This window comes from Nicotiana tabacum, chromosome 10, assembly GCF_000715075.1.
Source record: "Nicotiana tabacum cultivar K326 chromosome 10, ASM71507v2, whole genome shotgun sequence".
NCBI lineage: Eukaryota > Viridiplantae > Streptophyta > Magnoliopsida > Solanales > Solanaceae > Nicotiana > Nicotiana tabacum.
The window spans coordinates 163,862,518-163,934,606 of NC_134089.1; the positions used below are offsets into that span (position 1 = coordinate 163,862,518).

At 40.4% G+C, this 72,089-nt stretch overlaps 2 protein-coding genes across 8 annotated transcripts; one reads left to right on the forward strand and one right to left on the reverse strand.

The window, feature by feature from the left end:
- The first annotated feature begins 20,448 nt into the window (after positions 1–20,448).
- LOC107804066 (sucrose synthase) lies at positions 20,449–25,118 on the forward strand. The gene is made up of 11 exons (XM_016627888.2): positions 20,449–20,609; positions 21,017–21,298; positions 21,385–21,568; positions 21,645–21,980; positions 22,070–22,168; positions 22,243–22,416; positions 22,513–22,796; positions 23,453–23,677; positions 23,769–24,332; positions 24,427–24,571; positions 24,867–25,118. The coding sequence occupies exons 1-11, from the start codon at positions 20,524–20,526 to the stop codon at positions 24,897–24,899; spliced, it is 2,412 nt and encodes an 803-aa protein (XP_016483374.2). The 5' UTR covers positions 20,449–20,523; the 3' UTR covers positions 24,900–25,118.
- Positions 25,119–25,757: 639 nt separating this feature from the next.
- LOC107804031 (uncharacterized) lies at positions 25,758–39,384 on the reverse strand. 7 transcript variants are annotated; one of them, XR_012695864.1, is made up of 12 exons: positions 38,339–39,269; positions 37,177–37,453; positions 36,792–36,977; positions 35,269–35,421; positions 34,739–35,182; positions 32,264–34,597; positions 31,415–31,608; positions 31,172–31,327; positions 30,167–30,253; positions 29,688–29,922; positions 26,832–27,142; positions 25,758–26,432 (listed from the first exon to the last, which is right to left on the reverse strand). XR_012695864.1 is itself a non-coding variant. In XM_016627853.2 (11 exons), exons 1-11 carry the CDS (start codon positions 39,106–39,108, stop codon positions 26,126–26,128), a joined length of 5,367 nt encoding a protein of 1,788 aa, XP_016483339.1. In that variant the 5' UTR covers positions 39,109–39,384; the 3' UTR covers positions 25,758–26,125. The 7 variants fall into 7 exon arrangements, 4 of the variants coding, with proteins under 4 accessions (XP_016483339.1, XP_016483333.1, XP_075079598.1 ...); XR_012695865.1 differs by having other exon boundaries at positions 26,832–27,163; XR_012695866.1 differs by lacking the exon at positions 30,167–30,253 and having other exon boundaries at positions 31,167–31,327.
- Positions 39,385–72,089: the final 32,705 nt, after the last annotated feature.

The following is a 72,089-nucleotide window of genomic DNA, read 5'->3' on the forward strand; positions in this document are numbered from 1 at the left end:
CCTGCCGAGTTTTGAGACAGTTCGGAAGATGCAGACAATACCTCATGAGGAAGATCTTAGCACTCAAGCAGTTGAGATAAGTCCTAACGGACAATTCCCAGAAGCAAAGATTCGCCAAATCTGGAGTGAGTGTCAATATTTGAAATCAGATACTTGCGTGCGAGATCGAGCCAAAGGGGAGACAGCGCCAGGTTACCTTGCATGGTACAGAAGGGAATTTGAGCATGAAAGGCCGGTTAAGAGACCCCACATCCGGAATTTTACCGAATCATAGCAAAGGCAGTGGGATTGGTTAGCAAAGGAAAGAGGCTATTACGCCGAAATCAGCAGGTTAAAGCAACAAGTAGAAGGCTTGAAATATGAGCACAACGTACAAGCTGCTACCAATCTGGGAGAGCGGAACAGGTTAATTCAGGAAAACGAAATGCTCAAAACCCAGATAAAACAGATAAGGATGGATGCAGATAAACAGCCAAGGCGTCGATCAGACGAACAGCTGATAAAAAGGTTAAAAAATGACATCAGGGAATGGCAAGATGGTTTGGAGAAATCTGAGAACGTCATAGCGGAGCTCAGGGCACAGTGGGATACAAGAACAGATAAGCATCGTCGATACCTGAATCAATTGGAAGGCGACCACGAGAAAACTGTTGCTAAAATAAAGAGAGAGATGGCTGCACTTGGGATCAAAGCAGTTAATCAGGCCAAGGATTTCCAAATTGAGAGCAGATATTGGTACGACTCAATAGCCCAGATGAAGTCGGAAGTACGGCGACTGAAGCATCAGCATATACAGGATGCTCAAGTCTTCAAGATATGCAGCAATCAGATAAAATGCCTACTCGTAGAGAAAAAGCAAACCAGAGATAGGATCAAGGCCATTGCCCATGCCATCACCAGAGATGTCTACGATGTGAGAGCATGTCCAGCGTTACCGTCCTCTCGGCAGTGATGGGTTATGTCAAGCAGACTATGCATGAGCTGGAGCAACTTGAGAGGGATATCACGCCTAGGACCGCGGCGAGGCCGAACGATGCCCCGCGGACACCAATTTTCAAAACCATAATGCACTCATAAGTCAAGCCTGTATCTTAGCATCTTCTGCCTGTTTTTCCATCAGGGTGATTTTTAGTCTATTTTGAGTCTAGGTTTATTTTCAAAGTTTGCTCTTTCTTTTGCAAAATGTAGTTTGTAATAGAACATTTCAACAATAAAGAGGTTGCTTCTTTTACGCTCATTTGCATTTTTCGAACTATGTAATGATCTGATTCACGTAGGCATCGTGATACGTAGGCAGTCCTCATCGGATCCGGTCGCATTTCTTTTACTGCAAAATAAAAAAAAAACATAAAAGAAAAACAAAAAAAAAAGAAAAAGAAAAAGAGAAAGAAAAGAAGGGGAAAAACTAATAAGAGGAAAAATGCCGGAATGACGCATGCTCTCGTAGCAAACATATAGTAATCCACTTAACTGTATAGGTGCATCATGCCCAACGTGAGATTAACTATCTGTTATTTGCTACAAATTAACCTTGTGTTTGTCATTGAGTATTTCCAGGGTTTTTGAAAAGACGGTTGGTTTGGTGAAAGTCTGGCCTCGCACTCATATTTCACGAGGTCAAGGAGAAGTGTTCAACTACCTGTTGTTAGGACCAGAAGCAGTACTCACACTTACTTCACCAGGTCAAAAGGAAGTGTCGAAATGTCTTCAGAAATTCCATTGCAAACGATCCCTGTTTCTGAGGAGAGCTCAATCTCAGCCGTCCTCACACCTGAATCCGCAACTGCGAAGGAAAATAGAATCCTACGGCTCCGCATGTTGGAAATGCTGGACGACTGGAATAATGGGAAAGAGCCGCCAAGTGTCGTCCCCGGATTCCCTGAATTATTCTCCAGGTCAAGTGGGACTTCTAATGTCCCCATAAATTATCCTGCTACCCCATTCGGATACCCAGCCACCTCAGCCTTCTCTGCTGGATCGCCTTCTGAGCCTCATCCCCGAATGTCGGCCACTGATGCAAGCATGAACATCTTTACTGCATCGCCTTGCCCGATCACGGCACAGCCCGCCACGTACAAGCCAAGCTTTGACTCATCCTCTTTTACATTCCAAGCACCATCGTTCTCAATGGAACCAACTAGGTTCGCTACCAGTACTAACCCTCTACCGCCTCAGTGCGAGCCCGCACCTGGGCAGGATCAGAACCCCAGAACTGCAGAACGAAATGAGATAGCCAAGAGAATGAGAAGCCTTGAACAAAGTTTGAAGAATATGCAAGGATTAAGCGGACAAAAGAGCGTCTCTTATGCCGACCTATGCATGTTCCCTCACGTGCACCTGCCAACGGGTTTCAAGACCCCAAAGTTCGAGAAATACGATGGGCACGGTGACCCCATTGCACATCTTAAGAAATACTACAACCAATTACGGGGAGCCGGCGGAAAAGAAGAACTGCTGATGGCGTATTTTGGGGAAAGTCTAGTAGGGATAGCTTCGGAATGGTATATGGATCAGTAAATGTCCCGATGGCATATATGGGATGATCTCTCCAGAGATTTTGTAAAACAATTCCAGTATAACATCGACATTGCGCCAGACCGAAACTCTCTGTCGAATTTGAAGAAGAAACCTTCGGAAAGCTTCAGAGAATATGCTATTAAGTGGCGTGAACAGGCGTCGAGAGTGAAGCCTCCCATGGATGAAGTGGAAATGGTCACTACCTTTCTCCAGGCTCAAGAGTCTGACTATTTCCAAAACATGATGTCAGCCATGGGTAAGCCATTCGCGGAAGCGATCAAGATTGGAGAGATGGTGGAAAATGGCCTGAAAACAGGTAGGATTCTGAGTCAAGCAGCCATAAGGGCGACCTCCCAGGCCGTCCAAAGCGGGTCCGGAGGAACGACAAGGGGGAAGAAGAAGGAAGAAACGACTATGGCAGCCTCAGAAGCAAGGGAGTATCGTCATCCCAGGCCCCATTTTCCGGAAAGAGCCCCACAACACTACTACCCCCACTCAAATTTGGCATATGCTCATCAACCTTATATGGTCATGAATGCCCAACCTTATACCCATCCTCCACAACAAGCCAACCGAGGCCCAGCTCCACCTCCCAGAAATCAGCCTCTTTACCGCAACCACTATAACCCACAACCCCCGCAGAATAACTTCCGCCCTCAGGAGCCACCCAGAAGGCGGACTTTCACGCCCATCGGTGAGCCATACTCAACTTTGTTCCCAAAGCTGGTCCAGTTGGGTTTCTTGCAACCAATCCCTCAAACAAGGCAAAACCCGACGTCACCTTCTTACAAAGCTGGAGTCAGATGCGCCTATCATTCAGGAGCCGAGGGACATGACACAAATGACTGCTGGTCGTTGAAAAGAGTGGTCGAAAACTTGATAGAGCAAGGGAAAATAGTGCTAAGGGACGAGGAGATCCCGAATGTAACTAACAATCCATTACCTGCTCACAATAATGGGCCACTGATCGGGATGATTTGTGAAGACAAAGAGTTCGACCCTGCTCTGAAAGCCATAATTGCCATTGTCGACACGGGAAAGAGGCCCGAAACGGACCAAAAACCAGAAAAGGGGGAAGAGGCCAAAGCTATAAAGAAAGTGCCTGAAAAGAAGGTGGAGAAGAAAGCGGTACCGGTAAAGGATGGAGTTCTTTACATACCACGAGGTCAAGCTGAGAAGAAGCAGAACTTCGGAATCAAAAAGACAAAACCTATGTACGTGCCAAAAGGGGCCTATATGGTCCGGGGGACGATTCAACCACCTCGGCCGAATGAGCCAGTGGTTATCGGACGTGTGCCATAAAAGCCAATGACCAACCCGTCCACAGTGCCGTGGAATTATCAAATGACTTTGGTAATGTACAAAGGTAAAGAGGTCATGGGAGAACTTCCAGAAAATACTTTCATTGGAAGGTATTCAAATACCCAAGAACTGAACAACGCGACACAAAGGCGCTTCCCGCCAAAGAAGCCCGTGAGTGTTGAAGAAGCGGAAGTGTTCTTCCAACAAATGAAAATGCCGGATTACGAAGTGATAGATCAGCTGCGCAAGTACCCTGAGCAAGTATCCATACTGTCATTATTGATGAGGTCGACCGAGCATCAAAAGATCCTACTGAAAACCCTGAATGAAGCATATGTACCAGTTGAAACCTCGGTGGAACAACTAGAGCAGATGACAGAAAGATTCTTCGCCGTCAACCAAATCTCTTTCAGCAAGAATGATTTACCCCCGGAAGGATCAGCACACAACAAGGCTTTGCATTTAACAATTAAATGCGAGGACTACTATGTCAAGCGGGTAATGTTGGATGGGGGATCAGGTGTTGACATTTGCCCATTTTCCACGCTACAAAGGATGGAAATTGGGACCGGAAGAATCCGACCCAACAATGTCTGCGTAAGAGCTTTCGACGGCATCAAGAGAGATACCATGGGAGAAATAGACCTGTTGTTGGTCATAGGACCAGTCGAATTTCAAGTAACCTTCCAGGTGATCGACATGGATACATCCTACAATTTTCTCCTTGGCAGACCTTGGATCCATGCGGCAGGAGCCGTGCCTTCCACTCTTCACCAGATGGTGAAGTTCGAGTACGAAGACCGGGAGATCGTGGTCCATGGGGAAGATGAGCATGCTATTTATCGGGACCCATCCACCCCATATCTGGAACCGATAGAAGAGAGCGAACATACGGTCTATCAAGCTTTTGAGATTGTACTAGCAGAGCAGCACGAAGAGGGAATACCCTGCCCCCAGCCTTTCCTGTCTAACGCCTCGGTTATGGTGGCCAAAGAGATGATCCGGCATGGATTTAGGCCAGGGAAGGGGCTTGGACGAACCCTTCAGGGAATAACAAAACCCATTACTTTGCCAGTCACCAAGAAACCTTTTGGACTGGGTTTCAAACCTACTCCAGCAGACGAAGAATGGGCAAAGAAAAGGAAAAATGAGGGTTGGAAGTTACCTCGACCACTGCCAGATTTATATGCAACTTTCATCAGGCCAAGGTACGCTGAAGAAGAAGACGACGAGGTCTTCACAGCTGAGGAAATCGAGGAGATATGTGGGGCGATGAGAAATATGCTCTACGAGGTCCACATGGTTCAACCAGGTGAAGGCACGAGCATTGCTAAGATGATGTACATGGGGCCGAACGCCAAACTTCAAAACTGGGAAGCTACGCCATTCCCGACTAGACGGAAGTCCGGGTAGACCTGCCCTGCCACCTTTCCTGTGTCACAAGTTATCTCCAGGACATAACTTGAACGTTTTCTTCTTTTCAATTGTTGTTTTGAATTCCCAAGTTGTAAACATTGTTTGTCTTCCAACCTTCCAAAGAAAATAAAAAAAAATCAACATTTGCTTTCCCATTCTTTCTTTTGTTCTGATTTTTGTTATTTTTCCTTTTATCTTTCTTTTCAGTCATAATAATGCGGCTTTAAATATGACATGCTCGCGGACTTCTTGCCCAGATCACAATGAGTTATTTAACTACGAATTAACGAACCCAGAATCAGAATATGATGCGGAAGAGGCTTTTAGGGAGATAAACCGAGAGTTGGAATATTTCGAGAATAAACCTAAGCCCAATCTGAATGACACTGAACCGGTAAATTTAGGAACCCCGGAAGAAATCCGGGAAACCAAGATAAGCATTCACACGGACAAGAAAACGCGAGAGGCGATAATTCAACTTCTTTTTGAATTTAAAGACGTGTTTGCTTGGTCATATGATGACATGCCGGGGCTAGGTGTTGATCTAGTGGTTCATAAATTGCCGATTCATCCTGATTGTCCCCCAGTTCAACAAAAGCAACGAAAGTTCAAAACTGAGGTCAGTGACAAGATTAAAGAAGAGATCACCAAACAACTGAAAACGGGAGTGATTCGGGTAGTCCAATATACAACATGGTTGGCGAATGTGGTTCCAGTACCAAAAAAGGACGGGAAAACTCGGGTATGTGTAGATTACCGAGATTTGAACAGAGCAAGTCCTAAGGATAATTTCCCGCTGCCCAACATCCACATCCTCGTTGATAATTGTGCCAAACACGAGATACAGTCTTTTGTAGATTGTTACGCTGGATATCATCAGGTACTGATGGATGAAGGGGACGCCGAGAAAACTGCCTTCACCACGCCTTGGGGCACCTACTGCTACCGGGTCATGCCATTTGGTTTGAAGAATGCGGGGGCTACTTACATGAGGGCCATGACTGCCATTTTCCATGACATGATGCATCAGGAAATAGAGGTGTACGTGGACGATGTGATAGTCAATTCCAGGACGCAGGATAATCACATCCAAGACTTGAGGAAATTCTTCGAGAGATTAAGGAAGTATGACTTGAAGCTAAACCCAGCCAAGTGCGCTTTCGGAGTTCCGTCGGGCAAACTTTTGGGCTTCATCGTAAGCAGGAGAGGAATCGAGCTAGATCCAACTAAGATAAAATCCATCAGAGATCTACCTCCCCCGAGAACAAAGAAAGACGTGATGAGTCTGTTAGGCAGGTTGAATTACATCAGTCGGTTTATTGCCCAGCTGACAAGCACGTGTGAGCCCATATTCAAGCTGTTAAGGAAAGATGCAGCGATCAAATGGACAATTGAGTGTCAAGAAGCCTTTGATAAAGTCAAAGAATACCTTTCGAATCCCCCGGTCTTGGTCCCTCCAGAACCGGGAAGGCCACTTTTCTTGTATCTAACAGTCTTGGAGAACTCCTTCGGCTGCGTCCTCGGGCAACACGACGTAACCGGAAAGAAGGAGCAAGCAATCTACTACTTGAGCAAGAAATTCACCGGCTACGAGGCCAAATACACTCTGCTGGAAAGGACATGCTGCGCTCTCACATGGGTTGCTCAAAAGTTGAGACATTATCTCCAAGCCGACACCACGCTCCTCATAAGCAGGTTGGATCCTTTGAAGTATATATTTCAGAAACCAATGCCTACTGGGAGACTGGCTAAATGGCAAATCTTGCTTACGGGATTCGACATAGTCTATGTCACTCGCACGGCAATGAAGGCCCAGGCGTTAGCAGATCATTTGGCCGAAAATCCGGTCGATGAGGAATACCAGCCATTGGATACCTACTTTCCAGATGAAGAAGTAAACACCGCAGAAATGGTCTCGGAGGAAGCTCATGTTTGGAAGATGTTCTTTGATGGAGCCGTGAACGCCAAGGGTGTGGGGATTGGGGCAATTTTGATCTCGCCTTCTGGTCAGCATTATCCCGCCACAGCTAGACTTCGTTTCTTTTGCACAAATAATACAGCTGAGTATGAAGCCTGCATCATGGGCATGCATATGGTCAATCGATCAGGATGTCGAAGACTTACTGATTATGGGAGATTCTGACCTGATTATCCGGCAAGCTCAAGGTGAATGGGAAACTCGGGATGTCAAACTTATCCCTTACCGACAGCATGTGGAGGACCTCAGCAAGCGCTTTACATCAATAGAGTTCAGGTATATCCCGAGGTGTCACAATGAACTGGCAGATGCACTCGCTACTTTGGCTTCAATGCTACCCTACCCGGGCAACGCCCACGTCGATCCTTTGGAAATCCAAATCAAGGAAAGACACGGTTACTGCAGTGTAATCGAGGCGGGATCAAATACGCAACCTTGGTACCATGACATCAAGAGGTTCCTGAAGACGCAAGAATACCCCGAGCACGCTACTGGAGATCAAAAGAGGACCATTAGGCGACATGCAAGTGGTTTCTTTCTGAGCGGTGAATTGTTATATAAAAGGACCCCGGACCTCAATCTCCTAAGATGTGTCGATATCGAGGAAGCGAGAAAGATCATGCACGAAGTACACGCAGGTGTGTGCGGACCTCACAAGAACGGGTATGTCTTAGCGAAGAAAATCCTTCGAGCAGGTTATTACTGGATGACCATGGAAAAGGATTGCTTTAGCTTCATTCGGAAGTGTCATCAGTGTCAGGTGCACGGTGATTTGATTCATGCACCTCCCACAGAACTGCATCCCAGGTCCGTACCTTGGCCATTTGTCGCCTGGGGCATGGACGTCATTGGACCAATTGAACCAAAGGCCTTGAATGGACACAGGTTTATACTAGTTGCCATAGACTACTTCACAAAATGGGTAGAGGTTGTCACCCTCAAGTCGGTCACTAAGAAAGCTGTGGTGGATTTTGTACACTCAAATCTTATCTGTCGTTTCGGTATTCCTGCGACTATCATTACAGATAACGCAGCAAACTTGAACAGTCATTTGATGGGAGATGTATGCAAGCAATTCAAGATAACGCATAGGAATTCTACTCCTTATCGGCCGAAAGCCAATGGTGCTGTGGAAGCGGCAAACAAAAACATCAAGAAGATTTTGAGGAAAACGATCCAAAGTTCCCGACAGTGGCATGAGCAGTTACCTTTTGCATTATTGGGGTATCGCACTACGGTACGCACATCAGTAGGAGCGACTCCTTATCTTTTGGTTTATGGGACCGAGGCTGTAATACCAGCAGAGGTGGAAATTCCTTCGCTTCGAATCATTGTCGAAGCGGAAATCGAAGATAGCGAGTGGGTCAAGACTCGGTTAGAGCAATTGACTTTGATTGATGAAAAGCGAATGGCCGCTGTTTGTCACGGACAGTTGTACCAACGAAGGATGGCCCGTGCTTACAACAAAAAAGTCCGACCCAGGAATTTCGAAGTAGGTCAGCTGGTACTAAGGCGTATTTCTGCCGCATCATGAGGAAGCAAAAGGGAAGTTTGCTCCAAATTGGAAAGGCCCATACATCATAAGGAAGATATTGCCGAGAGGAGCATTGTATTTAGGTGATATCGAAGGAAATGACCCCGACACAGCAGTAAATACGGATGCAGTCAAGAGATACTACGTCTGAATTATACTCCAGTTAGTCTTGACGCGTTTAAAATAACGAAGGTTTTATTCCCCACTACTCCCCAAACACTACCCAATCCTCTCTACAAACCTTTGAGCCACTTAAAAAAAACATTGATTGAGGCCTGAACTACGTCTGACTTGATTCCGAAAGGATACGTAGGCAGCCTCTCCCTGAGGTTCAGTCACACCAACAATAAAATCCCATTCACCCTGAAATTGAAACCGGGGCACGTCGAGCAGTTTGGAAGTTAGTATCATCTGCCTCTCTTTACCAAGCACAAGCTTTCAGATCAATTACCAAAGATAGTGGGAAACCAATAAGCGTCACAAATGGAGACCGGCACACTCTGAATCGAGAAAGAAAAAATGAGAGAGTCTCGTCGGTGAAAACCTTCGGGCACCACGAGGCGATGGGAGTAGAGAAACTAAAATGAGAGAGCTTGTTTAGTAAAAAACTCGCAAAGAGTGCTATCAAGCGATGACAGGAAGAGAAATGAGAGAGGTCAGCTGGCGAAAACCCGCAAAGGGCGCTGTTGGCCGAAAAAGAATGACTCCACCCCAAGGAGGTCTCGGCAAAGCTCCACCGGTTTGGAATCGTAGATCCGTTCTGGTTCAGGGAAACGCAAGTTCATGGAAGGTCAGGCGTCCAGTCCAAAGCGCATGTCATGTCATTTAAAGCCAGCGTTATCTTCCTTAGATAAGTCTTTCTCGTCCCAAAAGGGACACTCCCTTCCTGATTTTTTTTTCCTTTCTTTGTTTCTCTTCGAATCCCTTTTATGTTTTAACCCCAAGTTCAGGATACACCGGAAAGGGCAGGTGGCAGGTTTGTTTGCATGGAATCCCGTTTCATGAAGGAAAACGCCTCATTTCATTGGTACGATTGCCCAAGCCTGATGAATCATGATGTTTGATGGTGTTTAAAGTAAAGAGGAAAGAGAGAAATCTTCCCCAGCAAGTCCGCCTTCGGACGAATCCCCACAGAGTCTCCCTCTGTACAAATTCCCACAGAGTCTCTCTTTGTACAATCTCCCACAGAGTACCCCCAATATGAAAATCCCCGTTGGAATTTCCCCAGCACATCCCCAGCGAGTCCCTTTGTAAAATTCCCCGAAGATCTTACCCCAACCAAGCCTAGAAAGCCCACTGCGAAACAATTACCCAGCATACCCCATTGTACAAAGATCCACACAAAGAATACAATTTGTAAATATTCCCCCATAGGACTTCCTTTTGTACAAATCCCCACAGAATACCCCCAATAAAATCCCCGTTGAGAACCTCCAAGCAAAGACGGGACACAAAAAAAAATGGTTCGACATATGAATCAAATCAATGGCGGGACTTCGCAACATAAATGAAGACGCAACAAAGCAACCGGGAACGAACAAGGTCACCAAACCGACCGTCATTTCCGAACTAACAAATGTTCTTTGTCTGAAAAGTTGAAACAGGTTTAATCCAAGACAACCGCGCAAGAGGCAGGTGTCGCCCAAAGGAGAAGGTACATGGGTACAAGAAATATCTTGGCAATAAGGAACTCACTCGAAAGGTAAGTCTCCGCGAAACTCTCTTTTGTTTTTACTAAAACAAGAAAATTCAAAAAAAAAGATCAGTTGTTTGTTCTCGAATTTTGCCCCCAGCTAGTCAGCATTAGGGTTTTAAACCCTAAACTGAATTTTTTCCTCTAGCCAGCATTAGGTTTTTTTTTAAACCCTAAACTGAGCTTTTCCATGCAATCAGCACTAGGGTTTTAAACCCTAAACTGAATTTTCCTTTTAGTCAGCATTGGGGTTTTAAACCCTAAACTGAACTTTTTCCATTTTAGTCAGCATTAGGGTTTTAAACCCTAAACTGAACTTTTTCCATTCAGCCAGCATTAGGGTTTTAAACCCTAAACTGAGATTTTCCTTTTAGTCAGCATTAGGGTTTTAAACCCTAAACTGAGCTTTTCCATTCAGCCAGCATTAGGGTTTTAAACCCTAAACTGAGCTTTTCCATGCAATCAGCATTAGGGTTTTAAACCCTAAACTGAATTTTCCTTTTAGTCAGCATTAGGGTTTTAAACCCTAAACTGAACTTTTTCCATTTCAGCCAGCATTAGGGTTTTAAACCCTAAACTGAGCTTTTCCATTCAGCCAGCATTAGGGTTTTAAACCCTAAACTGAGCTTTTCCATGCAATCAGCATTAGGGTTTTAAACCCTAAACTGAATTTTCCTTTTAGTCAGCATTAGGGTTTTAAACCCTAAACTGAACTTTTTCCATTTCAGCCAGCATTAGGGTTTTAAACCCTAAACTGAGCTTTTCCATTCAGCCAGCATTAGGGTTTTAAACCCTAAACTGAGCTTTTCCATGCAATCAGCATTAGGGTTTTAAACCCTAAACTGAACTTTCCTTTTAGTCAGCATTAGGGTTTTAAACCCTAAACTGAACTTTTTCCATTTAGCCAGCATTAGGGTTTTAAACCCTAAACTGAGCTTTTCCATGCAATCAACATTAGGGTTTTAAACCCTAAACTGAATTTTCCTTTTAGTCAGCATTAGGGTTTTAAACCCTAAACTGAACTTTTTCTATTCAACCAGCATTAGGGTTTTAAACCCTAAACTGAGCTTTTCCATGCAATCAGCATTAGGGTTTTAAACCCTAAACTGAATTTTCCTTTTAGTCAGCATTAGAGTTTTAAACCCTAAACTGAACTTTTTCCATTCAACCAGCATTAGGGTTTTAAACCCTAAACTGAGCTTTTCCATGCAATCAGCATTAGGGTTTTAAACCCTAAACTGAACTTTTTCCATTCAGCCAACATTAGGGTTTTAAACCCTATACTGAGTTTTTCCATGCAATCAGCATTAGGGTTTTAAACCCTAAACTGAACTTTTTCCTTATTAGTCAGCATTAGGGTTTTAAACCCTAAACTGAATTTTCCTTTTAGTCAGCATTAGGGTTTTAAACCCTAAACTGAACTTTTTCCATTCAGCCAGCATTAGGGTTTTAAACCCTAAACTGAGCTTTTCCATGCAATCAGCATTAGGGTTTTAAACCCTAAACTGAACTTTTTCCTTATTAGTCAGCATTAGGGTTTTAAACCCTAAACTGAATTTTCCTTTTAGTCAGCATTAGAGTTTTAAACCCTAAACTGAACTTTTTCCATTCAGCCAGCATTAGGGTTTTAAACCTTAAACTGAGCTTTTCCATGCAATCAACATTAGGGTTTTAAACCTTAAACTGAATTTTCCTTTTTAGTCAGCATTAGGGTTTTAAACCCTAAACTGAACTTTTTTCATTTCAGCCAGCATTAGGGTTTTAAACCCTAAACTGAGCTTTTCCTGTAGTCAGCATTAGGGTTTTAAACTCTAAACTGAACTTTTTCCATTTCAGCCAGCATTAGGGTTTTAAACCCTAAACTGAACTTTTTCCATTCAGCCAGCATTAGGGTTTTAAACCCTAAACTGAGCTTTTCTATTCAGCCAGCATTAGGGTTTTAAACCCTAAACTGAGTTTTTTCCATGCAATCAGCATTAGTGTTTTAAACCCTAAACTGAATTTTTCCTTTAGTCAGCATTAGGGTTTTAAACCCTAAACTGAACTTTTTCCATTTAGTCAGCATTAGGGTTTTAAACCCTAAACTGAATTTTTCCTTCAGCCAGCATTAGGGTTTTAAACCATAAACTGAACTTTTTCCTGTAATCAGCATTAGGGTTTTAAACCCTAACCTGAACTTTTCCTTCAGTCAGCATTAGGGTTTTAAACCCTAAGCTGAACTTTTCCCCAGTTGGTCAGTATTAGAGTTTCAACTCTAAAACTGAACTTCTCCCCAGCTAGTCGGTATTAGGGCTCCAATCCTGAACTAAGCCTTTTTTATCTTCCTTCATCAATTTTATGAACTTCCTGGCGAATAATTAACGAAATTTTCCTAGTGAAACTGGGGCAGAAAATTTCGTTCGTTTATTTTCTCCCGCAGGTCTAACCTCGAGCCACATGGATCGAAATGACCCACGAGATGAGCCCCAGCTCGGAATCAAAGAAGAAAAAAAAAGAGAGAAGATGTCCCGAGATATCGGAGTAAATGGAAGGCAGATTGACTCCAACATTTGATTAAGGTCCTGAACCCTACCAATCGCGTCTCACTCAGTATCCCAGAGATTAAACAAGTCGCCGCAACTCACAAGCATCAAGATTCAGATCGGAGTCTACAAGCAGAATCAGCTAAGACCCAAGATCAAGTCGCAAAAGAATCATAGATAGGAATCTTGTAACTAGCAGTTGACATGCATATAAGTAGTTAGTTCAGTTTCCAATTTTTCCTTTGGTTGTAATAAGGCGGTCAGTGACGCAGTAGTGACAACAACAACAGCAGTAATAGCAAGCATTGCAATCCCATGGTAGTCCCAACTACCAAAACTTCTCGAACTACATTGACCTGATTCCTGTTTAGCCCAGGATATGTAGGAAATCTTTGAAGCAAGATTCGGTGAGATCTTTCAAAAAACATGCTTCATACGGAGTAGTCCATAGGGAAAAAGCGCTCATACACGCTCACTTTATCTTTGCACGAAAACTCTTCGTGTTTTCGAACAAAGAGGGGCAGCTGTGAGCACGTGATTTTTGTTTTGCACGACAATCGCTCCAAAAGAATAAAAAAAATAATAACAATTGGTCCTGCTGTACAATTTTTGGATTTATGTACGGCACTTTGTTAATTATTTGTGACTTTTGCCCATTTTTATTTTTATTTAAAAACAAAATACAAAAAATGTGTGTGTCATGCATAATTCGAACCGTAATCCGGTTGTTAAATAGAAAATCATAAATAGGCATCCTCGTCCGTGATTTTTGTTTTGTTTGATTTTACCTGTTTTGAAATATTTTAATGTGTGTGCAAATAATTGTATTAAGTGTGTATTTAATTTTAATTTGATTTTGCTTAGGTTTGTTTTTAAAATAAAGAAGAAAAAGAAATAATAATAAAAAAAATCTTCTTCTTCCGGACTTGGGCATATTTTAAGTAAATTGGCCCAAACAAACTCAGCCCAAAACCAGGCATGCCCGGTCCACACCAGCTAAACACCCAGAGCGTCCAAACGACGTCGTGTTAATCCAGGTTGATCTGGGCCGTTGATCTCAAATTGATCAACGGTCAAGATCGATTCCCCATAACCCACTGAAGAACCCGACCCGTATCCACCCGGACCAACCCAAACCCTTTACCCTTGAAACGACGTCGTTCCCTGTTAGTCGAAGGATCCTGGCCCTTCATCACATCTCATCCAACGGCCAGGATCCACCTACCCACTAACTATATAAGCTTGTAACCTTACCCTGCCCCCATCCAAACCCCAGCCTTCGTCGCCTTCACCAGAACCCCAAACCCTAGAGCCGCCCCTGTACCCTTCACCATGAAAACCGGCGGCCCGGACGCCGGTGACCTTCACCTTAACACCCTAGAATCCCTTTGCCGTCCTGAACATGAATCTGTTAACTACTTAACTTGAATCCCATCCCACCTTCTCGAATCTTCATTTGAAGATTCGAGTCAAAACTCGATCTACACCGTTTAACCCCAGCTTCACACCAGACACTCCCCAGACCCCCTTCGTGACCAAACCATGCTTGGTTTGGTCCGAATCTGACCAGGGAAGCATGAATCCCAGATCTGATTCTTGGAACCATAAGGTTCCTCGTCGATGGGCCGTGTTTTGTTCAAACCAAAGGATTAAGGTCTAATGGACCTTAATCGAAGTGTTTCTCATCTGAGAAACACTTCGATTAAAGCCCGTTCAGCCTTAAGAAAGGTCTGTCCAAATCCGAGTTAAGGCTTTTGATTTTTTCGAGATTTGAGGTGAGTCTTGCTTTTTCTTTTCTTTTCTTTATTTGTTTTGGTCCATGTGATTGTTCTAAAAGCTGTTCATGTTTGTTGAAATCTTTTGTTTTGAGTTTTATTAACTGTGTCCTGTCCACCTTGCCCGAGCCTTTGTGTTTGATTGTTTTCTTTCTTCTACTGGTTCACTGATAATGGTATGTGTAAGCGGTACAATCAAGTGAATATTGAATTGGTTCGTTCATTTAGCTCCTAGGGCCTTTCTGTGTTAACATTGCAATATGAACCCCTTGTGTGATACTGTTAGATGTCTGATTTTTGGCTACGATTGCACCTGTTGTGATTAATATAGTCGAGTCGACATGTGTCGTCAATTAGTTTTAAACTAGCTGAACAATAACAAATTGACCTGCTGCAGTTAAACATTTGCCTGAATCAATTAAGAACTGAGTCTAGTGCTTATAATTATTAATTTGGGTCAGAAATGTAAAATCAATGTTTTGTTTAGTTACAGTTTTGAAATTGGAGGGCATGTGCACTTGTGCACAACATGTGCATTGGTGAACAGCCTGAGCCTTGCCTAAAGGCTTTTTGAATTAAATAGTTTGACAGCATGTGCTGTCAGACTACATCCTGCTGCTCACACCCTACTTTAGTTTCAGAAATAATAAACATTACTAAAGGTAAGCCTGCCAAGGGAATATCATGGGGTTTTGTTTATACTTAATTAGCTAAGTGGAAACTGAAAAGGGGCAGCACATGGGAGGGTATTCTGATGATCAAAACAAGCTGTTAAAGGGATGACTTTAGGCTTATAAAAAGAAGACATCTGATGATAGATAGGGAGAACATATATAGAGAGAGAGGGGATTAGGAATAGATATACAAAGGGGGACGCACAGAGAGAGAAAGAGAGAGATGGAATTGTGAAGAAAAGTATAGGGGGGCACCTGATATTAGAGAGCATATAGGAGACAGAGGGAGGAGAGGAATACATCTGATACTAGGGAACACACATAGGGAACTCAGACTGGACTGGGGTTTGGGATTTTCAGAACATAAGAGAGAGGATAGATTTGAGAAGAGAGAGCTGAATACATACTTATTAACACACACAGACAGATACAAGGGAGAAAGGATAGAAAAATCAGGAACTGTTTTCTTCACATTGTCATCTGGATTTCATTTGTTCTTCTGCTTATTCTGTTCCTTTCAAGTTTAAACTGAGCTCACTGGTTGTAGTTTGCATTGGGTTACTTCCTGAAGTTTGGCCTATCTGGGGTTTTCTATTTCCACTGCCCTGTTTGTCGCCTACTGTTATTGCTGCTGCACTTGTTGCCATTGTTACTCTGCTGATTTCCCTCTTCTTCAATTGTCAAATATTTCCAGGTACACAACTTCTGAAATCATGTGTTGTTGAAAGTTTGAAGTTGAAGCAGAAATAAAGAAATGAACATCTGTTTATGTTATAATACTGGTGTTCAAAATAGGTTGAATGTTAGTTTGGCCTGTATTTGTTTAACTGCAAACTGCAAACATTCTGTATAAATTAACATATATTCTAAGTTGAGATGAACAATTAGATAGCATTGGCTTGATAGATCAGATGTGTTTTAAAGCATGCAACTGTTAGCTTTGTTTCAGTTATGATATCATAACATAGAATCATAGCAAGCATATGTATGTATTTTTGCCTAGATCTCTGAACCATCGAATCTGCTACATTCGTTTCTATTTGACTTCAAGATAAGTGTACCCCAAACTAATTCTCATGCAGCGTTACGTTAACAGGGTAATAATGTATGCTGACCCTTTTATTGGACTACTTGTTTCTACATAGTTTCGATATGGGCTTCAATATAGATTCATCGTTTCAGAATAACGCGACTACTTTTTTGAGTTCAATTAACAGTGGTTTTCCTAATAAACAACCGATTTCATTTATCAAGCCCAAATGAGCTAGTTTTGCAATCCGAACTGGAAGGTCGTTTTTAATGCAAATTTAGTGTACGTTATTAGTTTGCTTGCAATCCCCTTAGCAAATTAACAAAACTTATTCACTCCTTAAAGACGAGGCATGAGATAATTCTCACCTCATAAACAACCAATTAGGCAATCAAGCAAAAATTTGGATTCGTCATATATAGCAGAGATTTAGTATGTCAGTTGCTTAAACAAGTAAGTTTAGTATTTTTCTCTTTTATTTTTTAGAGACAAATGTATTAGAAACGTAGCCACTTTAGGATATCCTTTTCAAAAATAGAGGCGAGTCTCGCCAAATAAAAATGCAAAATTGCGGGGCCCTCAATAAATAACCACAATAATTATTTAGAATTCAGGATGAACCATTTAGCGAATTTCATGGCCTTCTACAAAATGATGACGCGTTAGACTCTTTAGGCACGACTTAATTAAATTACATTCTTAAACTCGAGTGCACATTGATGTGACCCGAATCCAAATCTCAACGGAGTCGAAATGCGTTAACAACTACGGGTGCATTGATTGTGACGTGGTTCGAGATGCATTTTCACGACGTTGCAATTCTATAAAAATAAATGATAATAATAAAAGCGGTTTAAACTTAATAAAAGCACATAAGTCATAACATGTATTTAAATCAGATATTTAGCCATTATAACAATTTAAGCGACCGTGCTAGAACCACGGGATTCGAGGGTGCCTAACACCTTTCCTCGGGTCAACAGAATTCCTTACTTAGAATTTCTGGTTCGCAGACTTCATTTGGAAAAGTCGAAAATTTCCTCGATTTGGGATTCGAGATAAACCGGTGACTTGGGACACCAAAAACCAAACCTTTCCCAAGTGGCGACTCTGAATTAAATAAATAATCTCATTTCGAATATTGTCACTTAAATTGGAAAAACTCCCCCGCGTATTTAACCCTTCGGGGTCGGGCGCGCAAAAAGGAGGTGTGACACTTATATGTAATATATATCATTACTAAGAAAAATAGTTAGTTAAAGTACATTAATTCACCGATTTCTTTTTTACAAACACTCTCACCTTTAGTTTTCCTTTTAAGGGAAAATTATCCAAATGTATCCTTCTACTGTAAGAAATATTTTAAATTTTATCCTTAGTTATATTTTAAGGTCATTCATTCCCTTGCCGTTAGCCAATCGCTTCACCTTTTTCTTAACTTTCCGTCATGAACTGAATATTCGGTTTCACGCATCAAAATACTTCACGATAAAGGTCTAAATTTACTGTCCTACTTTTAACTATGATTTAAGATTACACTCCGTTATATTTCAGGTTGGGAATCTATTAGGTTCAAAGGCAAATATGGGACAATTCCAACGACGAGGGTATGAATTACCCCAAAATATAATTGAAAGTAAAATTAAAATATTTCACGTAGTGAAGAGGTATGCTTGAGACTTTGATCCTCTTCCCTCCTCTTAAATCATGTTTTGCGTATATAATATTATTAACAAATATATTACTTAAATAGCTGTATTGCAGTATGATGTTCACATGCTTTAACTGGTTTCTTTAAATTGATAAACTAATTTAAGAAGAAATTAACCACCGAAATATTTTTTTAAGAAAAAGGAGAAATTATTTTATTTACAGTGGGCCAAAAGCATGATTCTTCGTGGGCCCAGAATCATTTTGGCTACGACCCATTAGGTACTGTAGCCCATTAAATCAAGCAAATAGGGTCTACATATCTTGGTAAAATAGTACCATGTCGTGCGGTGTGTAATTGAAAAAGATGAATAAAACTATACTACATACAGTCATACCAAGAAAAATGAAAACCAATTATTTCGAGTCATTAGTGGTCTATTTTTGACATGATTAATGAGGACAGAAGACTTATTAGTTTATGAAAAATGATTTAGATTAGGTGGAATAGCTTAATAAACGCTCATACTTATACCGATCTTATATTTCGGCTCTCTATTTCACGGGGTTTCATCTCGACACCTCAATTCAGTGAAAACAAGTGTTTTAAACACTTACATACGTAATTCTCATTCGCTCTAAAACAGTGTCTACTAGAATATATTGACCATATAAAATTTTGTCTACCCTTTAACAGAATTGATGAAGTCAGAAACTTGTTTAAGAAAAGATAAAAGAGGACTTAATTATATATGTCGACGGTGTAAATTTTTTTTTACATTATCGTTGTAATTAAACCTCTTACAATATCATCTTATTAATCCGTTTTTTTTTAAATCTTCTTTACATTTATTTTTGCTACTTTTGCCGACTTCATCTTATTCTTCTTTGTCTTTGTAATTTTCTTATATAGTTTATAAGTTGATTTTAAAAAAGAAAAAATCTCTTTCCTTCTTTATCCCCCCCCCCCCCCTTACGTGGCAAGGTTACTTAGTACGGACAACTAGTTAGGAGTATATGTCGTGCATGTTTGCATGCATTTTTGAAAGTGCGTTCTCTCGTCTTTGGCATATATACAACAATGTTTTTCTTCCTTATTATACTTTTTCTCAATTTTCCATTTTTCGCTTGGCTATGGTAAAATAGAGGTTAAAAAACACAAAATAGTAAAAAGGCCACCGCCTTTTGCATGCATAATCAAAAGTGAACAATATCAGGTCTAAAAATGGAAGATTTAGCAAACCATAAATGGTTACAAGATACTTTCTTGGTGGATAAGAATTAGTTCATATGGAAAATAATATCTTGAAAAAGAAAAAGGATAATTCCCTTTTGGTTTATAGTCTATTAATATATTTATTACACTTACCATTTATAATATTTTAGAACTAACGGTTTATTCTCTATAAATTCCACCCATCCTCACTACTACCATCGTACCAAGTTCTAATAATTCCTTAAGCAAATTAAAGAAGTATGTCCTTTTTCTGTTGCTATCTTTTTTTTCTTCGTAACATTATTGAAGGGCACTGACGAGGAGGTCGGGTGTGAGCATGCGTACAATAGATCCTTATGATCCAGCTTTTGTCTGGACCCCACGCTATCCAGCCCTGGACTTGCCTGGACCCCACGCATAACAGGAGAGTTTAGTGCACCGGGCTACCTTTCCTATCACATTATTGTTTTCTCAGTTTTCTGCATTCCTTTAGTTCATGTTTTTGGGATAAAGGTCAACTTTCACCATCTTTGTAACCATTTTCATGCAATTTAATAGTTTCAAAATTATAACAATAATAACCACTACCTCACACTCTCAAGCAAGTTAGCATGTGTATCGTCAATCAGGGGCGAAGCTATGTTAGCCTAAGGGTGGTCAACTGAACACCCTTCGCCGAAAAATTATACTACATATAAGGTAAAATACTTGTTATTGATTAAAAAATAGACTTTGAACACCCTTGCATAGCCACCTTATTGAATTTTCTGGCTTCGCCATTATCGTCAATGTCCATATTGTTCCACTTAAACCCGTCTCAACCTAATATTATGAAGAAAAAAATAGCTTAAAACTTTTCTTTATATGCTTATTTTCTTCTTTTTTCAATGTTGTATTAATGTAAAGTTAATGTAGGTTAATTATGTGTAATGTCATGATTAATCTTACAACTAAAGTTTGGTGGTTGTGTTACATCTTTTTGGTGCTCCACCAATCAATAGCTATAGCTAGCTTGCTTAGAAATATGTTTTGTGCAACTTGAGATCTCATCATTGAAATAGTATCTTCTTTTTTCTTTTTCATTTGGCCCATCTATGGTTAAGATATTAGTATAAATTAGGCCAGATGAGTTTCATTTTTCTCATCAATTCATTTAATCCGTTCTTTCTATTTTCTTGAATAGAATCAAAGTTCTGTTTCATAGGAAGGAAAAAAAATGGCAGCTAGTGGTCTTAGCATTAAGAAAAGTTTGGAGGAATCCATTTTGGCTCATCCAGATGAAATTTTGGCTCTCAAGTCAAGGTACATTACTACATATAATGATATTAAGAACTAGAGGCTTATCCAAGGTTTTGTTACATTTTTGAAATTATAAGTTTAGAACCTAATAGTACTTGGTAGCACTTGTTTCCTTATTATCTAGCTGTTGTTACTGCTTGTTGCTACTGCTTTCTGTTCATCTTTCCTTGAGCCCGGTCTATCGGAAACAACCTCTCTATTCTCAAAGTATAAGGTTTGCGTACATACTACCTCCCCAGACTCTACTTGTGGAATTTACTGTTTTTGTTGTGTTGTTGTAATCTAATATTTATTAGAATTTTACTGATTTTTCACATATATATATCTATGTCCCCTGTCGAAAATTCTATAGCTCATGTTAGCTAAATACATTAGTACCATTGTTTTTAATTGTTTTGGTTTTGGCACAGGATTGAAACTGAAGGGAAAGGGGTAATGAAACCACTTGATCTCTTGAACCATTTGGTTTCTGTTACTAGTAAGACAAATGGAGTAAATATTGTACCTAGTGCACTTGTGGAAGTTCTCAGTTGCAGCCAAGAAGCTGTGATTGTACCACCAAAACTAGCACTAGCTGTACGTCCGAGGCCCGGTGTATGGGAGTACTTGTCACTGAATCTTAAGACAAAGAAAGTGGCTGAATTAAGCATTCCTGAATACCTTCAATTGAAAGAGAACACTGTTGATGAAAGGTAAAGTATTAGTCTGCGATTTCGCTTTGTGAAATTGAAGTTTTTGTTTTGATTCATAATGTTTTGTGTATCAATTATGTTACCAGTGGAAACATATTGGAGTTGGATTTTGAGCCATTTACAACAGTTACACCACCAAAAACACTTTCTGACTCTATTGGCAATGGTTTGGAGTTTCTTAATCGCCACATTGCTTCGAAAATGTTTCATGATAAGGAGATTTCCAGATGCCTCCTTGACTTCCTCAGAAACCATAACTACAAAGGAAAGGTAATAAAAAAAAGTGTTTCTTTAAACAAGTTGTATGATTATGTGTATATTTCTAAGTATGTTAACTTGAAAACAGTCATTGATGGTGAAAGAAAGCATTCAAAGCCTAGAGAGTTTCCAACTTGTTCTGAAAAAAGCAGAGGAACATTTGTGCACATTGAATCCAGAAACTCCATACTCCAATTTTGAATCAAAGTTTGAAGAGATTGGCTTGGAAAGAGGGTGGGGAAACACCGCTGAACGCGTGCAAGACACTATCAGTCATCTTTTGCATCTCCTTGAGGCTCCTAACGCGTCTTCTTTGGAAAATTTCCTTGGTAGAATCCCATTGGTTTTCAATGTTGTGATTCTAACTCCACATGGTTATTTTGCTCAAGATAATGTCTTGGGCTATCCTGACACTGGTGGCCAGGTTTGTGTCCAATATTTTGCATTCTTGATCAAGTTCTTTATACCATTTGAACCAACAATCTTTTTTTTTGGTTGTGAAATGTTGAATAGGTTGTTTACATTCTTGATCAAGTTCCAGCTATGGAGCGTGAGATGCTTCATCGTATGAAGCTTCAAGGACTCGATGATATCATCCCTCGCATCCTTGTTGTAAGTGGCCTTAATTTTCCTAGTTTCATTTACACTTCTAAATGAAATTGATCTTTTTTGTTGTTTTATATCAGGTAACAAGGCTGCTGCCTGATGCAGTAGGAACCACCTGTGGCGAGCGGATGGAGAAAGTATATGGGGCAGAACATTCTCATATAATTCGTGTTCCATTTAGAACTGAGAAGGGAATGTTGCGCAAATGGATCTCACGATTCGAAGTCTGGCCATACATGGAAACTTTCACTGAGGTTGGAACATAAAAACAAATAAAATCCATTGGAATGTTCCTTCTGCAATTGAAAATGTCTTGCTAACTGAAGACCCATTTTTAAATTGATCATCAGGATGTTGCAGAAGAACTTGTCAAAGAATTGCAAGCTAAACCAGACTTGATCATTGGAAACTACAGTGAGGGAAATCTTGCTGCCTCTTTGCTTGCGAAGAAATTTGGGGCTACTCAGTGTACTATTGCTCATGCCTTGGAAAAAACTAAGTATCCAAACTCTGACCTTAATTGGAAGAAGTTTGATGACAAGTATCATTTCTCAAGTCAGTTCACTGCTGATCTCTTTGCCATGAATCACACTGATTTCATCATCACCAGCACTTTCCAAGAAATTGCTGGAAGGTAAAAGCAAATGCACACCATCATAGTATTTCATATTTTTACCCTTGTTTATACTATTTCCATTCACCGACCCCGACTTGTTTAGGATTGAGCCATAGTTGTTGTTGTTGTTTGTTTATACTATTTCCATTTGCCGACCACAACTTGTTTAGGACTGAGGTATAGTTGTTGTTGTTGGTTTGTTCATATTATTTTCATTCGCTAACCCTAACTTGTTTGGGACTGAGGCATAGTAGTAGTAGTAGTTGTTGCTATTAGTTTATACTATTTCCATTTGCCAACCCCAACTTGTTTGGTACTGAGACATAGTTGTTGTTGTTGTTGTTTGTTTATACTATTTCCATTTGCCGACCCCAACTTGTTTAGGACTGAGGTATAGTTGTTGTTGTTGGTTTGTTCATATTATTTTCATTCGCTAACCCCAACTTGTTTGGGACTGAGGCATAGTAGTAGTAGTAGTAGTTGTTGCTATTAGTTTATACTATTTCCATTTGCCAACCCCAACTTGTTTGGTACTGAGACATAGTTGTTGTTGTTGTTTGTTTATACTATTTCAATTTGTCGACCCCAATTTGTTTGGGACCAAGGCATGGTTGTTGTTGTTGTTTGTTTGTTTTTACTGTTTCCATTGATATTGGAACATTTGTTATTTGCAGCAAAAACACTGTAGGACAGTATGAGAGTCATACTGCTTTTACCATGCCTGGATTGTACCGAGTAGTCCATGGAATCGATTCGTTTGATCCAAAGTTCAACATTGTCTCCCCTGGGGCTGATATGTCAATCTACTTCCCTTACACTGAGAAGGAGAAAAGGCTAACCAACTTCCACCCGGAAATTGAAGAACTCCTCTACAGTCCTGTTGAGAATAAGGACCACTTGTTAGTCTCCTTAATTTGCTTTTATTTCATCCCATTTATGATCGCTTTTATCCCAACAGATCGATTAATCATTTGTTATCAACATAAACAGATGTGTGTTGAAGGACCGGAACAAGCCAATTCTCTTTACCATGGCAAGGCTAGATCGCGTGAAGAATCTAACAGGGCTCGTGGAATGGTATGCTAAGAATGCAAGGCTGAGGGAGCTTGTTAACCTTGTGGTTGTAGGCGGAGACAGAAGGAAAGAATCCAAAGATATAGAAGAGCAAGCAGAGATGAAGAAGATGTATGATCTTATCGAAACCTATAACCTGAACGGCCAATTCAGGTGGATTTCTTCCCAAATGAATCGTGTGAGGAACGGAGAACTCTATCGTTACATTGCAGACACGAGGGGTGCTTTCGTTCAACCAGCATTCTACGAGGCTTTTGGTTTGACAGTTGTAGAGTCTATGACTTGTGGTTTGCCAACTTTTGCTACTTGTAATGGTGGACCATTTGAGATTATAGTGAATGGAAAATCTGGTTTCCATATTGATCCTAATCAAGGTGACAAGGCTGCTGATATGTTGGTAAATTTCTTTGAAAAATCTAAAGAAGATCCAAGTTATTGGGATGCTATTTCCAAGGGAGGTCTGCAACGTATTCTTGAAAAGTAAGCTTTTGCATTTGATTAGCACAAGTGCACAACCAAGATTTAACTTTTGAACAAACTAAAACTAACCCTTTTTTGTATTTTCTTTTGCTAGGTATACATGGCAAATTTATTCACAGAAAGTGATCACACTATCTGGGATTTATGGATTCTGGAAGTATGCAACCAAGAATGATAAAGTTGCTAGTGCAAAGAAGCGCTATCTTGAGATGTTTTATGAACTTGGATTTAAGAAATCAGTAAGTGTCAATTTTAAAGGGGAACCTTGGATCAACGGTTAAGTTGTCTTTGTGCAACCTATAGGTCAGGGGTTTGAGCCGTAGAAGTAGCCACTAATATTTACATTAGGGTAGACTGTGTACATATCACACCCCTTGGGGTACGGCCCTTTCCTGGATCCTGTATGAACGCGGGATGCCTTGTGCACCGGGCTGTATTTTTTTTTTTAGTGTCACTTCTGTATTTTGTTTGAGCTTGTTTATAAAGTTTGGAAATCTGCTGCTAATTTGTATATTTGTTGGTTGTGTATTTCAGGCTGAGAAAGTTCCATTGGCTATTGATGAATAGTTGAAGAGGCAAAAGCATCAACAAGAAGATGTAACACGCAATGAAGGAGAGACTGCTGTTTTTGAATTTTTTTTTAAAATCTTTTCCTTTCTGAATGCAATTCCTTGTCCTAAATGCCCTTTCAATGGAGGGTTTTATCTTTCATGTTTTGTTTGAACTTTTGGGAAACAATGTTACAACTTTGCCTGTTTTGATTAATGAAAGTCTAAATTTCTACTACTTAATTCATGCACAATTGCTTCCTGCCTTCCTTTTTTTTAATCTCAAAAGGACAGTAATTCTAGTTTTGGCCAAAAGCATCCATAATAGTATAATACCATGAATTAGAGAAACTCTATATCTCAGATAATCACAATGATATGAATCTCTAAAACGAACTGTAATTAAAGATTATATCAATAATATTCCTTTGCTTCTAGTAGCAAGAAGTAGTCGCCTCTCTACCTCTTGTATGTATTTGGTATCTACAGCTTGTTGGGGCTCTCTATTACAATTTTCCTTGACAAAAAGATATGCCTTTCTCTAAGAAAAACTATATTTTCAATATGCAAAAGACGAGTATCGGAAGTTAAAGTTGAAAAAGAGTATTCGGAACTTGAAAGTTGAATTAGTGTTTGGACAATGATTTGACTTGGAAAAATAGTTTAAGTTTTTGCAGTATTTTCCACTTGAAATACTCTTCAAACAAATTATTCTAATTTCAAATTCTCTATTTCAAATTGAAGTTGAGACAGTGGACCAAATTAATATGAAAACAAACATATTTGGAAATAATGATGATATCCTAATCAAAAATTTAAAGTTGGCAGGAAAGGAAAAAGACTTTAGAGATGGAATAACTTTTCCTGATTGCAGAACTTCAGTGGTAAATGATTTCTATATATTTCCTTGCAGTCGAAAAGAACCAACTTACATGTACAGGTGGTATAAAGTGGGAAAAGAGGTTTCTTTAAATTCCCATTTACACTTTAATTTGCTACAAAATTTGCCCTCATTTGTACACTTACAACAACTTAAGTTTACTTAAGGAGACGCTTCCTGGTAATGTCCACTGCTACAGTCATTGCTTCAAGCACAACAATCTCAGCCGCGTGTTCCAGTATAAGCAAGCCTGACTATATGCCGAAGTGGCAAAAACAACCAACATTTCCAGCTTGCTTAACGATGCAGGTTGTATATTGGCTACACGTTAACCAATCTCGCCAATATATAGTTACATACATGTTTTATTCCTTGATTTTTCTGGCTGTTTTCTTCCTACGAAGAGGCTCCCCAGGGTACAGAAGTATTGCCAGTGACAAAGCGAAGGCAAAACCAACTACTCCACTAAATGGTTGAGTTGGATAAGACCCCGTGAACCATGGAGGAAACTTTGGTTGATAAGTCAAGAAACCCCCAGTGTGTAAGATATAACTAGAAGCCACTATCCCTGAACGCAGCCCAATTGGAAGGAAGAGGCTTCCTTGGCTTCTTTGTCGAACACCAGCAAGAGTCAGTGACAATAGCCACAAACCAGGCACTGCCCACGGTGACCTGAAAAGCAATTTTAGAGTATGACACAAACTCACCTTGCTGGAATTTCATTTGCATATAGCATTAAGAACGCAATCAATCCAACAGAATAAAAGTTTTTGGGGTGGGAAGAGATGGTACATCCGAAGAGGCAAGATAGACAGGAGGGGCATGTATAAAGACAAGAGAGCACTAAACAGAACTAAGCAAATACAGGGAAAATATTCTCAGGAAACCCTAATTCAATCATTCAATTATTCATAAGTTTTGAGAGACAGAAATTGGCAGCTCGAAGGGCAAGTAACCTAAAAACTCGGGATACTTGGATCTTTATCAAAGCCCGAGTGCATAAGCAGATCAAGAATGAGGGCACACCTTTACCTTATTAAAAAAAAAAAGAAAAAAAGAATGAGGGCGCACCTTTGAAACAAAGCAAACACAAGTCCAGAAACTATGATTCCACGATAATATCCCAGGTCAACAGCAATTTCATCAGGCAACCATGACCTGAAAAGAAGTTCCTCAACAGTGGCAACGCCTGTAGCAGTTGCAAGTCCTTGAACAAATAAAACAAACATCCGACCATACACCTTTAACCAGGTTAAAGCTGCTGACGAGGTTGGAGGAGCCACAGGCAAACAGAAATGGGCACAGCCAATTAAGGAGTTCACAGAATGTATTAGTAAAACAAGAGCAATTCCTCCAAATAAACCTTTCAGATAATTCTGTCCCTGCAAGAAAGGCAGGCAGATCTGAGTAATGTGAGTTAAAATGGATTTTCCTTCAAAGCTTCAAATTTGTAACGTACAGAAATACTAACATTCAAGGCCAAAATCATAAATTGATACTTGAAGAATGTCATTATATCCCATATAATGGTCTCACAATTAAGGCGAAAAGCAGAAAATGAGGGACAACGTGAAACTCTCCCCCATCCCATCCCTGATAGCCTATTACCAACAACAAAAAAAACAACAACCCAGTAAAATCCCATAAGTGGGGTCTGGATAGGATAGTGTGTACGCAAACCTTACCCCTACCCGAGGGGTAGAGGGACTGTTTCCGAAAGCCCCTCGGCTCAAGACGACGAAAAGAAACACTATATCAGTACCATCAACAGAAACATCAAGAAATAATGACAACATAAGAACCAGAAAATAGATGTAAAACAGTAATAATAACCAGTAAATAAAGCTCAGCACAATGAAAACAGTGAATAGTGTGAACACAACATTAACCACTAGCAGTCAGAGACACAACCCTATCAGACTAGCCTTAGCCACCTCCTAACCTACCATTCTAATGCGCGACCTCCGCACCTTTCTATCAAGGGTCATGTCCTCGAAAATCTGAAGTCACGCCATGTCCTGTCTGATCACCTCTTCCCAATATTTGCTAGGCCGCCCTCTACCTCTCTCGTACCCACCAAAACCAACCGCTCACACCTCCTGACTGGGGCATCCGGGCTTCTCCTCTGTACGTGCCCGAGCAATCTAAGTCTCGCTTCCTGCATCTTAGCATCCATAGGAGTCACGCCCACCTTATCCCGAATATCTTCATTCCGAATCTTATCCATCCTAGTATGCCCGCACATCCACCTTAACATCCTCATTTCTGTTACTTTCATTTTCTGGGTATGTGAGTTCTTAACTGGCCAACACTCAGCCCCATACAATATGGCCGGTCTAACCACCGCTGTATAAAACTTGCCTTTGGCTTTGAGTATCGGTGGCACTTTCCTGTCACACAGGACTCTAGATGCTAATCTCCATTTCATCCATCTCACCCCTATACGGTGTGTGACATCCTCGTCGATCTCCCCATCCCCTGGATAACCGTCCCAAGGTACTTGAAACTGTCTCTCTTGGGGATGACCAGTGATTCAAGCCTCACTTCCATGCCTGCTTCCCTCGGATCCACGTTGAACTTGCACTCCAAGTATTCCGTCTTAGTCCTGCTTAACTTGAAACCCTTAGACTCAAGAGCCTGTCTCCAAACCTTCATCGTCTCGTTGACGCCGCCTCGTGTCTCTAACTATCAGCACTATGTCATCAGCGAATAACATACACAAGGCACCTCCCCTTGAATATGACGTGTCAGTGCGTCCATCACCAAGACAAATAAGAACGGGTTGAGCGCAGATCCTTGGTGTTACCCTATAACAACCGGGAAATTCTTTGAGTCGCCCCCCACTATCCTAATCCCAGTGTTAGCTCCATCATACATGTCCTTAATCGCCCTTATGTAGGCAACCGACACACCTTTAGCCACCATGCATCTCCAAAGGACCTCTCTAGGGGCCTTGTCATATGCTTTCTCCAGGTCAATAAATACCATGTGTAGGTCCTACTTCCTATCCCTGTACTGTTCCACCAACCTCCTAATAAGATAGATGGTTTCCGTAGTTGACCGACTCGGCATGAACCCGAACTAGTTGTCGGATATAGACACCATCCTCCTCACCCTCGCTTCTACCATCCTCTCCCAAACTTTTATGGTATGACTTAGCAACTCTGGATATCACCTTTATTCTTGTACCCTGTTAGTCTGTTACCATGGACACAAAAGGGAAAGAGAAAGAAAAAGAATAGTCTTGATGGAAACATTGTCGCTAAAGATATGGTTTCTTTACTAAATATGATGAAAACCATGGAAGTGTACATTACATCAGATATCTGGTCCAGATTCTTTCCTAGAGTGATATGTTTCATTGCATTCCAACAAAAAGAGAGGGAATTGAATCTTGCATCCATGAAGGGGCACATTTCATGGAATGTCAAGTTTGGGCACAACCCAAGTTAGCCCGTCTAAAATTTGGGCTGATTTGGGCTAAATATGCAGCCCAAATTGACCCATCAGAGAAAACTCATCAAAATATTTTTAATTTTCTTTTTTGATATGGTCATAATAGAAGGTAAAAGGTTATATTACTTTTGTTTAGTAATTACACAAATTATAAATACAAACAAAAAAAATTAAAAACTTAGTTATAGTCGGGCCGGTTGGACTCTGACACATTGTTGAACCCATATTGACACAACCCATTTAGTCGAGGAAATGAAAGGTCGGTTAATATGTGGAAGAAAACGCCATATAGACTAAATGGTAATAGAGCGCAGGTCCTTTACTGTGTTAGTGTATTACCAATATCAGACGTTGTTGAAGTAAAGACAGAACCGGCTACTGATCTTCCAGCAAGGTGCTTCCTCAAGAAGTTGTTACTTTATCAACTTTAAAGCACTAGTTGACTTTGACAAAAAAATAAAAAACTTTTACCTTCTGCATTGACGTCATATCTAGCCCATACTGCTCAAGCGGATTCTCATAGCCACGAATCCTTTTGCCCCATAAAGTAATTAGTAAGAAAATAGACATGTAGAGGCCAACAATGCAAACGAGCTCAGCAGTCCTGGATGGCTTCTGCATTGTCCACCTTTGCACAAGTGTGAGCAGCAATGGAACGACCACTGGTGACCATAAAACAAGCACCATACCTGCAAAAGCAAGAATCCTGGTGCAAGTTCCAGAATCAAAGCAACATCAATATAAGGTGACGAAAGAATGTCAAGCTGAGTGAGAAATAACAGAGAGCTCAGTCTTAAAACTTGTTGACACATAACTAAAATCTGCTGAACAGATGACTGAAGGCACCATTGACTCTACTCATGAAAATAACATGTCAGTGACAAAAGAAACTGCGACCCTGTAATATTTTAAATTATAGGGGCATGTCTAATAAGGGATATGAAGCTTGCCTAATTGGAAAAGCATGCTTGAAAGAGGTTCTGAGGTAAACGGCATCTCAAGATTAGCCGCACCATCCCAATGGTGATATTGAAGATCTGTAAAGAAACAGCTGCATCACAGCTTTTTAAAAATGCAATAAGTGCATTGTGCTGGTTTATTTCACGTTTTAAGAGTAGTGGTTTCTGATGCATAAATTAATAGAATAATTTTATAGATACCACCCCTCCCCCCCAAAAACCCACCAAAAAGAATGAAAAAGATTGTCAAAGAGCTGCTGCTCACTGGGATGCCAAATGAACATATATGGTTAACAACCGGAAGCCCAGAAGGTAAACTACTTAACTACCTGTCCCAACATCCCCGGATTCCTAAGACAAAAAGAGCAACTATGAAGAACAAGAACTAAATTGATGAAGAAGGCCGTTTGATAAATTTAAAATCAAATCTGAAGGTGAATGCTGGGGACTAGAAGTTTCTTCATTCATGTTCCATCCAGACTAAAGAAAGAGGTAAAAGTATGGAAGAAGCCATGAAAGGGTAATCACTAAAGCAAGCGGTTCACTAATGCAAAATGGAGGTATCTATTCCATGCGGGTTAAATTCACCCACCAATGCCAAAAACTACTGGAAACGGTCTAAACTTGGCCTATTATCAGTTTAACACAGCAGTCTCAGTATCAAATCATGTAGAAGAGTAAAAAGAAGAAATAAACAGCAGATGTATGATGATGTCTTGCATTTCTTGGAAAAGATGTCACCTTATCCTGAAACTTTCGTTTAGCTAATTTGCAGTAAAAGATTCAAATTCCTTCCTTTTACACAGTAAGATTAAAATTGTTTCCTTTAATCACAAAATAAACACATACTACAGAACAAATCGAGCATTGAGAGATGACTTTGGCTTCAAAACAAAGACTTTGTCAACATTTGTAGTTAATTCTTTCATCCAGCACCTAGAACATAGATAAATGACGCAATACTTCATATCATAGTAAAATGATGCAATACCTTACCTCTGGGACAAAGGACGTTCAGCAATGCGCAGAAACGAGATGAGCTTGTCAGTTAGATTAATAGCACCTCGTACACCACCCCAAAGCAACGCAACTTTTGCGACCAATTTCAGAATGCCACCCTTCTGTCCCAATTCCGCCAACATTGCCACCAGCCTATTAAAATAAAAAGAGGATTTAAACAGGTTTCAATAATAATTTGAAGTAAAAAAAAAAAAAAACATGCTGTGAAGATTATAAGACCTATCTTGATCCACTGCACCATCTTCTTTCATAGGCACCACAGGACCAGCTACAGACATGGCTTTCTCAGCAAGGCTTGTGACTATGTTATTGTGAGTTTTATCCTTTGTTTCGTCATCAAGCTTGCCCACTTCCTTGCTTTGATTTTTCTCATCCTCGAAAGGCTTGGGAGAATTCGCATTAGTTTCAGCATCCTTTAAGCGCATACATGCGAAATTTTAGAAGAGTTCGTATAGAAAAAGTTGGCACAGACAAATTAAGAAATGGGCAGTATAAATTCATCGCTTTTCTTTATCTGTAAAGTGCCCCCGCCCCCCCCCCCCCCCGCCCCATCCAAACCCCCCCCCCCCAAAAAAATTAATTTTATGAACAAGAAACAAGCCAGTTCAATTTAGGATTCCACTGAATTCTTGCCCAAAATATCCATTGCATTCTGCTCAAGAAGAAGGTAAATTGTGGTCTCTTTAGGTCATTAACAACGATGAAGAAGTTCTTAAAGGACAAAAATAAGATGGATATGTCCCTAGTTCACACTCCAACATATAGACGCTATGGTTAATGCCCTCCCAATCCTTTTCCAGGGTAAATAAGGTGAAACGTGAAGAAATGCATTGTCTTCCTTGTCAAAGCAAGATATTCAATTGCGGGTTCTGGTCAATCTCTACAGCAAAATGGTGGAAAAGTAGTTTTTAGATTTCCCAAAATGCATGAGATTCATACATGCCAAGAACTAGCCTAGATGGATAATGCAAAGAAGGTGATAACTTATGATATTGAATAATAAGCAAAGTTGTCCAGTTGTTGCAACCCGCTCTAAGTACAACTATCAGCCAACCTTTTGACTTTTACCTGTTGATGGACAAGCAATGCCGATGCTCCGAGGGCTGCCGTAACAGCTCCAACCATAATATATTTTCTGTCTGAATTTTCTGAATCAGCTGCTCCCTCAACTTGGCAAAGTGGACTTTGCAATCCATAGACTTGTTTATCAGGATGCTTTTCATCAATCAGCTTGTTCGCTGTTTGAATAGAATTTACTTTCCCTGGTTCACTTATTTCATCAAGGACCAACTCTTTGCTTTCGCCGCTACTGTCTACTGCATCTACATCAAAAAACTTTCTCAAAGCAGCCAGGCTGCAGCCTACAATAACTCCAACAGGCAATACCCTTCTCAAGTAACTAGTTCCCTGAACTGCTAATGAAATTGCATGCACAATATGCTCTGCCTGAAGCGTACCCACTTTCTCTGAAGTACGGTCCTTACTCTTGATAAATGAAACAAGCTCCTCTCCATGCCCTACAGCCTGGGAGATAGCATTTGCAACATGTTCCAGTTCATTGAAGAGTTTGGGCTGCATTTCCTTCATGTCTGCAGCACTTACTTTTCTTCCAACTTCAACCTTCATAGCGTCCACTATAATATTTCTGAAAAATAAAGCAGATCCATTTGCACTGTCATTATCAACTTCAACATTCTCATTAGAGTTGTTTGAAGTCACATATTCTTCATCAGGATCCTGGATTTCATTGTCAACTATTACATAAGATGGCTCAATAACATTATCCATATTATCTGCCCGAAGCGAATCATGCTGCATCTCCACATAAATTCTGTCATCTCCTGCAACTTCATCAGCTAAATCACTGTTACTTCCAATCTGCTCCAAAAGTTTCCATTGTCCTTCTTCTGGGAAGTAGTCAAGAAACAAAGCAGTTGTGGTGTCTAAATCTAGTGGTTTGGTTATCACAGCCTTTGAACTTAAATAGTTTCGAAGATATTCTTTGTAAAGTGGGTCTCCATAGGAATTGGTAGACATGTAGACAGGAACAGTTTTTTGAATGTAATCCAAAGACCTAAGTGAATCCCCTGCAGGAAGCTCTCCATTGACAAAAAAATTTCTCCTCTGATCACTTTCTCCGTGGCCTTCTCCACGACTTTCCTGAAAATTGACTGTACCACTTTCAACTTCACCAAATACAATGGTATCTGTTCTGTATTTTTCTTGGGAAGGTGAGCATACTTTGCTCTTCTCAACATCATCTAATTCTTGGTTATCAACTGTAGGGTGATTGTTTGAGATGGAGATAGTATTTTGATCAAGAACCTTGTCTCTGTCCTTATGTCCATTTTCGTCGTCCCCATTCTTGATTTCACTTGTCTTAAGTCCACCTTTATCGTCTTCATTCTTGATTTCACTTTCCGTGTTTCTTTCCCCTTCCAACTGAGTAATCATATCTTCAAGTACATGAAATACACTATTAATTGCCACCTGAGTTGAATCATCAATTCCAGTCAGGGCATCCAATGCTTGAGAAACATCAACACTTGGTGCATTAGGAATAATTTGATTTGACTCAGTCTGCATACTTCTCTCTTCTCTTTTGACAGTATCAGAAACTTCGTTTTCCAGCACGTTGGTCTCTGAAGGGGATGTCGCAAGTGATATGTTATCCTTGGACTGGGTGGAAGATGTTTCCTTATTATGATCACTAGAAATATCAGAATTTTTTTCTTCGTTTTGTTGGGTAGAGATCTCTTCTTTCAAGTCCGCCTGATGTTTCCCACCATCATGTTGTACTTTGGATTTCTCAGCAATCACTTTCTCAGTGCCACCATCCACTTCAGGCGCATTTGAACTCTCAAGTCTAGCTCCAGCTTTTGACTCAGTTTCCCTGTAATCAGAAGTTAGGGCAGTGTTTTCTTCAGAAAGATTTGCGCTTTGATTACTCTCCACATCGTTGCTATCCTTCTTATCTAAAGCAGGAACTTCACTACCATGGCTACTCATTTCTTGAGACTGAGTTGTATCAACAGATTGTTGCGCGTTCTCCAATAACTCAGGTTCTGAAACTAGGTCTTGAGAATGCTTTTCTGTGCTAGAGCCGTCATTATTAAATTCATCTGAAAAATCACCAGCCCTCTTCTTCCCATCTGATAAGTGAGGAGTTTCACTTCCACCTTCTATACTTGAAAATCCTCCATCCTTTTCTATCTTCGACTTTATTCTAGATGTCAAGTTTGGAATATGTCCAAGACTTAGTAGCCCGCCAATTTTGAGATTTGAACTGTGATTGTGCAAAATTCCAGAGACAGCAGTTGTGAGCTTTCCACGAACATCATCAGGTACAGCATCTTGCAAAGCTTTCATTATTGTCTCCCCTTGACCAACAGCCGTCAGGACCTGCCACAGTTTAAACAGGTAAAGTCTAGAACATATAACAGTTATATAGCCTATCCAATGAGTAAAGTTGGCTCAGTTTACCTCCAAAAGAAATTGTTTTCAACAAATTACCACAAGTCATAAGGAACAGATATTAAGTACCTTCTTCTTCTGTTCTTCTGTTAGTGTATCAGGCATTGTCACATCAAGCATATTCATAACTAGTTCTGCAGCCTGTAGCACACCTCTTTCACCATCAACAGGACTTCCAGCCTCCTCTCCTCCTGATTCTGCATCAGCAGCACTACCATTTTGTAAGGTGCTAAAGGTCTCTTGTTGCTTTTCTGTGCTCCGAAGATCTTTTCCTGAATCTCTTCCAAATCTCGCAGCGGTATCTCCTCCTTCAAATATTTGCACTGAAGGATCTATAGAGTAACCATCTAAAGCATCTGAGTTAGGAAGATCCAAGAGCTTGTTTGATCTAAAACTTCTATCAGATGGTTCTCGCACAAGAGTAAGACCCTTGGATGGATTAATGGTAACATCAACATCTTTCAGAAGAGGATGACGACCCTTCAAAAGTCCGAGCTCGGCAGCTGTGAGCCACTGCAGACGAATTTTGGGAATGAAAATATTAGGGAATACGGAGGAGAAAAAATGAAACCATGACAGATAACAGTCACGATCCTCACCTCAATTGTAAGATGCTGGCACCAAGTTAGTGTTGATCTGCCATTTGTCGTTTCATCATGTGGAAAATAAGAGCACAAGAGTAGGCTTGTATATGGGTTTTTTGCTATCGAACTGCGTGGAACAGAGAACAAGGGAACTGACCCTTCATCGCTCTGAAAAATCAATGAAACCAAGAAGTTCACGATTTGTCCCAATTCATAATCAATTTTCAGGACAATGCACATAGAATAAACCATATTGAAACTTGAATATTAGTTCTGGACACAGATATTTAACTATACTATTTCTGCTTGCAGCTGTCAACCAATTTCAAGCCTGCAGGTGCTCTCTTGAAAAAGTGAAGCAACACCGTCTTTTTCTTTTTATTGACACCAGACCATGATGGTTTAAAATTATCATGGAAGGACCACAAAAGATTGTAGCCTCCAAGAAAATTTAACTTCTCGGAGCATTGTCCGTTTCCCATTATATTCTTCCCTTTACCTTCATATACGTGGGGGGGGGGGGGGGGGAGTGTTCAAAACAAGCATGCATGCTCACAGCCTTATTTAAGCATTGTCCATTTTCTCCTTTTTTTCCCAATAAACTTCTCTTCATCTTACTATTATACGTCTGTCACACTGTTTCCCATAGAATATTTTCTTCCCTTGCTACTCTTCCTTAAACACCTTGATTGTTCTTTCACATTCTGCAACTCACACTATTCCTTGTGACCTTCAAAGTTTCAACCAGTGTTTATCTGTAATATCAAGGGAACAAGAGGTGCTTTGAACATTGACCCAAAAAAAGAGGTGCTTCGAACATCAATAGCTTCTGGTCTTGGAAGTTCAAATGTTTGCTCACAGGAGACTCAAACTCCTCAATGTCATCCAGGTATATCATCTCCTTAGCTAATTGAGGTGAAACTTGAGATGAAGATTCTGTAGCTCATCTCCTTGTATTTCTCCCCAAAGTAAAGCGATTAGTTTTCTTAGAATCCCTTTAAATTACAGGCACAAGACTAGAAATTGTGTTGGGATGAATAACTAAGCATAGCAGAATTTGGAACTATTTCCTGCTCATTATTATTCAAGCTGTTCACTGAATCTATTCGAAGTGTGTTCACAAAAATGTTGACAGTGCTGCAGGGAGCAGGTTTTGGTAAGAACAAACATCATGGTGGTCTTTGATAACAACTAAGAAGTAAAAGGACGTAGGCACGGAAGGGGAGGGGTATTCAAATAAAACTTAACGAAATCAGATTGGATGGACAGAAGTGTCCCTGTTTTGCAAAGTTAGAGGACCTTTTATGTTGAGTATAATATTAGAGGGACAAATTTAAACTCAACCACATACTGAAGGAACAGTTTTAGGCCATGTTGCTCAGACTCTCCGAAAATGTTTCCGGGTGCATGTCGGATCCTCCAAAAGTAGTGTATTTTTGGAGAATCGACACGGGTGCCGCCGCATTTTGGAGAATCTGCGGTAATATAGGTTTTGGGTCAATTCCTCTAAAAAGTGAAATGGCCTTTCAAAACATTACCTGTATAAAAAGAAGAGGAATCTTTACTTTGCCAACCACATCCCTTGTACTGGATTTTGCATAGAAATCTTCGATGGAGTTAAATCCATAAGATACCATTGATATTGCTTTCTCAAAGTCCCGAACAGAAGTCGCGAAAAGAGCATTTTCAACATCAAAGCCTCTTCCATGACCTTGAAAGAGTTCCTGCATGCATCTTATAAATGTTAAAGAGTTTTCAAGCTTCTATGGAACTCTTAAACCTAGGGCAACAACGTTCAGCGCACCAGAGCACTGCCTCATACAACAAGCTGAACATGATCGAGAGGTCATGAAGCATGCGTCAAGTGAAAACTCCAGACGTTAATCCTACAGTGACAGCTTTATGTAAAGGCAGAGGCTCTACCTTGCTCGATTGCAATATATCTACTAAGCCACGTGTGAGCTTTTGGTCCGCAGCAATTTGACAAGGCGTGGTTCTTGTTGCCTCCTCTAGGTCAAAAGGATTGTTTATGCAAGTAGCAGCTGTAAGAGGAGTTTTTTCTCCAACTTCAGCCAGATACTTTGTCAGCATATTGGCTCCATAACCCCAGCCCACACTCATTATTGTTGACCACGGCCTTTTCTTGTTGATAAATTGGACGGCTGTGGAGATATCATCGCTATCAGCAGCTGTAAATAACCTACATAAATAAAGTAGTCATCTGTTCTTCCATTAGCTTATTACAAGAGAGATGTTGAATGGCCATAACTAGAAGCAACAATTTTTAACTATCCCGAAGCTAAACCACGTGATTGGCATTTAAAACAGTAATTTGTTCAATCAATTTAAAAAAGAAAAGGACTTATCTCCTTTCTAAACTAGATATGGATACACGATTTGGGCTTTATGGGTTTGAGTTCGGGATTCAACCATAGTCTTTTGGTGGGTTCGAAAAGTATTATTTGTACTTATCTAGTGAATTTTTTAATCAGATATACAGGGGCGGAGCCAAAGCTATTCTGATCAACCCATAACATCTACTCCCTACGTTTATAAAAGAATGAAACTATTTCCTTTTTAATCAGTTTAAAAAAGAATGACCCCTCTCTAAATTTGGTAAGAATGTAACCTTAAACTTCTCATTTTACCCTTAATGAGACTATTTATAGCCACACAAATATCAATGTATTGTTTTAGACCACAAGTTTCAAAAGTCTTCTCTTTTTCTTAAACTTCGTGCCCAGTCAAATAGGTTCAAACTAATTGAAACGGAGGGAGTACACTACATCCACCCCTGTTCTAAAGTAATAAGTTTTGCACATAGCGGTAAGTAGGAAAAGGCTATCAAGAGTGCAAAGTAAAACCTACAATACTCCTTTCTTATTTTGATAACAAGCTATTGTTACACATAAATTGTCTGTGACAGCACCTAGTTAGTTCGGATGTGTGAAACGGAAATAGTTCTGCATTCAGTTCGTAACAGGATGGTAATGCAAAATCTGCTGCACTTAAAAGAAAAAACAGGTGGAACAATACAAGTACAACACATGATTACTAGTAATTGAATGAGATTGTAATTTCTCACCGTGCAGTTGTCAATGGCGAACCAGCACAACCTCTAGGATTCATGACAACAGGGAAACATCCTCTCCTCAAACTCTCAACAACGAATGCTCTAATATTCTTATCCATACTTCCCTCCGTTGTCCCCGGTACAATCACAATCGTAGAATCCAATCCATATTCTTCTTCCAAATCCAAATTCGCTGGCCAATCAAGCGACACGACTCCTCCATCCTCCGTACTCAAACATACTCTCTGATACACCAACTTCTCATCATCAAAACTACTCTCATAATCATCACTCACCTGAATCTTCCCACCATTTAGCCTCACAAAATGTCTGTCTTCCTTCACAAGCCTCTCGTTCACCTCCTCCATAAGTTCACTCTCCCGAAACGAAATTGACGGACAACGTAGTACTACAAACCGATTAAACGGCGTCGGACTAGTGAATAAGATCCATTCTCCGAGGTCCGAAACAGAAGTTTCTAGAAGTTTTACTGACTTTTGCGATTGAGATAAGTGAAGAGCAAAACCAGAGATAAAACCTAGGGCTGGAGCAATTAAATCGAGTGAATTTACAGAAGGAAATTGAGAAACTATGTTTTGAAATAAATTTTCTAATGGCATAGGATTTAAATTCTGAATTGCGAGAATTTTATAATGATGATGATTCCATTTCAACTTCCGATGCTTCCATCGGCGATGAAGTATTCTTCTACTGCGAACACTGAGATTTCTCTGAGACGTTGAAGGAAAATGAAAATAACTGCTACTACAGGAAAAGCTCATCGAATTCTCGTAGTATATACACAAAAAATTGGATCTTCTGGATGGAAAATTTGGGATGATGAGCCTGGTGTTGAAGGTGGAAGTACAGAGATAGAGAAGTGGAAAGGGCTAAAAGTTCGAGAAGCAGCGAAGAGGAAAGTGAAAATGAGGGCTCGTGGGCCAAAATTTTGGGAGTTCGGTTACGGTTGAAAATGGAGTCGGTGGGTCCTACTATCCCAAAGAGCGCGCGAAAGGACCCTTACGTGGCGGAAGAGCATGCCGTTACTTCAGTTGTGCGTCTTCAAACCGACTGTTTTTTCTTTAAAATAAACCCGATTATTTTAATAGATAATAATATGGTCCTTCTTTTTTCTTTCTCCAAATTTTCAGAAATCACTATTATTTAGTCGCTATTAATTCCCTATAGCTATCATGTACATAATTACTTTTTATAGCTACTATTCAGTTGTTACGATATAGCAAAAGTAGCTTAAAAAGGGGGTTACAGTTGTACGCGACTGTATTCACATGTATTCGCACCATGTATTCATAAATACAGTAACGACAATCGCCCTAAAAATAGGTCTGTCCAGCTGTCAAATTGTCACGACCCTAAACCCAGACCCGGTCGTGATGGCGCCTCTCGTGAAGACAAGGCCAGCCGACACAACACCCAATTCTTTTTAAGCAATTAAAAAATACAAATTAAGTCTTTAAAATAATAATGATCCCAAAATAAGCAGAGAAATAGTACAGTTTGCGAAAATAAAACCAACACAGCCCGACATCGGGGTGTCACTAGTCATGAGTATCTACTGACCGATTAAAACAGGAAGAATATACGAAGTCTATCACAGAATTAAAACAAGAGAAAATAAGATAGAGGGAGAAGCACTCGGCTGCGAACGTTGAGCAGCTACCTAGTGAATCTCCGAAATATGCTGGAAGCTCTCAACGCTCGCAAGCAGGACCTGAAGCGCCTGAATCTGCACACGGGGTGCAGGGAGTAAAGTGGGTACTCCAACTCAGTAAGCAATAATAATAAATGAAGACTAAGTGATAAGAAATCATGTAAAGACACATCAATATGCTATAAAGAAGCAGTATAAAGCAAGTAAAAGCAATGAAACAGTGAAAACATGTAAAGTCACCTTAGTTCAGTTTAAGCTTCTTTAAAAATACTTTTTTAACAGTTAAGCAAGTAAATGACAGGCAGCTAGAAAAGATAAATACATAATGAACCGCCCCTCAGGCTCAATACCAACAGAATCAGCCCCTCGGGCAATATCATGGAACAACACCAGCCCCTCGGGCTATATCTCATATCATGATGGGTACCCGCGCTCATTGGGGGTGTGCAGATTTCGGGAGGGGCCTCTTACGTCCCAAGCGCAATATCAAGCCATCTCGTGGCATAATCAGTAGGCTCTCGGCCTTATATCGACAAGCCACCTCGTGGCGTATAATCTCAAGCCCTCGGCCTCATAATCATAAATCAGTGTATCCTCACAACACAGGCTCTCAGCCTTACTTAGTCAGAATCTCATAAGCAACTCAGGCGACAGTAAAACATGATGCTTAGCTCAAATTATCATTTAGAATATCATTTAATGTGTTAAAACAGAGTAAATATGGCTAAGTTATGAAAATAGTAGACTATAGCATGACTGAGTACAAGTATAAAGACAAAACAGTGAGGAAATATCAGTAAAAAAATCCCCTAAGGGTCCAAATAGTTGGCACGAGGCCCAGATATGGCATTCAGCCCAAAACATGATGATAGCAAACAGTTTTTAGTCAAATATGCGGTAAAACAATCATTCGGGATGGTCTAAGTCACAATTTCCAACGGTGCACGACCCCACGCTCGTCATCTAGCGTGCGCGTCACCTTAATATAGCACAATGATGTGAAATCCGGGGTTTCATGCCCTCAGGACAATATTTACAATCATTACTCACCTCTATCCGGTCCAACTCTAGCCCACGACGCCTTTGCCCCTCGAATCGGCCTCCACTCGCGTCGAATCTATCCAAAATCATAATCACGACGTCAAACTATGCTAAGGGAACGAAGTCTATGTGAAAATAATCAAGTTATAGCATAAGTCCCGAAATTAACCAAAACCCGACCTCTGGGCCCACGTCTCGGAATTCGATAAACTTTACATCAATAGATTCTTATCTCCCCACGAGTTCATACATATCAAAAGTCCCAAAATCCGACCACAAATGGCCCCTCAAATCCTCAAGTCATGGTCTCCAATACCAAGCCCTAGTTTCCCAATTTTTAACCCTTAATTTTCATTAATTACAGCTCTAATCCGTGAAATAATACCATATGATCGATTATTAGACTCAAAAATCTTACCTCCAGAAGATATCCCTTGATTCCCTCTACAAATCTCCCAACAAGCTCCAAAACCGACTTGAAATAATGAAGAACAACTCAAAAATCGCGAAGGAATGCTTTTATACCTTCTGGCCCAGGCTTTTCGCACCCGCGGACCAGATCTCGCTCCTGCGCAACCGCTTTTGCGGTCCCAAGCACCACATCTGCGGTCCTCACTTAAGTAGCCAAAATTTGCATCTGCGATGCATAATCCGCACATGCGCCATCGCATGTGCGGTCCCTTAACTGCTTCTGCGGTTTCTGCCTTGCTCTTTCTGCTTTTGCGACTCCAATCTCGCTTCTGCGAGACCGCACTTGCGGTCCCCTAGCTGCAGGTGCGGTTATGACAACAATGGAACATCTTCAGTTGCCAAAACCAACTTCCAAACTTTTCGCCAACAATCCGAAATCACCCCGAGGCCCCCGAGACCTCAACCAAAAACACAAACACATCATATACCACCATCCAAACTTATACCAATCTTCAAAACACCTCAAATAACATCGAATCAACCAAAACACATCGGATTCAAGCCTAAGTTTCCAAAATCTTTCGAATTACTCTTTTGATCAAAAAGTATACCAAACTACGTCTGAATGACCTGAAATTTTGCACTCACATCCCAAATGACACCACGGACCTATTGCAACTCTTAGAATTCCATTTCGACCCCCTATATCAAAATCTAACCTATCAACCGGAAAACGCCAAAATACCAATTTCACCAATTCAAGCCTAAATCTACTTCGGACCTCCAAAACACATTCCGATCATGCTCTTAAGTCCCAAATCACCTTCCGAAGCTATCCGAACCATCGAAACTCACATCCGAGCCCTTTAACACATAAGTCAACATCCGATTGACTTTTTTAACTTAAGAAAAAGGTGGAACCGGGATCAAATAATACAAAAGCATCTCTGTGGCAGACTGAGACAATACCTGTAATAACAGCATCAGAAGCAATAGCATCGGGTCTAGCTGGAAGTGCATAGAAATGGGCATGACCGCCACCTGATCGACCTCCCACTTTAGGGCGACCCCTAGCTAACTGACCTCCACCCCTAGCTGGGTGGGTGGGTGGTGGTGAAGTAACTGGTGCTGAAGTCGATGGCTGACTCCTCTGCTGAGATGAACCCTGCTAGACGATGAGGACACTGCCTCCACATGTGACCCATCTCACCACACTCATAGCAACTTCCGGGTGCTGGAGATGGGGACTGAAGGGAACCCTAGCACCGGAATGACTAGCAGATGCACCTAGCATAAAAGAGCCCTGAACTGATGGAGCACGAGACGAACTCTGAGCTGGAAGGGCACTAAGTGATGATTGGCCCTGATGAGAACTGTGTGAACTATGACCCGACGACACTCCACGATAACCTGGGTGAGCTGGCTAAGCATTCCTAAATGGACAGCCTCTGCCGTGCTGAAACTGACCTCTCGAAGGAGCACCACCATAACTACCAGATCCTCGAGACCTCTTGTCCTCTCTCTCCTCTCACTCCTTGTGATGAACTAACTTAATCTCACGAGTAATGCCTACAACTTACTCAAAAGTCGTACCAGTCACCCTCTCTCTGGTCATAAAAATACGAAGTTGATAAGTGAGGCCATCAACAAACCTCCTAATCCTCTCTCTATCTGTCGGAACCAACTAAATCGCATGGCGAGCTAACTCAGAGAACCTCATCTCATACTGCGTCACAGTCATCTCTACCTGACGTAACCACTCGAATTGCCTGTGCAGCTCCTCTCTGCAAGACTGCGGCACTTACTTCTCCAAAAAGAGAACGGAGAACTGCTTCTAGGTAAGGGGTGTTGCACCAACAGGCCAACGCCTCTTAAAAGCCTCCCACCAAGTGAAGGCAGCTCCAGAAAACTAATAAGCAGTGAAAGCGACCCCGGTGGTCTCCAGAATGCCCACTGTATGAAGCATCCTCTGACACTTATCCAAGAAACCCTGGGCATCCTCGCCCTCTGCACCACTGAAAGTCGGAGGCTAAAGTCTACCAAACCTCTCCAACCTACGTTGCTCGTCCTCTGGCATGGCAGGAGCTACATAGTCCTAAGCAGCTGCAACTAGCTGGGCTAGATGCACCCCCGGTATCTGAAGTCCCTCCACTACCTGCTCAGGTGTGCGAGCGGCAGGGGTTTGAGTGCCTCCCCCGGCCTGAGAAGTAGCTGCGGTGGTAGTAACTGAGACCGCCTGAGCTAGGCCAGTGCATACTAAGAGAATCTGAGCCAAGGCCTCCTGAAGACCCGAACTCACAAGGGGCACAGCTGATGCCTGAGCTAGTGCTGCTGGAGCGTCCACAACTGGGACCTGATCCTGAACTGGGGTGGCTGGTGGACTGGAGGTGCTGCCCTAGCTGCTGTGCGGGCCACTCCCCTGCCCCTATCGCGACCACGCCCGCGTCCTTGGCCTCTAGTGGCCACAGCTGGTGGTACTGGTGGTCGTCCATCCTGACTGGTAGCACGTGTCCTCACCATCTATGAGAGGATAGAATAACAAAAGTTTAGTACTCAGATCAACAGATTTGCACGACAAGAATTTCAAGAATATGAAGTTTTTCCTAAAGGTTCTGCAGCCTTTCGAGGAGAAATACAAAAATATCCGTACCAATCCGCGAGACTCTACTAAACCTGTTCATGACTCGTGAGGCCTATGTAACCTAGGCTCTGATACCAACTTGTCACGACCCTAAACCCAGACCCGGTCGTGATGACGCCTCTCGTGAAGACAAGGCTAGCCGACACAATACCCAATTCTTTTTAAGCAATTAAATAAAATACAAATTAAGTCTTTAACATAATAATAATCCCAAAATAAGCAGTGAAAGAGTACAGTTTGCAAAAATAAAACCAACACAGCTCGACATCGGAGTATCACCAGTCATGAGCATCTATTGACCAATTAAAATAGGAAGAATCTACAAAGTCTATTACAGAATTAAAACAAGAGAAAATAAGATAGAGGGAGAAGCACTGGGCTGCAAACATCGAGCAGCTACCTAGTGAATCTCCGAAATATGCTGGAAGCTCTCAACCCTTGCAAGCAGGACTTGAAGCGCCTGAATCTGCACACGGGGTGCAGGGAGTAAAGTGAGTACTCCAACTCAGCGAGTAATAACAATAAATGAAGACTGAGCGATAAGAAATCACGTAAAGGCACATCAATATGCTATAAAGAAGTAGTATAAAGCCAGTAAAAGCAATGAAACAGTGAAAACATGTAAAGTCACCTTAGTTTAGTTTAAGCTTCTTTTAAAATACCTTTTTAACAGTTAAACAAGTAAATGACAGGCAACTAAAAAAGATAAACACATAATGAACCGCCCCTCGGGCACAATACCGACAGAATTAGTGCCTCGGACAATATCATGGAACAACACCAGCCCTTCGGGCTATATCTCATATGCTCAGCTCAAATTATCATTTAGAATATCATTTAATGTGTTAAAACAGAGTAAACATGGCTGAGTTATAAAAACAGTAGAATATAGCATGACTGAGTATAAGTATAAAGTGAAAACAATGAGGAAATATCAGTAAACAAAATCCCCTAAGGTCCAAATAGTTGGCACGAGGCCCAAATATGGCATTCAGCCCAAAACTTGATGATAGCAAATAGTTTTCAATCAAATACGCGGTAAAAAAGTCATTTGGGATGGACTAAGTCACAATCCCCAACAGTGCACGACCCAACGCTCGTCATCTAGCGTGTGCATCACCTCAATATAGCACATCGATGTAAAATCCGGGGTTTCATACCCTCAGGACAACATTTACAATTATTACTCACCTCTATCTGGTCCAACTCTAGCCTGCGATGCCTTTGCCCCTCGAATCGGCCTCCACTCGTGTCGAATCTATCCAAAATCAGAATCACGACGTCAAAATATGCTAAGGGAACGAAGCCCATGCGAAAATAATCAAGTTATAGCATAAGTCCCTAAATTAACCAAAATCCGACCTCTAGACCCACGTCTTAGAATTTGATAAACTTTACATCAATAGATTCCTTATCTCCCCACGAGTTCATACATATCAAAAGTCCCAAAATCCGACCACAAATGGCTCCTCAAATCCTCAAGTCAAGGTCTCCAATACCAAGCCTTAGTTTTCCAATTTTTAACCCTTAATTTTCATTAATTACAACTCTAATCCATGAAATAATACCATAGGATCGATTATTAGACTCAAAAATCTTACCTCCAGACGATATTCCTTGATTCCCTCTTCAAAATCTCCCAAAAAGCTCCAAAACCGACTTGAAATGGTGAAGAACAACTCAAAAATTGCGAAGGAATGCTTTTATACCTTCTGGCCCAGGCTTTTCGCACCTGCGGTCCAGATCTCGCTCCTGCGCAACCACTTCTACGGTCCTAAGCGTCGCATCTGTGGTCCCCATTTAAGTGGCCAAAATCTGCATCTACGATGCATAATCTGCATATGCACCATCGCAGGTGCGGTCCCTCAACTGTTTCTGCGGTTTTTGCCTTCTTAGGCTCTTTCCGATTCTGCGACTCCAATCTCGCTTCTGCGAGACCGCACCTGCGGTCCCCTAGCCGCAGGCGCGATTATGACAACAATGGAATTTCTTCAGCTGCCAAAACCAACTTCCAAACTTTCCGCCAACCATCCAAAATCACCCCCGAGGCCCCCGGGACCTCAACCAAAAGCACAAAAACATCACATACCACCATCCAAACTTATACCAATCTTCAAAACACCTCAAACAACATTGAATCAACCAAAACACATCGGATTTAAGCCTAAGTTTCCAAAATCTTCCGAATTACGCTTTTGATCAAAAAGTATACCAAACCACGTCCAAATGACCTGAAATTTTGCACTCACATCCCAAATGACACAACAAACCTACTGCAACTCCCAAAATTCCATTCCGAGCCCCTATATCAAAATCTCACCTATCAACCGGAAAATGCCAAAATACCAATTTTACCAATTCAAGCTTAAATCTACTCCGGACCTCCAAAACACATTCGGATCACGCTCCTAAGTCCCAAATCACCTCCCGAAGCTATCCGAACCATCAGAATTCTCATTCGAGCCCTCTAACATATAAGTCAACATCCAGTTGACTTTTCCAACTTAAGCTTCCTCAAAAGAGACTAAGTGTCTCAAACCTTACCAAAACCTTTCTGAACCCGAGCCAACCAACCCGATCAGAGATAGAACCAATAAACAAAGCAATAAGAAGCAGAAATGGTAAAACAAAGCGGTAACTCATGAGACGACTGGCCGGGTCATCACACTAATAATGGAAATATGATAAATTTGCTTGATACTCTCCTAATATAACTCAACAAAATCAATTCTAACATGCCTCATTATCAACCCAATTAATTAGAATGATTTTTCAGTTATGCACTCCTAATATAACTCAATAAAATCAAGTATAATTTTTCATTGTATTTCTATTTATATTCAATATATTTTACTGTATTTTAAAATTAAAGTATTCACTGTTTGTATTGTGTTTTATTTCAATGTTTGTATTTAGTGTATTTCAATATTTATATATGTACAGTATGCATAAATATAGGTATATTCAGTTGTATTCAAAAAATACAGATCTTCGAAATACATAAATACAGGCAAAAAAAATATTTAATCAAAAATACCATGTGTTTGAGTGAATTTGTACATAATACAATGTGTTTGTATCATTGTATGTGACTAAATTGCAAAGAAGAGAAGAACTTAGTCGGAGATGGCGTTTTTCGACCAAGAAGAAAAGAAAGTTTGTCGGATCCGCACAATAATTTTTTTATAAGAGTTCATTATATTGCTCCTTTCCGTTCGAAAAATTCACTCTTTTCTGTTTCATGGTTGCCTTCTACTCTCGGCCATCAATACTAGGGTGTGTATCTTGAGTTGCTTGAAGAGAAAGAAGTAAAATTCTGAAAGAGAATCGTGTGTTAATTGAAAGAAAGAGAGAGGAAAAACATAAATATCGTATTTCATGCCTCAATGGTAGTATATACCATAAATACCTATTTTGCTATAAAATATAAAAGGTAGTTGTAAAAAATAATATTTTAAAACGATATTGGTTTATAATAGGAGGTAAAATTTCCTTTTTGTGATGAAAACAATAAAAGAAGAAGAACAATATTTCAGAGAAAGAGAGAGTAATTCTTATTGAATTTTGGGATGATTTACAATGGGGTAAGACCCCTCTATTTATAGGGAAAAAGTGACTTAGCCACAAAGTAAAACTCTCTACAAGATAGACATTCACTCTAATTACAATTCTATTCATAACACTCTCCCTTGAATGTCTACGCAATAAGTAATGTTCCACGTTAAAACCTTAACTAAATAAAACCCAATGGAAAAAAATTCTAGAAAGGAAAAAGAGTACACATTTTTAATAATACGCCTTTTGATTGCCTCATTAAAAACCTTGCAAGAAAAACCTAGTGGGACAAAACCTTGTAAGGAAAAAAGAGTGCAACGCGTATTAAACTCCCTTTGATGAGAGCATCATTTCACATCCTTGAGCCTTTGCATCCCAATCTTGTGTACTAGCTTCTTGAAGGTTGACATCGGTAGAGATTTTGCGAACAAATCAGCCATATATTACTTGAACGAATCTGTTGCACATTAATATTACCATTCTTATGAAGACCATGTGTGAAAAATAATTTTGGTGAAATGTGTTTTGTCCTATCTCATTTTATGAATTCTCCCTTCAATTGGGTTATGCATGCTGCATTGTCTTCATACAAAATCGTGGGTAGTTTGTCACATTTCAAACCACATTTGTCTCGAATAAGATGTATTATAGACCTCAACTACACACATTCTCTACTTGCTTCATGAATAGCAATTATCTCAGCATGATTAGATGAAGTAGCCACAATTGATTTCTTAGTCGATCGCCAAGATATGTCAGTGCCTCCACAGGTAAACACATAATCTATTTGAGATCGAGCCTTGTGTGAGTCAGATAAATACCCTGCATCAGCATAACCAACAAGATTGGGACTGCAATTATTGCCATAAAATAAGCCCATATCGGTAGTCCCTTTTAGATACTGCAATATGTGTTTGATTCCATTACAATATCTCCTTGTGGGAGCAGAGCTATATCTTGCTAAGACATTAACTGAAAAGGTTATGTCAGGATTTGTAGTATTAGCAAGATACATTAGTGTACCAATTGCACTAAGATATGGTACTTCAGGACCAAGTAGCTCTTCATTCTCTTCTTGAGGTCGGAATGGATCCTTATTCACATCAAGTGATCGAACAACCATCAGAGTACTTAATGGATGTGCTCTATCCATGTAAAATCATTTCAATATCTTTTTTATGTAGGCAAATTGATGAACAAAAATTCTGTTTGCCAAATGTTCAATTTGCAAACCAAGACATAATTTTGTCTTTCCGAGATCTTTCATCTCGAATTCCTTCTTTAAATAATCAATTGCCTTTTGAAGTTCTATAGGAGTTCCAATAAGGTTTATGTCATCAACATATACGGCAAGTACAATAAATTTCGATGTTGTTTTCTTTATAAAAACACATGGACAAATGGCATCATTTATATAACCTTCCTTTAATAAATACTCACTAAGATGATTATACCACATTCGTCCTGATTGCTTTAGACTATGTGTGTTTAACGGGTGGGCCGGGCCGGGCTGGGTAGGGAATTTTGGTACCCGTACGGGTTATGGTCCGGGCCAGTTACGGGTTGGGTCATACCGGGTTTAATGGGTTCGGGTCATCCGGGTAAAATTAAACCGTAAGGGTTACGGGTTGATGGGGTCGGGCCGGGCCGAGTTTAGTGTTTTTTTAAATTTTTTTTTTGTATTTTGTATAACTATTGTAAGTTATATTAATGCTTTGTATTAATATAAAGAATACAAGGAAGATGGGAAAATATTGCACTTATAAATTGCAAGTGCTACATTTATTTCAAAATTCAAACTTACAAATTGAAAGGTTTACATTTAACAACAAGTAAATTAACCAAAAAAGAGTAAATTCAAACTTTCAAAGGTTTTGCACTACCTTAATAAGTTCTTCATAATCAATATGAACTGAGTGACCTTCTTCTGGAGTGTTAAATTCGGATGGGTTATGATAATAGGCTAGATTTATGTAATTTGGCGATTGTTTATGCCCCAGCTTAATTATGTTTCAATGTTATAATATAGTTAAATGATGAAAAATGGGCTCCAATTGTGAATGTCATATGTTACAGGAGTGAGGAGCTTGTATGAGGCCTTAAAGCTGTGATTGGAGCTACATTGAAGCAAGAAAAAAACCCCTAGGAGCTGAGTACGCAAGAAGACGAGAAAAAGAATATTTAAAATGAAGGCATGGACTAGCGCGACCATTAGCGCGTCCACTAGCGCGACCGCGCTAGACCAGATGGTCGAGGCAGAATGATAGGGCATTAGGGCGGCCATAAGCGCGACCGCACTAGCCCAGTTCCGGATTAATTTTCAGGGGTAAACTTGGAAGTCTGGGGAAAAAATTCACTTAACCTATAGAAGGTCAAGCTCACCCAAAGAGGGGCTATGCAGCTTTTCATAGCTTAGTGCAAGAAAAGGAGAGGCAAGGAGGAGAATTCAACATCAAGTTCTTCCTTTCTTCCTTTTGTTTTATGATTTGTGATGAATTTGATTATTGTTGTGATGAACACTAGTATGAATAGCTAAATATTTAGTCTAAGGTTTGATGGAACCTATTGAAGGATGAACTTCTTTATTATGTTAATATAGTTTGCCATTTTAATCTCTATTTGTTCAACTACGTGCTTGTTGTAGTTAATTGACAGGATCCTCAATTAGTTGTGCCTATTTAATGTGCATAACTCGGGAGAGAGTGCATATTTAGGTAATTATTGAACAACACCACTCCCAAAATATATGAGGGATCAATAATTGCGAGTTTAAAGGCGGGATTAGGGATAACGAAGCCTTGGCTGTAATAAATAAATCAGCTAGCCTAACTCGGGAGAGTGCATCTAGTAGATTATCGTGATTACTCGGGAGATATTTATGGTAGTAAGAGTGCTCAGGATTGATAGAGATGATTTGGTGAATCTATGTGAAGCATAACCGGAAGGGAGTCCATCAATAGGGAAAATCATAGCCTTAGAACCTTCTCTTAATAGTTTACAACTCAATTATAGTTATTTTTCAGTTGCTTATTTACATTCATTCGTAGTTAGTAGAAATACTCTCAATTGTTATTTACAACATTTGAGAAGTTGATTCCGTGGAATTTAGTAAGTCTAACGAGAAGTAATTGATAGGTTAATTCCTTGTGGGTTCGACGTTGGGCTAAATACTCAGATTATATTTGCAACATCTGCATGTCCTTTATATAAGGCATAGTTGGGTGTGATCAAATTTTCCTCGTTGTGCCTGCAGCTTTAATGTCTAGGTTCAGCTGTTTCAGTGCCCACCAAGCTTTATGATCAAGTTCCACTGGCAAGTGGCAGGCCTTCCCAAACACCAACTTATATGGCGACATACCAATTGGTGTTTTAAAAGCGGTTCTATACGCCCAGAGTGCATCATCTAGATTTTTCGCCCAATCAGTTCTTGTGGCATTCATAGTCTTAGTTAGCACACTCTTGATCTCTCTGTTGGACACTTCAACCTGCCCACTAGTCTGGGGATGATATAGGGTAGCCACCTTGTGGCGTACATCATACTTTGCGAGCAACTTCTCGAAAGCTCTATTACAGAAGTGTGTGCCTCCGTCACTGATGATCGCTCTTGGTGTCCCAAAACGGGTGAATATGTTCTTCTTCAAAAATCCCACCACCACTCTTGCATCATTAGTGGGCAACGCTGCAGCTTCTACCCATTTGGACACGTAATCCACAGCAACAAGTATGTACTTATTGCCAAAGGATCTGACGAAAGGACCCATGAAGTCAATCGCCCAGACATCAAACACTTCCACCTCTTGAATCGGGTTCATGGGCATCTCATGGCGACGGGAAATGTTCCCGGTCCGTTGACATTCATTGCAGCCCTTCACCCATTGGTGTGCATCTTTAAACACTATTGGCCAAAAGAATCCGGCCTCTAGCCCTTTCGCAGTTGTCCTGACCCCTCCAAAATGTCCTCCATATGCCGATGCGTGACAAGCCTACAAAACAGAAGATTGTTCTATCTCGGGGATACACCTCCAGATCATATTGTCAACACATATTCTAAACAGACAGGGCTCATCCCAATAATACATGCGACAGTCACGATAAAATTTTTTCTTTTGTACAGATGAAAGGTCATAGGGAACTACACCGCTGGGCAGATAATTTCCATAATCTGCATACCATGGAACTTCCTCAAGACTAGTAGCGAGCAGTTGCTCGTCTGGAAAGGTTTCCAGAATATCTTCAACCTCGACTGAGTTTTCAGCTCCTTTAAGTCGCGATAGATGATCAACGACTTGATTTTCTGTGCCCTTATGGTCACGAATTTCGAGGTTGAATTCTTGCAATAGCAGCATCCAACGAATCAAGCGTGGCTTAGACTCTTTCTTCTCAATCAAGTACCTGAGATATGCATGATCAGTGTATACAATTACCTTAGAGCCAATCAGGTATGATCTGAACTTGTCGAAAGCAAACACCACAACCAACATCTCCTTCTCAATCACAGTGTAGTTCAGCTGGGCTCTACTCAGCATTCTACTACCATAGTAGATTGGATGCATCAGCTTGTCTTTCTGCTGTCCTAGCACTGCCCCCATTGCGTAGTCACTAGCATCACACATGAGTTCGAAAGGTTGCTCCCAGTCAGGGGAAACAATGATAGGTGTTGTGACTAGCCTCTTTTTCAGCTCCTCAAATGCTACCCTGCAATTATTAGAAAACGAGAAAGGGTGATCTTTTTCTAACAACTTACAGAGAGGGTTAGCAATTTTTGAGAAGTCTCTTATGAATCTCCGGTAGAAACCGACATGCTCGGGGAAGCTCCAGATTGCCTTGACTGAAGTTGGAGGGGGCAGCTTTGCTATCACATCCACTTTAGCACGATCCACCTCAATTCATTTGCTTGACACTCGGTGCACCAAGACTATGTCCTCTTGTACCATGAAATGACACTTCTCCCAATTAAGAATCAGGTTATTCTCAATACACCTTTTCAGCACACGAGTAAGATTTATCAGTCACTGTCACACCTCCTTTTTTACTACACCCTGGAAGGGCATAAGGGAGTTTTTCCAATTAAAGGACAACCGAAACGGGGTTATTTAATAAAAGATTCAGAGTTGCCACTTGGGAGATTTATGGTGTCCCAAGTCACCGGTTTAAAATCCTGAATCGAGGAAAGATTGACTCTGTATTACAGTCCACCAACACAGAAATCCGGGTAAGGAATTCTGTTAACCTAGGAGAAGGTATTAGTCATTCCCGAGTTCCGTGGTTCTAGCACGGTCGCTCAACTGTTATTATTGGCCTATTATCTGATTTTAAACATGTTTAATCCTATGTGCAATTTTAACTTTTAAACCGCTTTTATTTAATTAGTTAAAGGAAGATTTCAATGTCATTTAAAATATGTTTTGAACCACGTCACATAAATGCACCCGCAGTCCGCAACATATTTTATCTAACGTTGTGATTTGGATTTGGGTCACATAAATGCGCACCGGAATTTAGGAAGGTAAATTATTAAAATAGCGCGTCTAAAGTGACTACGCGTTTGCAACTTTGCGAGGGCCGTGTGATTTCAACTAAAAAGCACGCCTCGAATTCTAAGGATCAAAACAAGATTAATTAAATGAGTGCCATGCAATTATCATTTTTGTTTGGCATGGCGTACCTCAATTCTAATTTTAAAGGGTATTCAAACTAGATTTATGAGGGACATAAACTATTTACGTTACTCAAATGGCACACCTCCACTCAGTCAAACGAATTATTTTAAAGCTATCAACTACCCTCTGAACATTGTAGTCCTGGTATTTCCGTTTTGAATGGCATCGACATAGTTCGAGATTTTAGGCATAGAGTTGATTCTAAACAACAACTTATTACTAATTAGTAACTTGATGGTCTAAGTGACTTAATTACGCAAGAAGCAATCAGATGATCAAGAGAAAAGGGCCTTGGCAAGATTCAAATTTCAATGGGCCATTCATGCAAGTCTAGCTCAATTTGACCCTTCAACATATATCCAGAAATAACAAAAAATTCAAAGTTTAATCTACTACAGAAAGGATCACTATAGGCATTTTATGACCTTTAAAACCAGATCCAAATGGTATGATCCATAGCTCGAAAACACGCCTTTAGCCTTAATTCCAATACTCCAAAAAAAAAAAACAGAAACTCACTTGCACACTTTGAATCAATATGATGCTTTCTAACAAACCAAATCTTCAAGAGTCAAACCCGACATTATCGAGCTTGAACAAATTTCAAGGAAAAAATGTTGCTCTTATTCAACTTGATTTTACCTATATATTTCATCTTAGTCATGTGTTACTGATTTTTTTAAAAAAAAGAAAAATCGAACCAATCAAACATTTGCACTCTTACTTCATGAAGGCCAAAGTCAAGTAAGGAAACAAAAGAAAATAACTACTAGATCTACATGACAGCGATAAATAACTAGACATCAATTACAATTTTGGAAAGAAAGCTCAGAAGAACTAAAACTGGACATCAGGTACAATTTCATAGCAAAATAGATAGGAGATAGCTCGCAGAGCACATGCTTAGCTGCACAGAGCTCAAATTTAAGAGAAATGAGACCAAATAGAGGCTGGAATCAACAAGCTGAAAGCCTAGACCAAAAGTTAATTACAAAGAAACACTGAACTAAGCTATAAAGCACCATAAAACAAAGTAGTAAGGCAGAACTCATAACAGAAAGCTGAAAACATGTTTTGAAACTTTAGAATATCCATATTTATTCCTCAAATCAATCTTCACATGAGGTAGAATGTAGAAGTGTATCTAGAAATCGAAAAAGAAACAAGGAAATATGGAGTCAATGGCAAACAACAGTGGAGCAGTAACATGAATCAGGTTTAGATTAAATAAAACAGCAAAAACGGCTGATGAACACCAATGGAACAGCAACCACCCAGCAGAATTCAAACCAAAAACTTTCTAAAATCTGAATTCAAACCATTTCAATCTCAGAGAATCAGAAAATGTTTCAGTAATTGAAAAACTTTAGAGATCAAAACAAGGAACTCAATGGAACAGTGTTTTCTTTAGATTTTCAGCCGTCTCTGATTTTTCTATATTTTCTATCTATTCAACCCTGCCTTCAAAGGCAAGGAAATGTGCCTTTATAGGCAAGGAAATAGGGCAACAATAGAGGGATCAAATTTGCATTTTAGCCCTTTTTGAATTTTGATTTTTGCTACTTACATCCTTGCATTTTTGACTTATTTGCCAAGTAAGGCTGTTTTTGGCTTCTAGGAAGCTTCCTAGGCAGTTATACTCATATTCCTTAGACTAAATTATCCAAATTACCCTCTCACACCCCTGCATATTACTGTAAAAGCCAAACAGAACCTGGGTCCAATTTGACCCAAGTTAATGGGTCCAGATAAACCCAATTCAGTTCATTTCCGGGCTATTCAATCTTTATAAACCCAAACAATTTTGACATGGTTTACCAGTTTTAAAAATTAACCTAAAATTTCCCAAAAGAGAAATCACGGCAGCCTTAATACAGACCAAGAAAACGAAACTATACTAATTAATAACAACAAGATAACAATACTGATAAACAACATCATGTATGGACAATTGATCCTAAGTTTGTTTTACATAATTAAACAAAATTACTAACAAGTTTATGCTACCTAATTTCACTAACTGGTCGAATGAAACAAAAACAAGAAGAATGAGAAAGAGAATAAAGGAGACGAGGAAAAGAAAACAAAAATAAAGAAACGAGATGAAACATAAAGAGTTTTCATGCAAAGATAAAGCGAGCGGATACGAGCGATTTTTGCCCATTTGAATACTCCGTGGGAAGCATTTTTTTGAAAGATTTGACCGCACCCTGCTTTCGAGGTTGCCTACATATCCTTGGCTATAAAGGAATCAGGCCAGTGTAGTTCGGAAAGTTTTGGTAGCTGGGACTACCATGAAGCTATGATTTCACTGTTGCTATTATTGCTGCTACTGCTTACTGAACCCCTTATTACACCATGTTAAAATAAAAGAAGCTAGACTAAGCTATGATCTATGAATTACAAGAATCTTATCTATATCTTCAATCTTGATCTTGCGGTTCTTGTTACCTTGTTGATTTGTTGCCGACTTGAGTTGTAATTTGAGATGTTTTCCCTTTTCTCCAGGTGGATGCCTGACTGCTAAATTTGAACTGTATTTTGAGATGCTTTCCCTTTCTCTAGGTGGACGCCTGACTGCTGAACTTGAATTGTATTCCCGTGCTCTCCAGGTGGGCGCCTGACTGCTGAACTTGAACTGTATTCCCGTGCTCTCCAGGTGGGCGCCTGACTGCTGAACTTGAACTGTATTCTCGTGCTCTCCAGGTGGGCAGCTGATTGCTGAACTTGAAATGTATTCTCGTGCTCTCCAGTTAGGTGCCTGATTGCTGAACTTGAAATGTATTCCCGTGCTCTCCAGGTGGGCGCCTGAATGCTGAATTTGAGTTGCTTCTCCCTATTCTCCAAGTGGGTACCTGATTTCAACAAAAATAGACAAAATAAAGAAAATTGCCTGCCCCAGTTTGGTAGCTGGGCACATATGTGAGTGTTAAACTGAATCATATTACCAAATATTACTAAGAATTTGAAAACAGATCCCGTTATCCAAGAGGGTCCTAACAACTCTTAATTAAACGACGGTTTTAAATCTAAGTTATATCTTCTAAAGGTATGACTTCCGCTAAATCTTGTTATATAAGAGGGTCTTAAAACTACACCCCATTATCCAAGAGGGTCCTAAAAATCAAAAATCAAGTATTATCTTAAGAGTGACAATTTTTACGGCTGAATTACACTACCCTACAACAGAGCTTACGCTAAATCTTGTTGTCTAATGGAAGTCTTAAAGCTAAGTCCCATTATTCAGGAGGGTCCTGAAAACTCCTAATGAATCCTATCTTAAACATGCAAACTTTGAAACCAACTTATATCCCTTTGGGGTACACTTATGCTAGATCTTGTTACTTATGATTGTTTTGAATTTTAAACTAGGTCCCATTTTCTAGGAGGGTCCTGAAAATTTTATGTCAAATCTGTTTGGTGCCTGCCTTTCCTTACGGAGGGTCCCTACGAAACAATCAAAATTTTCTGCCCCTGTTTCAATCAAAGAAAACTTTGTGAATTTAAACATGGTGGTTAGTTTGTGGCCTTGAACTTCTAAGGCGACTGCTCCTTCATTTCCTATAACAACTTTAATTTCCACTCGAAGACCTTACTTGTTTATTGACTAACCACTTTCTCTGTCACCCTTATCACAGAAAATACCTCGTCTCTATTCAGACCCGATACACTCCATCTATTGCATTGCTCATGAACTGACATTTACCAAACCTTTGTATCTCACATGAATCTCAAAGCACGACAATCGCCACCCGCTCAGTGCGTATGTTGTTCTTTCTCAACTTAAACCACTGGCCTTGGCCTTGAGGTCTATTGTCCCTTCACTCGCCATGACAACTTGATTTCTACTTGAAAGACCTTGCTTGTCACTGGTTAACCACCTTCTTTGTCAATTTTATCACAGAAAATACCTTTGATCCGTTCACCTAACACCCTCCATCTGTTGCATTGTTCATGAACTAATATATACCAAACCTTTGTATTTCACATGGATCCCAAAGCATGTTGATTGTTACCAACTCAATGCGCTTATTGTTCTTTTCCTGACTCGTGTCACTTTGATGTGCTACCCAGATCCCGTTTTGTACAATTGAAAAGATGGTGGCAAATTTTGAAGTCATTTCTCACTTGTTCTGACCAAACAGACTCAGGAAGAGGAAGTAAACAAGACAAAAGGAACAAAGTAAAGGAAAATGGAAAGAGATAATTCCTAAAGAAAACTACAAAGTAGAAACCTATCAGATGTGGATACTAACTCTAGTGACCATGACATGCACATGTTGATTAAGTGGCCTAATCTGTCAAACAAGTCTGATGTTCAACTCTTGCTGTACCTCTGAAGCATGAAACTGGGCTTCAATGCTCCGGTTATCCAATCTGATTCACAATCCTTATTCGACTTGTAGTTCCCGAAGGGTTTTCACCATCAAGCCTCTCTCATTTTGTTCTTTCTCTCAACTTACCATTGCTTTATGGTGACCGTGAGGGTTTTCACCAATAAGACTCTCTCATTTTTCATTTTTCTTGTTTGGACCGGAGTGTTGCCCCTGATATGAATCACCTTTACTTGCTCGACTTGGCATCTCTCAAAGACTAATCGGAAGGTCTTTCTTGGGACCGTAATGTGGGCTTTTGGATAGGGTTAGAAAGAAAGGGTATCGAAGGCTCAAAACAATTCAAACAGGTTCAAAATTACAACTTTCGGAATCAGATTTCTTACAACAACCACAACTTCTGCCCCAATTTCTTTGCTTGTGGGACTTTTGGATTTTATTTTGATTGGACCGAACCATGAGGCTGCCTACATATCCTTAAAAAGAATCAGGTCAAACGTAGTTCATGACATAGAAATTGCTTTGTTTGTTCTGATTTTTTTTTCTTTTTCTCTTCTTTTCTTTTTTTTTTAATTTTCATCTTTTCTTTTCTCTCTTTTCCTTTACTTATCTTTCGCGCTTGCATTTATGATCTTTGCTACTGATTCCGACAGAGGGATACGAAAGGAAGTAAATAAGGCTCAAAGGGGGTAACAAAGGATAAAGTGTTTAGATAGCAGAACAAAATGCCTTCGTCATTTCAATCTTCAAAACATGCCAAGTACAAACAAACACAACTTAACCAAAGAAATCATACATAATATCTTTTGACCGCATCAGAATTGATAGCCATTTCTACACATTTGCCTTCTACATCTATTTAATACAAAGTACCATTGGACAACACTCTCACTCTCATTACCACGAACGCCCCCTGCCAATTTGGGGCAAACTTGCCTTTAGCTTCAATCCGATGTGGCATGATGCATTTCAATAGGATTTCTTTATGTTCTATCTTCCCCAGTTTCACACAATTCGGGCTTGAAGTGATCTCAAAATGCCTTTACTTATTTCCCCCAAATGTCCTTACATCTTCAACATTGTTTCATTGCTTCATGATTAAGCTGACTTTTAAAACCAGGATGAGAATTACGCGTGCATGTCATGTCACTAGAGTCGACAGGAAAAGAATTATAAAAAGAAAAGAGAACTAAACGAAAATGACTAGAAATCACAGAAAACAGAAAATTGCATTAGACAGATGGTGAAAGGGTTTGGACAACAAAACAAACAAACTAAACTGGGGTTACAAACCTAGAACAAACCTAGACAACACTAAACGGGCTACTATGACCAAACAAACTAGGCAAAATAAAAGGATAGAAGGGCTTGAGTCACAAGACAATATCCGGATTACAACCCTGAAATAACCAGGACAACAGAAATGACAACAAAATAAACCACCAAAACTCCTCTCTGGTTAACCAAGAAAAGAGTGTATTTCCAATCATCAAACTCAACATCTTAGCCACTGACTTCTGCATCAACAATACTAGGACCTTCACAAGTCTCCATCACATTGTTCTTAACAGATTGCCTTTGGGTTCCCTTTGCCTGCTCGTTCTTAGGATCAACCTCTAATAGCGTTGAAAGCTTTGTAGCACGTGGACCTCCTAGGATCCCAGAAGAATTCTCACATTCCTTTTCAAAATAAATCATACCCACCATATGCGTCTCATTATGCACAGGTGACGGACTTTGGGTAGTGTCTGTTGCATCTGGATTTTGCACGACAATGTCGCCTGCATCAATAAGCTTCTGAATCGCTTTATTCTGATTCCAACACTTCTCTATGTCATGCCCTGGGGCATCTGAGCAATATGCGCACCTTTGAGAAAAATCAAACTTCTTTGGAAGAGGGTTTGCCATTTTTATCTGGATCGGCTTCAACATGTCCAATTTCCTTAGACTCTCGAACAGACGTGCATATGACTCTCCCAATGGAGTGAAGGTTTTCTTCTTCTGCAACCTCTCATTCTTAAATGCTTGATTGGGCCGGAAACCTGATCCAGGAGGGTTTTGGTAGGCTCGTGGGGTGGAAAGGCATTTTGTGGAGCTGGGTACTGGAAAAGTGATGTACGATTTTGGGAGTTCTATGGAGAGAAGTAGCATTGGGGATGGTCATTTGGTGCACAAGGATATCCATGGGGACGATGTCGAGGCTGGAAGTGTTGAGTAGGAAGGCCTATCGGATCATCTTTTCTGTTTCTCTTTCTTCCACCCAAGCTTACTGGGACGTTCTGAATGTCTTTCGAACAACTCATGATTTTGTCTGACTTGATTCTCTCTTCTACTAGCTCCCCTATTTTTAACACATCATTAAAAGGCTTTCCCAAGGCTGGGATTAAATGACTGAAGTAGGTGGGCCCCTGGGCTTGTAGGAAAAGCTCAACTATTTCTTCTTCACCAATCGGGGTATTGACTTGAGTAGCTTGCTCCCTCTATCTGAGCCCAAACTCCCTAAAGCTTTCATCTGGCTTCTTTTCTATTTTAGATAAGGAGGAGCGGTCTGGGGTAACACCTGATCTGTATTCAAAGCATCGAACAAAATCTTGAGCCATGTCACCCAATATAGGTCACTTACCAACATCTTGACGATTATGCCATTCCAAAGCTGCCCCAGTCAGGCTCTCACTGAAATACGCCATCAACAAATCATCTTTCTCGCCAACACTTCTCATTTCACTGCAATAATCCCTCAAATGGGCTACCGGATCCCCACACCCATCATACAAGTTAAACCTTGGCATTTTAAACCTCGCAGGCAGACGAACGTCGGGGGACATAGACAATTCTTAGTAAGACATGCTACCCTGGTCTCCCATTCCTTGCTTGTTCTTTAAGGACTGTTCTATGCCTTTCAGCCTCCTGGGTATCCCATCTCACCCTTCTCATCCTGTAAACTTTTCATTTTCAATATGAGGCTCATCCCACGGGCCCTGCTTGTATGAGTTGGGGACCTTGTGGGCAACCTCTGAGAGGTAATGTTGGGCATCACGAGCTTTGAGTGGGTATTCATCGTTCGGGATAATGGATATGACAGGAGGGCAATTTTGGGGAGAGGTAATTGGAGGATGAGTGATGGAGATACTAGACGGTTGGGAAAGCTGTGATAAATGGGTGGATTTGGAGAGTATAGGGAATCAGCTGGCACTATGGCCGGAGTTTGGGTAAGGGTAGCATCTAACAAGGTAGGTGGTGGCGGGGGTGGTGCCTTCCCAGTCATCCAGACCTGATACATGTCCGTCATGTGTTGTCTCAGCCAAACCAGTGTCCCATTCAACCAACTGCTTTCGGGCGCCGGTATCAACCAACCCAATTTTGTTGTTGTCCGCCATTGCCTTTTGAATTTATGTTGCGGAGAGGAGCTGCTACTTCGGGAACCACAAACCAATCACCTTTCTGTGCTGAATTGTCAACAACAAACTTGTTAGTGATTAGAGCTTAAAAGATAGGCAACCACATATTTGGGGAATGGATGCACCTAAGCAGTTAACCGTTTCTATTATGCATTTGATCGGTTGCTTGCGTCATCCCGGCTTTTCCTTATTTCCATTTGCAACTTCTTCTCCTTTATTTTCACTCATGCCTTTCTATGATTGATTTCTCTTTGTTTTTATCCTCTCATTTCTCTCTCTTGTTTTGCCATTGTTTCCTCCCCATGGTTTCTTATTTTCCTCTCTTTTCTTTTCTTGTTTTTGTTTTTTTTCTTTGTCTTTCCTCTCTTTTTCTCTTCTTTTCTCTCTTTTTTTTTCTTTCGGTTATGGCCGAATACTATAGAGATTGCCTACGTATCATGACCCCACATGAATCAGACCGAGCGTAGTTCTGGGAGATAAGTGTAAAAATAAAATATTTTGGGATTTTTAAATTTTCATAAAAAGAAAATGCTTTGATTACAATGACTCAAAAACTAACAGACTCAAAAAGACACTAACAAACTTTGATGAAAAGATGAAAATACAGGCCCAAAAACAAAAAGATGAAAACACAGACTCGAAAATGGACTAATAGACTCCAATGAAAATTATGAATACATCAACGCCTCAACTGCTCCTAGGGCCCGCGGGACATCATTCGGTCACGCCACAGACGCGCTAAATCCCTTTGGAGGTGGTAGAGATCTTCCATTATCTGGCGGACAAAGGTCATCACAGTGGCAAAGAACATGGATCTAGTCATATCCTCACAACTACTGCACTTCATCGCGATGTAGTCGGCGATCCTTTTGACTCTCTCTCTTATGATACCCTTTTCTTGCAACAACTGCCCAATCTGCTGGGGCCTGGCTTCCAAAGTTTGTTTGGCTACATGATTCTATTCTTGGAGTTGTTGCAGGTCTCTTTCTAACTGTGGCATTGCTGTATAACAGTGTTCTCTTTCAACCTTAAAGTCTTTCGCCTGCTTGATCATTTTGTTCTCAACGGTGATGACCCATTTTTTCAACTCTGCAACCTCATTGTCGTATTTCTTATTTAACTGTTTAACCAGACGCGCTCGTTCTTCTGCATTCTTAGCAAATTTTGTTCGAGCCCTGGCTAGTTCACTATCTGCTTTATTCAAATCAAAACCATACTCATCCACCTTCTGCCTAAGGTTCTTTATAAGCTTTTCATCCTTTGCACTTCTGGTGGGATTTTCAGCTGCTGTTTTCATTTCTCGAATTTGGGCTCGAAGGGCCTCATTTTCTTTGGCTAGCTTTTTCTTTTCACCCTCATCCGTCGCGGCTTGCAAACCATTCTCGAATTGGAGATACCTGACTTGCTTTTCCAGCTTTCCTATTGTGGCCCTGTACTCATTCTCCTTGGCAAACCAAGCCCACTGTTCTTGTGATGCCTCGACAAATTCCTGAAGATGGGGTCTTTTGCCCGGCCTCCCAAACTCAATCTCCCTTTTATACCAAGCAAGGTACCCTGGTGAAACTTCACCTTTGGATCGATCACGTACATAGGTATTTGCCGTCAAGTATTGACACTCGCTACAAATCTAGCGGACTACTACTTCATGAAACTGACCATCAGGACCAATCTCGTCTACTTAAGCACTAAGATCTTCATCTTTTGGAACTATTTGGCATCTCCCCAGCTGTCTCAAAACCCCGTATGGGGCATAAGGCTGGATACTCCTGAGACCCATCAAAAGGAAATAAGGCCCGGTAGCTGGCATGTATATGATCTCATCTACAGGAATCCATCCAAACATCCACTCTATTTGGTTTGCAGTGATGGAAAGGAAGAGTGATACCCATTCTATGACCCCTTCGGGCAAGCTGATCCCATCAACCCTTGTATAAAATTCCTCTATGCAGGTTTTCTCTATCGACCCATAACTCATGAATTGAGGACGATGGCATAGATGTTCGATCATCTACATCTGCAGCAACAAGTTGCATCCCTCAAAAAAGTCTCCTCCGGCTTTGCAGGTTGTGAGAGCGCGGAAGATTTCAGCTACTATCATGGGTGCGACAGTGCTTTTGGCTTGAGTAAGCAAAGTGCTGACGACCCCAACTATCCATAAATCGATATTTCCATCTTTCCTAGGAAATACCAGAAGTCCCAAGAAGACCATCATAAAAGCAAAATACTTGTGTCCTTCCCATTTGAGACTGTTCCCTTTGCTACAAATTTTATTTTCTAGATTGTTAAATCCTCCTATGTGACCGTATCTCTGGTATATAAACTGCGGAGTGGAGAATCCCAATCTGGGTTGTAGACCCCCCTGCTTATCTTCAAGGAATCTAGGAATCTGTGCACATCGACGACTCTTGGAGCAACTAGATACTTGTGTCTTAGAGGAACCTCGGCGTTCCCAATATATCCGGCTATTTCTTCCAAAGTTGGGGTGAGTTCAAAATCTGAGAAATGAAAAACGTTGTGGGCCAGGTCCCAGAATGTAACCAACGCCTTTATGATGTCTCCTCTAGGCCTAATCTTCAATAACCCGGTGAGACCTCCCAAGTATTAATTGACCATATCTTGCCCTGATTTACCCAGATCATCCCACCACATATGCAGCTCCAAAGGGATTTTGTTCATGACTGTTATTGGCCAATTTTGACTCGTGCTCATTCTGCACATTTATTAAGGTGATTAAGCAACATCATGACTCATTTGACTCAAGAAAAGTTAATTTTTTTTTTCAAATTGACATTTCAAAAATAAAACCCGGCTTTGCAAATACGGCCTTTCAGCACTTTCGGGGAGAAGATTTTAAGGCTGTGCTTGCTAACCGGCCAAAAATTTGAAAAAGAGACCAAAGGTGGTTGTTCTTGCAAAAACAGCCTTCAGACATCCTTTAGGGACATTTGGCTAATTTTGACGAGAATGACATCGTCTTACTTATTCACCACAAAGACAATAAAATTTTGGTTCTTTTTGGGCTATTTTGCAAAAAGGGAAGTAGGACCCGACGGGGGTTGCCTACGTATCCCACATCCGGTGAGAATCAAACTGGCGTAGTTCGGGCAATTTTGACAAAACAAAAACCAACTTTTTTTCTTTTTTTTTTCAAAACGAAATAAATTTTTTTTCAAAATTTCGGTAGAGTTTCAGTATATTTTGGACATCGGTTTTTCAAAATAGGAAATTATCTCTCTAGCTTTCTCATTGACTTTCCCTAAGTTTTCCCCTACAAGCCGGTCAAGATGCAAATCCGAAGCAACTGAATGCACAAGTAGCAAGTAAGATGCATCAGGATGGTCTTTTCATTTCGGGTACACCTGTACTAGACAGACCCAACCCCTGTGTTGAGTCTCCAAAGTCAAATGCACATGATGCAAACAAACGTTCCTACTAGGGATCCGACATGAGGCTGAGTTATTCTAATTCAAAACCTGGTATGTGTTCTAGACTATGTACCCGAGTGGATAACTCGAGCCGAGGAGGGGGCTACGTACCGGGAACCAAAAGGCCATCCGGCTTAGTAACTTGTCCGAGCCTCTTTCTTATTTCAAGGTATGCCACTAACAGAATAGGGAGTCTCGACCAGCGAGCACATCCCCGAAGACGAGAAGAGAAGGGTTCCGTAGTAGTTTATACACAATTCAGATAATATCAAAGTGGTAAAAGTAACATTTAGCACATTAGGCCCAAACATGCAATAAAATCAGATAACAGATAAAACTAAATATAACAATTTATCTTAGCTCGAATTCTGAACCCTGAACCAGAGATTCTGGGTTCGATCCCCAGCTGAGTCGTCAGAGCTGTCATACCTCCTTTTTACTACACCCGGAAGGGCATAAGGGAATTTTTCCAATTAAAGGACAATCGAAATGGGATTATTTAATAAAAGATTTAAAGTCGCCACTTAGGAGATTTATGGTGTCCCAAGTCACCGGTTTAAAATCCCGAATCGAGGAAAGATTGACTCTGTGTTACAGTCCGTGAACACAGAAATCCGGGTAAGGAATTCTGTTAACCTAGGAGAAGGTATTAGGCATTCCCGAGTTCCGTGGTTCTAGAAGGGTCGCTCAACTGTTATTATTGGTCTATTATCTGATTTTAAACATGTTTGATCCTATGTGCAATTTTAACTTTTAAACCGCTTTTATTTAATTAGTTAAAGGAAGATTGCAACGTCATTTAAAATATGTTTCGAACCACGTCACATAAATGCACCTGCAGTCCGCAACACATTTTATCTAACGTTGAGATTTGGATTTGGGTCTTATAAATGCGCACCCGCATTTAGGAAGGTAAATTATTAAAATAGCACGTCTAAAGTGACTACACGTTTGCAACTTTGCGAGGGCCGTGTAATTTCAACTAGACAGCAAGCCTCGAATTCTAAGGATCAAAACAAGATTAATTAAATGAGTGCCATGCAATTATCATTTTTGTTTGGCATGGCGTACCTCAATTCTAATTTTAAAGGGTATTCAAACTAGATTTAGGAGGGCATAAACTATTTACGTTACTTAAATGGCACACCTCCACTCAATCAAATGGATTATTTTAAAGCTATCAACTACCCTCTGAACATTGTAGTCCTGGTATTTCCATTTTGAATGGCATCGACATAGTTCGAGATTTTAGGCATAGAGTTGATTCTAAACAACAACTTATTATTAATTAGTAACTTGATGGTCTAAGTGACTTAATTAGGCAAGAAGCAATTAGATGATCAAGAGAAAAGGGCCTTGGCAAGATTCAAATTTCAATGGGCCATTCATGCAAGTCTAGCTCAATTTGACCCTTTAACATATATCCAGAAATAACAAAAAATCCAAAGTTTAATCTACTACAGAAAGGATCACTATAGGCATTTTATGACCTTTAAAACCAGATCCAAATGGTATGATCCATAGCCCGAAAACATGCCTTTAGCCTTAATGCTAATACTCCAAAAAAAATAGAAACTCACTTGCACACTTTGAATCAATATGATGCCTTCTAACAAACCAAATCTTCAAGAGTAGAACCCGACATTATCGAGCTTGAACAAATTTCAAGGAAAAAATACTGCTCTTATTCAACTTGATTTTACCTACATCTTGGTCATGTGTTACTGAATTTAAAAAAAAGAAAAATCGAACCAATCAAACATTTGCACTCTTACTTCATGAAGGCCAAAGTCAAGTAAGGAAACAAAAGAAAATAACTACTAGATCTACATGACATCGACAAATAACTAGACATCAATTACAATTTTTGAAAGAAAGCTCAGAAGAACTAAAACTGGACATCAGGTACAATTTCATAGCAAAATAGATAGGAGATAGCTCGCAGAGCACATGCTTAGCTGCACAGAGCTCAAATTTAAGAGAAATGAGGCCAAATAGGGGCTGGAATCAACAAGCTAAAAGCCTAGAGCAAAAGTTAATTACAAAGAAACACTGAACTAAGCTATAAAGCACCATAAAACAAAGTAGTAAGGCTGAACTCATAACAGAAAGCTGAAAACCTGTTTTGAAACTTTAGAATTTCCATCTTTATTCCTCAAATCAATCTTCACATGAGGTAGAATGTAGAAGTGTATCTAGAAATCGAAAAAGAAACAAGGAAATATTGAGTCAATGGCAAACAACAGTGGAGCAGTAACACGAATCAGGTTCAGATTAAATAAAACAGCAAAAACGGCTGATGAACACCAATGGAACAGCAACCACCCAGCAGAATTCAAACCAAAAACTTTCTAAAATCTGAATTCAAACCATTTCAATCTCAGAGAATCAGAAAATGTTTCAGTAATTGAAAAACTTTAGAGATCAAAACAGGGAACTCAATGGAACAATGTTTTCTTTAGATTTTCAGCCGTCTCTGATTTTTCTATATTTTCTATCTATTCAACCCTGCCTTCAAAGTCAAGGAAATGTGCCTTTATAGGCAAGGAAATAGGGCAACAATAGAGGGATCAAATGTGCATTTTAGCCCTTTTTGAATTTTGATTTTTGCTACTTACATCCTTGCATTTTTGACTTATTTGCCAAGTAAGGCTATTTTTGGCTTCTAGAAAGCTTCCTAGGCAGTTATACTCATATTCCTTAGACTAAATTAAACAAATTACCCTCTCACACCCTTGTATATTACTGTTAAAGCCAAACAGAACCTGGGTCCAATTTGACCCAAGTTAATGGGTCCAGATAAACCCAATTCAGTTCATTTCCGGGCTATTCAATCTTTATAAACCCAAACAATTTTGACATGGTTTACCAGTTTTAAAAATTAACCTAAAATTTCCCAAAAGAGAAATCACGGCAGCCTTAATACAAACCAAGAAAACGAAACTATACTAATTAATAACAACAAGATAACAATATTGATAAACAACATCATGCATGGACAATTGATCCTAAGTTTGTTTGACATAATTAAACAAAATTACTAACAAGTTCATGCTACCTAATTTCACTAACTGGTCGAATGAAACAAAAACAAGAAGAATAAGAAAGAGAATAAAGGAGACGAGGAAAAGAAAAAAAAAATAAAGAAACGAGATGAAAAAGATAGAAATACCCAATATAGATAAGCGGATGGTTGGCTTGAACAGACCTCCTGTACCCTCTGATTTTGACCAGAATGGGTTTTAATCACGTGTTCTCAAATGAAAACACATGCATAAAACCCCTCCCGACTACAAATCTTCAACCCGACCACAGATTTACGTTTCGGAGACTTAGGGTTTGAGTCTTTGATCTAAAATTTGAGAAACTCCAGGGGGATTTGAAGCAAACGGGGTGGGGATTCGAGATGAAGAGAGGGAGGTGGTTGTTTGGTGTGATTTTGAGGGTGAAAGGAGGTGGCGCCGCCGGGTTTCTAGGTGGTGGGAATGGTGGCGGCTAGGGTTTTGCAGGGGTGTTCTCTGAAGGATGTGAGAGAGATGAGAGATGAGGGGGGGGGGGTAACATTTCGGACAAATTTATATTGACCCACCCCCACTTCCCCACCATCAGATCCAAGAAACCTCGACGGCTGAGATTAATTTTGAATTGAACGGGGTCGTTTGGTCTTAAAGGGAGACGGATCAGGGAAACTAGGCTGGGTTTGGGATTTTTGGGGCGGGTTTTGGAGGAAATAATGTTGGGCCTGGGTAAAAACAAGGCAGCCCAAATTCTGATCCTTCTATTCTTTTATATTCCTATTTCAAATCAAATTTTCCAATAATTCTTTTCCTTCTTTTGTTTTTTCACAATTAAATAAAAACCTAAGTTAATTCCTAGATCCTAATTAACCTAAAAACACTGATTAAACCCAAATGATATTTATCATAATTAATAAATTAAAGAACAACTACTCAAAATCAAAGTTAAAATTAAAAATGCAAATTAAACTATTTGCTAATTAATCCTAAAACGTAGAATTAAATCCTAAATGCAAATGCCATGTATTTTTGTATTTTTCATTAATTAAATAACATAAACATGCACAGACAATATGCAAACAATAACAAAAAATCCATAAAATTTGCAAACAATGAAAAAGAAAAAAATATTTTGTTTTGAATTTATGAGAGTAATTCACATAGGGCAAAAATCACGTGCTCACAGGTACTCATCAATTGAGTTCCCCACCACGGAGAAGTCATCCATGAACACCTCCATTATGTCCTCTACCATGTCAGTGAATATGGCCATCATGCACCTTTGGAATGTGGCGGGTGCATTGCATAGCCCAAAGGGCATCCTCTTAAAGGCATAAATGCCATACGGGCACGTGAAGGAAGTCTTCTCCCTATCCTCTGGTGCAATGGAGATCTGATTGTACCCTGAGTACTCATCCAGGAAACAGAAATGCGACCACCCTGCCAATCTGTCTAACATCTGATCAATGAAGGGAAGTGGGAAGTGGTCTTTTTGGGTGGCTAGATTTAACTTTCTGTGAACCATGCAAATTCTCTAGAAAGTTACGGTTCTCGTAGAGAGCAGTTCATTGTTATTATTTTTAACTATCGTCATGCCACCCTTTTTAGGTACACATTGAACCGGGCTAACCCAACTGCTGTCATATATTGGAAAAATGATTCCCGCATCTAACCACTTTATCACTTCTTTCTTCACTACTTCTTTCATGTTGGGGTTCAACCTTCTTTGGTGTTCCCTGGAAGGTTTGTGTCCCTCTTCCAGGAGAATTTTGTGCATATAGTAGGCTGGGCTGATCCCCTTTATGTCTACCATGGTCCACCCAATGGCAGTCTTACACTCCTTGAGTACCTGCAAGAGTTGTTGTGCCTGCACATCTAACAAACTAGATGAGATAATAACAGGTAACGTGGATTCAGGTCCAAGGAACTCGTACTTGAGATGGGCGGGCAGTGGCTTCAACTCCAGCTTTGGTGGTTCTTCAATGGATGGCTTGGCTGGAGGAGTTTCTCTATTTTCCAAGTGCAAGGGCTCAAATTCAAGAGTTTTATCCCAGAACCCTCAACCCTCTAATGCCATCACCCATTCTGCTAGTTCTTCACCATTTACCTCATCTAAATTCATCAGACATGCAGCAAGAGGGTCCTAAATAGTCAGCATCTCATCATCAGTCTCTACGATTATATCCATGGCATCAATAAGAGAGCAATTGGCGAATTCACTTGGTTGTCTCATAGATTTCTGCACATTGAATGTTATCTCTTCGTCGTTCAATCTCATCTTGAGCTCCCCAGTCTCACAATCAATGAGAGCTCTCCTAGTGGCCAAGAACGACCTTCCCAAAATTATAGGAATCTCTTCATCTACCTTGCAGTCTAAGATCACAAAATCTGCAGGGAACACAAATTTCCCTACCTGAATCAACACATCATCCAAGATACCTGAGGGTTGCTTTATAGTCCTGTCAGCTAGCTGCAACAACATAGAGGTGGGTCTAGCTCTTCCAATGCCCAACCTCTTATAAATCGCTAGGGGCATAAGATTAATGCTGGCCCCTAGATCACTCAGTGCCTTAGCAAAAGCAAAATTACCAATATTGCATGGAATTGTAAAGCTCCCTGGGTCAGACAGCTTTTCCGCAATTGGTCTAGTCACCACTACACTACAGGTCTGAGTAAGAGTAACTGTGGCCAAGTCTTGGAAATCAAATTTTCGGGACATTAAGTCCTTCATCATTTTTGCATACCCAGGCATCTCTTTCAAAGCATCAATCAATGGAATATCTACATGGATTTGTTTCAGCATCTCTAAGAACTTCTTGTATTGCTCCTTCTTTTGGTACTTAGCCAGCCTCTGAGGGAAGGATGCAGGAGGTCTCTTCTTCCCAATCATTTGAGATTGATCTTTATCAGCTGCCACCTCAACTACTGGTTCCTGGGCTATCTTAGCTTCTTTCTCGGTCTCAATCTGAATGTTATTTTCTTCCTAGGTAGGTTAGACTGTCACCTCTGTCAGTTTCGTTGACTCATCCAACTCAATGGGCATTGGTATGAGTGTCTCCGCTTGTCTAGTTTCTCAATCCCTCTCTTGCTCTACATCCAAATCTCTTCCATTATGTAGACCTACCGCCATCAGCTACTTCGGGCCTTGATATTTTGGATTTATTTTGGTGTCTGTAGGTAGTGTCCCATGAGGACGATTGTTTAGAGACATCGAAATTTGGCCCATCTGCATTTCAATATTCTTGATCACTAAATCATGTGTATCTACTCTCTCACTAATCTTTGCATTAGAAACAATAACCTGCTGCATCATTGCTTCAAGTCTAGCAAACCCATCTTCCTACCTTCCACCATGCTGCTGCTAATGAGGATGGTGATATCCCTGCTGCTGATTCTGATTATTATATCCCCGTAGCCTTGGGTAAGGTGCCATATTATTAGAGGGTCTCATACCTCCCATGTTCCCATTGTTGAATTATGGCTGGGCTGGCCTGTACTGCTGATTCTGTTGGCCCCAATTCTGACCACCCAGTCTCTGGCCTCCATAATTCGACACATAGTTCATGTCTTCAGGGTAGTGATGATGATCATGTTCTACATTCCATTGGTTACCAATTGGATGACTAATGCACGATGTGCACAAGCCCCAATTGGTAGTATCTACAATATGTACCTGCTACTTCTGCCTTAACTCTTCTACCTTTTTGGTGAGTATGATCATCTGTGTTAATAAGGTGGCCATATTTTCAGCCATAGAGTTGGATGGATCTAAGGGCATTGAGTGCACCACTGGAGTGATAGGTGCATTCCTGGTTATCCATCTTGAATTTTGTGCCATCTTGTCAAGAAGACCCTGGCATTCTCTTTATGTTTTGCTCAAAAATGTTCAGCCAGCTGAAGCATCAACAATGTTCTTCACGCTATCTGACAATCCCATATAAAACCTCTGCCCCAACATCAGATCTGGAATACCATGGTGGGGACATATAACCAGCACCCCTTGAATCGTTCCCATGTTTCATGCAGTGTCTGCATTGGTCTATGTTTAAAACTCAAAATTTTATCAATTTGTTGAGCGGTTTTGTTGGGTGGGTGGAACTTGTTCACGAATTGCTTGACTAACTCCTCCCAAGTTGTTATGGAATTTATAGGGAGTGAGTTTAGCCAGGTCTGGGCAGCTCCTGTCACTAAGAATGGAAACAATAACAGCTTGACTGCTTCCGGAGTTACGTTGGGTTGCCTTTGGGTTTTGCAGATTGACAGGAAATTCTTCAAGTGTTGTTGAGGATCTTCGACTTGTGATCCCAAAAATAGTCCCTTGTTCTGCAACAAGTGCAGCATGTTATTCGTGATTTGGAATGATTCAGCCTGTATCTGCGGGACTAAAATCGAGGTGGCCAGATTTTCAGCTGTGGGTTGTGCCCAGTCATAGAGAGTTGCCTCTGGCACAAGAGGTGCCACTAGCGCTATTGGTACAGCTGGGTTCTCTTCGTGATCTCCTATTTTTGTCTCGAAGTGTTCAGTTGTTTGTTTTTCCGGTTGGCCTGGTTCAAGGCCTTGAAAACTTTCTCGGGATCTGATAATGCTTCAAATACTTCACCAGTTCTCG

Bases quoted from the DNA above. Each gene is read 5' to 3' on its own strand.
- LOC107804066 (XM_016627888.2), top strand. From the start codon at position 20,524: ATGGCAGCTAGTGGTCTTAGCATTAAGAAAAGTTTGGAGGAATCCATT. The intron at 21,299-21,384 runs GTAAAGTATTAG...TTATGTTACCAG, and splicing joins GAGAACACTGTTGATGAAAG to TGGAAACATATTGGAGTTGG. The intron at 24,572-24,866 runs GTAAGTGTCAAT...TGTGTATTTCAG, and splicing joins AACTTGGATTTAAGAAATCA to GCTGAGAAAGTTCCATTGGC.
- LOC107804031 (XM_016627847.2), bottom strand. From the start codon at position 39,108: ATGAGCTTTTCCTGTAGTAGCAGTTATTTTCATTTTCCTTCAACGTCT. The intron at 31,609-32,263 runs GTAAAAGTCAAA...ATGCGCTTAAAG, and splicing joins CATTGCTTGTCCATCAACAG to GATGCTGAAACTAATGCGAA. The intron at 26,433-26,831 runs GTGCGCCCTCAT...ATTGCTTTTCAG, and splicing joins GTGTTTGCTTTGTTTCAAAG to GTCACCGTGGGCAGTGCCTG.